Source organism: Triturus cristatus, chromosome 5_2 (assembly GCF_964204655.1).
Source record: "Triturus cristatus chromosome 5_2, aTriCri1.1, whole genome shotgun sequence".
Classification (NCBI taxonomy): domain Eukaryota; kingdom Metazoa; phylum Chordata; class Amphibia; order Caudata; family Salamandridae; genus Triturus; species Triturus cristatus.
The window spans coordinates 951,766,943-951,839,031 of NC_140588.1; positions in this window are offsets into that span (position 1 = coordinate 951,766,943).

Genomic DNA, 72,089 nt, shown 5'->3' on the forward strand with positions numbered 1-72,089 from the left:
CCTGTGAACTTTGGATTCAATGCACCCGGTAGAGCACCTTACTTCATCCACCAAAAGACTTACCCCACCAAAAATAAATACTTTATTTTGTCATGAGATGTTGCTGTCATTTGGCATTATTCACCAACATATGTGTGTGTAAATGTCAAACTATGCCTGAGTGTTGAACTAACTCCACACATCCATACCATGGGATCGGAGTCTGGTACAGGACACACATGGGTCACAATGTATCATTCAATGCAGACATGGAGCACAATACTCACCTGTGATGGCCTCAAGCTGCTGAGGGGGTGCTAGGTAAACTGTGAGGACACATGTATTTGGAAGAGTAACATTAAGGCGGAGAGGTCATGCCTCATTTGGAGGTTCCCAAGGAGGGAGTCCCAGGTATGTGTTCCCAGGTGGGAGAACTATGTCCTGCATGCAGGAGTACGGTAGATCAGAAGAATGGTGGCCAGGTCAAGGTTGGATGCACGGAGATGGCACTACGGGGTCTCGGATAACAGTGGTGCAAAGTTGGTTTTGGGTCAAGGTTGTGGCCTGCCTCCTGAGTGTGGGTGAGGAGTCTGAAGGTCATCCTGCAGCACACAGTGATCCATTGCAGCTATCTCTGCTGGACGGTGATGTGGCTGGGGCGCGGGATGTTGACGCTGAGGTGTGCAGATGCAGCCTGGATGTGGACAAGTGTCCCTGGATTTTGGATGAGGCTGCTCCGTAGAGGGCAGGGCAGTATTTGACACGGATGTTGTCGTGGACCTGGGGGATGGTCCGTCTTACCTTGGAGTGGATCTATCTGGGGATCATGTGCATAATGCTGAGGGTGTTGCAGTGTGAGGTACAGATGCTGGTGATTACATGGCAAATTAGAGCAAGCAATCCATGATGCACAACGTCTTGTGTGCGTGGACACTGGGTGCCTGTGCAGGGCTTCTGTGGGTGGGACACAAGCAGTTGAGCCAGCTGTAAGGGGACAATCCTCAGATGTTGACCTCAGTCCTGTACAAGTCCAGCCTCAGGTGGCTGCTGTTCTGCCATTCATCCATGGATCCCATGCAATCTTGAATATTGGAACTGGAAATGTCTGCGTCTTTGGTGAGAGTGAGGAGCGCCTGACTGTCAATGGCATACGAGTTGATGATGAGGTTGTGAGCGCATGTGATGGTGGATAGGGGGGTCATGGACACATTGTAGATTGACACAATGAAAGATGATATCTGTGCCATGTGCCTCACGACGAAAGCATACTACATGCCGAAGCCTTGAGTCCCACTGCCATGGCCTTGCAGGGGTACAGATCCGGTGGGGAGTAGGAGGAACATGACCTGGTGGGTGTGACAGGTCCTGGAAGGTGTGGCAGTGCTGTGTAGGCAGTCGAAGTTGCACACTCATCATGCAAAGGTGTTGTGTGTGCGCTCAGTGCATGCCTGAGAGCAGGCGGTAGATGTGTGGATGGACCTTGCTTGGAGGGTGGCAGCAACATCACACTGTAGTGTGATGTGGGTCATGCAAGGACCTGAGGGTCGTGCTATGTGCACGTTGCATGTGCAGACGGTCCAGCCTTTGGTACCGCGTGGCCGCAACTGTGGCACAGACAAGCTGAAGACAGCCAAATGAATGTGTTGAGGGAGGAAGGGAGGAGCACCTTTGATGTGTGTGTTGCCAAATCTGGAAACTACGTGTGCCCTTGCTGCAGTGGCTGCAACAGCAGGCGGCATGTCCTGGGAATTATGCCACAATATCCACACAAAGACTAGGATGTCAGAAAGGACTACTGCAACAGGTGTATGTCAAGGAAGGAGTTACCGGTTTGCAATGGCACACCCAGAGACAATGGATGCACAATCACCAAAGATGACTGACACCGGATCATGATACTGACGGCCGAGCTGCGCACAGGAAACACACCCCAGAAGGTGTTGACAGCCCGTGGGGGGGACTAACTTGCCAAAACACATACACAGCCATGGACATCATGCACAATAGAGAATCAAATACATGAAGAACAGCATGCAGGTTGCTAATTTACACATAGACTCATATGCACAATCCTTGACAACCATGCCAGAGATGCCGCATGTACAGTGGCAAGAGACCTGCATTGACAGAGATGAGGCACCTTGGAGGCTGAGGAACACCTTTATTACTCAGGCTCACACCTATGCAAAAGCATCAACATTAACAGACTCACAGGTCTATTGGATTAACATGTGGGACCTACACCGGACACCCCCTTTGCACCACAAATGCTGTAAATCCATTGTACTGGCACACAAGTGAAGGGGTTGAGCCAAACATCCCCTGCTGCACACGGAGAGGCTGCAATTCCCCATTGAGCATCATATGGGGATGTCCCGCAATATGTCCACCCGTAGCCTCCCGTATGTTTCCGAGGGTAGTTGTACACACATTGATGCCTTCATCACAAACCACAATCCCATAAGAGATGACTGTCACGAAGTGTGACTATCAATTCATGTGAGTCATGCCACATGTCATGTGCCCCATGGTGAGTCGACATGTATGCATAGTAACAAAACCTGCACAGGAGCAGTGCCCACACATTACAAACAACTACCACACCTAAAAAGCCCTGCTGCAATCCTTACCCAAAGGAGAATTTTCACCATGTCCGTGCATGTAACGCTGATTCAGCACACGTTGCATTACTCATGAGGAATAGCAGGAGCACAACGATGCCACGAGCAGACAGCATGCGCAACTACCTTGGGATGAGAGACACACAAGAAGTCAGGAAAAACATAGTCATCCGCATGCATGGTCATGTACTCTACATGAATAAGGTTGACACCATGCTAGTTGTCAATTGAGTGGGTCAGCTAAAATGTGTGGAATGACATCAGCACTCGAGTGACACATCAGCACACACCTCAAAGTCACTTAGCATACAGTCAGCTGAACACACACATTGCAACACATGCCACACAAGGCTCCAAGCGTGCACACTCAGACCCAGGGACTCACCATTATGAGAAGAAGTTGCGTATGAGCTGACTCCGGATGTCCTCCTCCTCCTCCTCACTTGCCTCGTGACCAAGGCGGTCATCCTCCACGGGGGGGATGTTCCTGCTCATCGGGATCCAGGATGAGTGGCACAGCTTTCTCCACTGCCATGTTGTGCAGCATGCAGCACATGAGGAAGATTTTGCAGACCTTCACCGGTGCATATGGGAGGGACCCGCCGGTCTTGTGGAGGCACCGGAATCGGCTCTTCAGGAGGCCAAACGTCCTCTCAATCACTCGCCTGGTCTGCCCATGGGCGTTGTTGTAACGGTGATCTGCAGCTGTTCTCGGGTTGCGGAGAGGCGTCACCAGCCATGGCATATTGGGATAGCCAGAGTCCCCTACATGGAAACATCATGTAAAGAAGTGGGTCAGGAGATGCCGTCACATACTAAGATACCGCTGAATACTGGACAAACAGAGTCTACTCACCAACAAGACATGCTCGTTCGTTGTGCAGCTGCAGCATCATTTTTGGCACACTGCTATGCCTCATGATGTAGGCATCGTGTGCTGACCCTGGAAAACGTGCACAGACATGGGAAATCACCATGTCAGCAAGACACACCACAAGGGCATTAATGGAGTGGTAATGTTTACGGTTACGGAAGGCTACCTCCTATGCCTGTGGTGGTACCAAAGCCACATGTGTCCCATCAATGGACCCAATTACATGGGGCATCCCTCCCAGGGCATAGAACTCACCCTTGATACCTGTCAACTGCTCACAAGTTGGAAAATGGATGAATTCATCCAGGTGCTCCAACATGGCTTCTAAAACATCATGCAGGACACGGCTGAACATGGTCTGAAACATGCCACCCACATCAGCTATGGTCAATTGAAACGTACCGGTGGCAAAGAAATGTAGGGCTGACATCACCTTCATCTTGGGGGTCAGCGCAGTCGGATAACTGTGTCGCGGTTGGAGGTGTGGTGCCAGCCTGTTTGTCAGGTCCACAATTAACCGTTGGGGGAATCTGTAGCGGCGTATGCAGTCACGTTCCCTCATGGCAGCCAAGTCTGGCATTGGTCGGGGGAGAGGCGGTGCCCTGCAGAAAATTGGAAGGAATAACGAAGATTGAGTACATTACTACACCAATGTCAATGAACTGAGCACATGTTCAACAGCTAATACACATATGCCACATACAGAGTCTGGTATGTGCAATACATCCTGCACACGTATGCCAGCCAGGTGATACTCCTACCAAGAGCCAGCTACAAACATGGATTGTCAAGGTCTACATGACATGCCATGAAAGTAGCTGTGGGCCAGTGTGAGTGAACAGCCAGACACATTACAGGAGTGACATACATCCACATATGTGCATTTGAAGGATGTCATCTCATACAGACAGCTGCCGGCAAGCTAGACACACAGGTCACATGTCATGGAAAAAGGACAGACTACACACCTTGCCATGAAGGGGTACATGTCAAATATGATCACACAGACATTGAGACTACGCAGATATGTCCTAAGCTAGCAGGTCCCTGTTAGATGCATACAGACACACGTCACGTGTTATTCCACATGTGTCCTGGTGTGCGTAATAGTGTGACATGGGCATCTACACACAGACACATGTTGGATAAAGCTACAGCAGATGCCGTTGACGGAACACCAACAGCAAGATCATGGGAACACATGACACACACATGACATAGTCACATTGTGGCACGCTGGTAGTGAGATGTCAGGTGTCATCATCCGTGTACCTGGCATCAGGGGACAGTTGCGGGTGTTGGGGACTGTGCCATGCCAGTGATGCAGTGCTTGACAAGTTTGAACTACATGCACACATGTAAAAGGTGTGAAGGGGAATTGCGCCACATACTGCCCCATCACATATGACATGTGTACACAGGTCATCACACAACTATTGGGTTAAAACATGAGGAGACATGTGCCACATCACTGCCTGACACACCTAGGCCCTACACATGATGCACTGCACTGACAATGACTTGATGTCCATCCTTGTGCGAGTCATACACCTCCATTCCTTTCCTGTGCGCCTCCTTTCCTTTCCTGTGCGCCTCCTATCACCAGTGTAAGCTGTGAAACGCACCGTACACACGCTCTGAGGGCGTGTGTACGGTCGTATCACAATATGGGGTTTGGGTAGGAGTACGCGTGTGTGCAAGGACCGTACACACGTACGTGTACACACTGGTCCTATCCCCATGGTAGTGTTGGCGTAGACGTACGCCATAGAGATACGGCTCGTACCTGCGTATGTACGGACCGTATCTCTATGGCGTACGCCTACGGCAACACTACCATAGTGCTACGGGCCCTACACAAGTGGGTACGGCCCGTAGCAATAGGGTAGTGTTGGCGTAGGCGTACGCCATAGAGATACGATTCATACCCGCATATGTACGGCCCGTAGCACTATGGCGTACGCCTACGGCAACACTACCATAGTGCTACGGGCCCTACACACGCGGGTACGGCCCGTAGCACTAAGGTAGTGTTGACGTAGGCGTACGCCATAGTGCTACGGGCCCTACACACGTGTGTACGGCCCGTAGCACTATGGCGTACGCCTACGCCAACACTACCCTAGTGCTACAGGCCGTACCCACGTGTGTAGGGCCCGTAGCACTATGGTAGTGTTGCCGTAGGTGTAGGCAATAGTGCTACGGGCCCTACACACGCGTGTACAGCCCGTATCACAATGGCGTACGCCTACGGCAACACTACCAAAGTGATACGGGCCCTACACACGTGTGTACGGACCGTATCACTGGAGTAGTGGTGCCCTAGGGGTATGTGTGGAACGCACCGTACCTGTGTGTGGATGGTGAAATTACATAGGGGACACATGAGGGACAAGTATAAGGGCCTAAAGGCATGCTGGTTGTCATGGAGACCGATTTTCCAGTTCAAAATTTTGCATCAGGTGGCCAGCAAAAGTCGGTTGGAGACAATATACTATGTTGCAAAGTGGTTGTTGACTTGACATCATGCTCAAATTTTGAACCATGCAAAGGCCCTCACTGGGGTAGGTTTAAAGGGATTGGAGGAAACGTAGGATGCAAATGAGATTGACCAATCACTCTGTATTCCTGTGAATGAAACAGCCCAGCAAGGGAGCTATAAGGCAGCCAGGACCCATGAGAGAGCACTTGCCTGCACAACCTTTCATTCCACACCACTGCTGATGCTTGTGATTCCTCTGGCACCATGTCCAGGTCTGTGGAGAGGGCCCAGCCTTTCACACAAGAGGGGAATGAGGCGTTGCTGGACGTCATCCTCCCACAGTACCCCTGCCTGTATGGGAGACCAGGGGAACAGGTGAGTGCTGACTCCACTAGCTGTGACTGTGCCCCTTTTTTGTGTCTGTCACTTCTGGCATTGTGTCCAGGTGTGATAGACATGCAATGTTGTTCATGGTGGGTCCCAGGGGGGGGATGCCTTATGTCTCCCGTGCAGAGCCTGATGTCGTTCATATCTGCACTCCTCACTTGCATTGTGCTTACTGTGACAATCACTGCATGGTGCATGCCACATTCAGCCTGGCTAATCCTCTTGGGAATGTTGTTTCTATAGTCCTGATGTGATTCTGTGGTCCCCCCAGTGTGACAGGTGACTGTACCCACAGATGTGTGAGAGTTGAGTGTACCTGTGGTGATAGTGTCCAAATGATGTGTACGGCCCCTGGACATTGGTGTGTGTGTAAGTCCCCTGTCATGTGGGTGAGTGTCTATGTGGAGTGTTGCACCCCAGCTGCATGGAGGATGCATATGCCCTACCCATCTGGGAGCCGTGCTGTGTGTCTGACGTGCTGAGCTAGCCCCACACCTGTGGCTCCCCCCAGTCAAGTGGCACATGTGCAGAGTGATGTTTGTACCCGCAGTTGCCAATGGCAGGTGATTGTCCTGTGCCTGTGTGTGTCTGTGTACTCCTCTGAGGTTGCGTCAGTGGCCTGGGGCATGTGACTGCTTTGAGGTGCTGTCCATAATCCTGGTGTTGCTTGTGATGCACAGTGTGAGCCATGATCATTGATTCTGTCACACCCCTCAGGCCACCTGTGTACTTTAAATGCCACGTAGTGCATTTGCCCTTCCCCAGAGGATAATGTCCCTATGACAAAGGGGCAATGAGTTGGCTGCATACTATGCCCTGTTCAAACAAGCCCAATTGTTCTAATGTGTGTCTCTGTGACATGGAGCAGGTGTATTGATGTTGTCTCACTTTGTCATCCTCACAGGTAGCCGCCTACGCCAAGGGGGAGATATGGAAGCGGGCCGTCAGGGCCGTGAGGTCGGTGGAGGGTCGAAGTCGGTGCCTGGCCCAGGTGAGGAAACACTGGCAGGATATCCAGTGCTGGACCAGGAGGATCGCCCGGGTCCTGCTGGGGGACTCACCTCCACGCAAACACGGCGGGCGCCGGCGCCTGACCCACCAAATGAAGCGTGTCCTGGCGGTGGTCTTCCCTGACATGGATAGGCGGTTACAGGAGAAGCAGCAGCAGGAAGGGGGTAGGTACATGTGTGTTTGTTGTTTGTCACCAGCTTTTGGAAGTGCTCAGTCGCCTGGATACACTGCCAGGGTTTATATGTGCAGTGAATATCCTGTTCCCCAAAGTCAACCGGTCCTGTTCTTCCTCCCTTCCCCTCCTTGAGATGTGTTCCCTGGTCTGTGTGTAGTCACTCATGCACAAGGTAATCTTGGCTGGCAGTTAATCCAAGTGCCCAATGCTTGCAGCATCATGTGTGGGTGTGGTCTGTGACATGTGTTGGGACCTTGCCTGTGCCCTGCCCAGTTCAGTCATTTGGGGGTCCATGATTGTTGGCACTGATGCAGAGTCTCAACATAGGAGTGTGAGGCTTAAAATGAACTGCCTTGCAGCATGCATGACCGATGTTGTGGCCTCAGACATGATGTGCATGAGGGGGAGATATGCATAGTGCGGGGACGGTTGCTCCTGTTGCAGTCAGATCTATCCAGGACAATGGAGCAGTGTGGCCACTACAGTCCCCTGAGACACATTTTCCTAGGAATCATGTGTGTCATCCAACACTGTGGACATTCTCTGTGTCTTCAGCATAGGTTGGCCTCTGTGGCATTGTACCCTGGCCTCATTTGTATTTACGTAAAGTGTGCTACATGTGTACACTGTACAGGGTGACCCAATGTGGCTTGTACATCCTCACACTGGCCAGTGCCTGTGTGTCTGTGTACAACTATCTGATGATGGTTGTTTGTCAATAATATGTGTGGTCAGCCCCACGAGGGGTAGTTAGAGTGCAATTAGGATTTAATGGAGCCCCTTTTTGTGATCCCTGATTTAGAGGTGTAAGTCCTTCCTCTGTCTCAATCACATTGTCTCAGGTAGGGGGGGTTTGTGCGGGCAAGGCCTACATGTCCAAAGTTTATGTCTCCTTGCCAGGTCTGGCCTGTGTGTGATGATAGTCGGAACAGACACTCAACAAGTATTGACCCAGTCATGTTGTGCAGGGTTTAATGTTTGTGCTTTGCAGCATGTGTCAAAAGTTAAAAGACATGGTTCCTGCTCATCCATTTTTGGCAACGGTGTGTGGTCCAGATGCTGTGCTCAACTGTCCACAGACACTAGCTTCTCTGTATAATTTGATATCAAGTTATTTGCTGTTGTGTCATGCTCTCCATTGTTTCAAAGTGGCATGGTGGGTCAACCAACTTTATAGTGCAGAGCCTACATTTGTGCGTAGTATTGTAGATGTTACTCATGATGCTTTTCATGCTATGCACTGTGACCTATGTAGTTTGGACTCATGTGTCATATGTATACAGGTGTCTGAATATTTCCTGTCTCTTCACCTTGCCCACAGCATCGTCGGGGGACACCGAGGGAGACACCGGCACGGACGTGGAGGAGGGATACAGCACCGGTGCCACCAGTGCTGGGGAGTCTGGCGCAGCAAGTGGCACGGAGGGCGAGGGGAGTCAGGCGGAGGACCTGTCCAGTCCCAACACCGACTATGACGCTGACGGGTCCGAGGCTGAGCTCCCAGAGGGGGCGGAGGCTGCTCCCACAGCTGAAAGCAGCAGTACATCTCTCGCCGCCCCCTCCATTCCCATCACCACCCTCCCACTTGCTCAGGTCCCTTCTGTCCGTGCTAGGAGAGCACATGTCTCCTTCGTGCCAGGCACCGCACCCCCTGCCCCTGTCTCCCCTGCTGCCGTCAATGCCGAGTCTGTGGACATCCTGCGGCAGTTGCAGGTTGGTCAGATATCGCTGCTTAATGTCCTCCATGGCCACACCAGACTGCTGACACAGATGGTGTCGTACATGGAGGGCATGTCAGCCGCGATGTATGACCAACGGATCTTGCTGAGGTCCATGGACTCGTCACTGACGGCAGCAGTGGGTCTCCTGCAGCGCTCTGTCCCCCCGCCTACCCCTGCACCATCCACACTTCCCACTCCCATGCCTGTCCCAAGCACCCCCAGACATCCCCATGCACGCACCCCACCAGACACAGGCAGCACACCAACAGGGAAGGCCAAGCGCACACCTCCAGTCACGCACACACAGGGGGAAGTAGGCACACCCACTGGGTCGGGGGGCAAACGGCAGCCACACAGCCACAGTGGGAGTCCGCAGTCCTCACGACCCACTTCCTCCAAAACCACTCCCCTTAGCTCCCCTGCCCAACAGTCGGACAAAGAGTCCTTCATGGCCAGTCAGTCCCTCAGTCCCAGTGTGACACCACTCCTCGAGGAAGTCCCCAGGCAGGGGAGTTGAGTCCCCCCCCTGTCCACACCCTCCCCCAGTAGCGCTGCAACCCATCCCTCCGACCCCCCCTCCTTGGGGCCTGTGGTTCCTTCGGGTGCAGGGGAGATGCTGGAAGACCTTGCAACAGTGTGCAGCGCCATCCTAACCACCATCTTTGGCACTGCCCCACCTCCTGTGGTGGAGTCATCCGTCCCTGCACCCACAACACCTACCCTTGCCCCTCCTGTCCCTGCGGTGCCTGGTCCTTCCCCCCCACATGATGCCCCCCGTGGATGAAAACGAACTCTGAACTGTGCAGGCAAGCTAGGGGAGACGCGTCCCAATGTGTCCCCCCCCCCCCCGGAATTCGCATATGGACTGGCCTATGGGCCTTGTATATAGTGTACATTTCAAATCTAATCTTTTTTTATGCTGAATAAAGCATTTTGTTTTTCATTTGCACACAAATGCTTTTCTGGTATTGCTGTTGGTGCTGCTGCTCCCTGAGTTGGGGTGGTGATAATGTGTTAGGTGTCTGGGAAATGTTGTAGTGTGCTGCTCATGGGGAGGACCCTTGTATCTGCGTGCCATCACAAGGTCTCTGCAAATAATCTTTGGTCATGTAAGCTCTTACTGTATGGTGACATTGTGCCAAGGAGTGTTCCTTCCTCTGTGGCACCTGACTTCTTCCCTGCAGGGTGCTGACCTGTGTCTACATTTCCTTGCTGTGTGAGGGATCCCTTCAACTTTGCCCATGCCTGCTCAGCAATGTCTCCGCCTGCATCGTCTGTGCCATCCTTGGTAGTCACTGTTCTTGTGTATGGAGTATGTTGCCATAGCTTAATGTGGACATGGTCCCTTTTCCGCACTATGCATGTGTGTTCTCCCAGCCTAGCACACATGTGTTACTTGTTCTGCAGGGTATTTGGGCACCTGACTGACAATTGTGGGCATTGTATCTGTGGGTACTCCACCCTTTTCCCTCCATGGGAGGCAACAACTTGTTGGCAGCCCCAGCACCTGTACATTCCTATCAGTCCTGGAATGTGGGTGACCGTGTGTGTTCCCTTAGGCTCTCTTAGTTGAGTGGGGTTTAACATGAGGATACAGTCTTGTTGCATGATCTCAGTGTGTGTATTGTGCTGCCACCGCCAGGGGTGGGTATGCATGTGTAATTTGTCATCACACCCACATGTGGTGTGTCATGCAGTGGGGGAAGGACATCCATCCTCATGGGAGTGGGACACTGCTGTCAGTGATGTGTTGTCATGGCACTATCAACATAGTCGCACATTGTGGATGCCTTCATGCACCCATGGAATTTTGCTAATGGGAGGATGATGTACACACCCCCATGTCTCTGTCCACTGCTGGGAGGCCTCTGCACCCACCCCTCATTTGTCTGGGCACTGCTGGAAGTCCTCTGCACCCACCCCTCATATGTCTGGGCACTGCTGGGGGTCCTCTGCACCCACCCCTCATATGTCTGGGCACTGCTGAGAGTGATAGGCACCCACCCCTCATATGTCTGGGCACTGCTGGGGGTCCTCTGCACCCACCCCTCATATGTCTGGGCACTGCTGAGAGTGATAGGCACCCACCCTTCATATGTCTGGGCACTGCTGGGGGTCCTCTGCACCCACCCACATATGTCTGGGCACTGCTGGGAGTGATAGGCTCCCCCCCTCATATGTCTGGGCACTGCTGGGAGTCCTCTGCACCCACCCCTCATATGTCTGGGCACTGATGGGAGTGATAGGCACCCACCCCTCATATGTCTGGGCACTGCTGGGAGTGATAGGCACCCAGCCCTCATATGTCTGGGCACTGCTGGGAGTGAAAGGCACCCACCCCATATATGTCTGGGCACTGCTGGGAGTGATAGGCACCCACCCCTCATATGTCTGGGCACTGCTGGGGGTCCTCTGCACCCACCCCTCATATGTCTGGGCACTGCTGGGAGTGATAGGCACCCACCCCTCATATGTTTGGGCACTGCTGGGGGTCCTCTGCACCCACCCCTCATATGTCTGGGCACTGCTGAGAGTGATAGGCACCCACCCCTCATATGTCTGGGCACTGCTGGGGGTCATCTGCACCCACCCCTCATATGTCTGGGCACTGCTGGGAGTGATAGGCACCCACCCCTCATATGTCTGGGCACTGCTGGGAGTCCTCTGCACCCACCCCTCATATGTCTGGGCACTGCTGGGAGTGATAGGCACCCACCCCTCATATGTCTGGGCACTGCTGGGGGTCCTCTGCACCCACCCCTCATATGTCTGGGCACTGCTGCGAGTGATAGGCACCCACCCCTCATATGTCTGGGCACTGCTGAGAGTGATAGGCACCCACCCCTCATATGTCTGGGCACTGCTGAGAGTGATAGGCACCGACCCCTCATATGTCTGGGCACTGCTGGGAGTGATAGGCACCCACCCCTATGTCTCTGTCCACTGATGTGGATCGTAGCACGACACCCACCCACCCGCCCACATGCTCTTCAGGCCTGGGTACGGGCCGTACCCCAAATGTTGGGATGCCGTAGGGGTACGGCCCGTACCCAGGCCTTCAGAGCGTGGGTACGGGTCGTACCACGCCTACCCCTACGTCACCCCAACATTGGGGGTACGACCCGTACCCAGGCCTTAAGAGCGTGGGTACGGGTCGTACCACGCCTATCCCTACGTCACCCCAACAATGGTGGTACGGCCCATAATCACGCTCTTCAGGCCTGGGTACGGGCCGTACCCCCAATGTTCGGGTGACGTAGGGGTACGGCCCGTACCCAGGCCTTCGGAGTGTGGGTACGGTCGCACCACACGTACCCCTATGTCACCCCAAGAATGGTGGAACGGCCCGTACCCAGGCCTGAAGAGCGTGGGTACGGGCCGTACCACCATTGTTGGGGTGCCGTAGGGGTAGGCGTGGTATGACCCGTACCCACGCTCTTAAGGCCTGGGTACGGGCTGTACCCCCAATGTTGGGGTGACGTAGGGGTAGGCGTGGTACGACCTGTACCCATGCTCTTAAGGCGTGGTTACGTTGCGTACCACAATTGTTGTGGTGACAGGACGCGTCCACGTCCACTTCTGTTGTGGCGGGACGCAGGCCTTGGTGGACACGCCCTTCCCCCCCCGGAGTGACCAGTCCCTGGAGGTACGGTATGTACAGGGTATGTATACATTTTGCCTTGGGTGGGGGTTATGTTTCCTGCCCCTGCCCCCCACCTTTGCCCCTGGGTGTTGTTCTGACCTTTTGCGGCGTCTGCGTCGGTTCCTGTGCACCAGGTCGTAGGCTATGAGGGCTGGGATGACACGTAGGATGGGGTCCATGGCTGTCCGTCGCATACAGGTGCTCCTTCCTCGCGTCCTCCTCAATTTCCCGGCAGTTTTTGGCTCCCGTAAAAAATGCTACGTGCGGAGTGACGTAGGCACGAATCATACTTGCTGGTTCGTAAAACGCTGCCTGACTCCGTCCGCACGTCACGTACGCGGTGTCCCGGATCGGAATTGTGGGTATATTTTAGCCGGTCGGTGTTTTGTACGATTCGTATGGAAACGGGTTTGTAAGGTGGTTTTCCCGGGTACGAGTCGGACGGAGAAAACGCTCCGTACGACGGTTCGTACCCGGGTTTTACAGGATCGGAATCGGCACCTAAATGTTCTATAATAAATTATTTGTATGAAATCATATGTATATGTATATATATTCATAACTATATTTTGTTGACATTTTTATTTATAATATTTCTAAAGTTGTCATTTTATTATTTTTGTTTTAAAACTGATTTATTTTATATTGAATTTAATTATTCTAATACATATATTGTTTTTTATTTAAGATGCTCTTCAAAGGTTTTGTTTTATAATTTTATATAATTCAAAAATATTTCTTTTTATTTACTTTTTAAATTATTGTAAAGTTACTCCTTTTAAATGTATAGTACATCATTGTTACTTTTTGCTATATTTTTGAGGATAATTAAAATATATTTCTATATTGTGCTCTTTTTATCTGTGGTGTTAGTTAATTTGTAATGTTTGTACATTTGGAGTGGGATTGGTAAATTGTACCCATCCCAAATTTCATCACATCCCCAATGTGGTTAGGTTTGGAATGGGACTAGTTGATCTAAGCCCCTCAAAGTCTGCCACTTTCTCTAATGTGGTTAGGTTTAGAGTGGGAATAGTAAATGTGGACCCCACAAAGTCCAACAATTTACCCAGTGTAGTAAAGTTTGGACTAAGAACAGTAAACTTGAACCTCCTAAACGCCAACACTTTCCGCAAAGTGAACACACACACAGAACAAACACACAAAAACACACCCCTAGAAATATATCTATATATCCATATATCTATATATATATATATATTCACTTAAAAAACCATAGGTTTCACACATGTTATAGTTAGGTGGATATTTCACTCGTAAAAAACCAATGAAATTCCCCCGTTATAGTTAGTTCAGATTACTATAACTCGAGCGCCCGCAATCCACTGCTCATGACGTCACATATTGCATCACTCATGACATGGTCAGTGGCATCACTCATGACATCACTGATGACATCATCCTTGTGATAGAGTGGCGGTCGCGTGAGTTATAGTTATCTGAACTAACTATAACGGGGGAATTTCATTGGTTTTTTACGAGTGAAATATCCACCTAACTATAACATGTGTGAAACCTATGGTTTTTTAAGTGAATTTGCAACGTTTTTTAAATGCTAATTCCTAACTATAACGTGTGTGAAACCTATGGTTTTTTCAGTGAATTTGTACGTTTTTTTAAATGCTAATTTATTTATGTATTATTATTTTTTTTATATATTTATTTTACAATAAACTACGTATTAAAAATGTTTTGTTTTTTTGGGGGGGTTTTCACCGTGCACGCACGGTGCGCGCACCCCCGCGATTTAAAAAAATTTTTTTTTTTAAATGTTTCTGCCTTCGGGGTCCTTCAGGGACCCTCTGACAAAGGCTAGGGGGTCAGGAACTCTCTACCCTGCCCCCTTTTCACGTTCGCCACCTTCCTTTTTCACTCTCGCACTGAAAACAAACAAAATGGCGGCCGACACTTCCTGATTTCGACCGATTCGAATGTTGACTAACATGTAACCACCAATCAGAACTACGCTCGCGCACGTTAGGGTGCTCGCACGGTGCGCGCACGGTGCGCGCTTATAGATATTTATATGCTTTTAAATGCTATTTTCTCAGGAACTACTGAACAGATTGACACCAGACCTGCAAAAGGCACTTCCCTGACCTAAGGACTACCTCTCTGCCAAATTTCAAGTAATTCTGTTCAGCCGTTCGGGCTGTACCTTCGACTAAAGGTCCTATGGAAAAATGCATGGGGAAAACGCGTTTTGGGACCCCCCTTTTTTCTCGGCCCCCGCTTGACGAATCACCTTCGAGACTTTCAGGGTAGGAGCTGAACAGAGCGCCCCATTAGTTTTGAAAATTTCGCGAGGATTCGTCAACCGGCGCCAAAGTTATTCAAAATAGAATTTTCAGATTTCCTATGGAAACTCGGCCCTAACTATAACTATCTACTGCCGACCGCCAGTAGATAATATATATATATATATATATAAAAGAAAATGTGGTTCCAGAAACAATGCACTCAACAGCGCGTGCGAACGTGTGTCTGAACCAGTGGCCTAGGATTATTGTTTTTCAAACAAGTACTCCGCAATCAGGAGTCTCAAAATTAAAGTTGCTTAATTCCTTATACAGAGCAGTCTGCCTTCACCAACGTGTTTCAGCCCCACAGCCATCCTCGCAGTTGATTGACAATTAGCTAAAGGACGTTTTTTTACCTCTCGCATTACAACCCATTATGTGGCATTCTGGGAGTTGTAGTTATTTTAAAACCAAATTATATCCTTGTCATCACAAAAGAAAGAAGGATACTTCTCACATTATTAAACGTAAACAGGTTCATTTTCTAATAATTGGGTATGTGTCTATAGCCACTTTTTCAACCACTTTTTTATATCAGTTTATGGTATATCATATTTTATATATATATATATTTCTATACATGTTAGTACATTTTGACATCCCGTCGTTGTTTTTATGTTTTGACTTCTGTTTGACTGCTTTGAATCACAACCACTGCCTTGTGTAGTACATTTATATCAATATTTGTTGTCTCATTTTTGTCTGTTCTATTGTTCAGTACCTTACATGTTAAAGATATTATTAACTGAATTCTATTGTTGTGAGTACCTTAAGGGGCTGTTGTTTACAACAACCATGGTTGCATACCGTACACTAATTCCTGTCAAAACATGTGTACTACTCAGTGTCACATTACAATTGCGGGTTAGTACCCCAATAGTAATTACATCAAATTATTATATTTCTGCTTGGCAGCATGGTTACATTATTTTAATTTCTCAAGTATCTTACACTCTTTCTCAGTTTTCCAAATGTACATAGAGTTCTTCATCATTGTTGAGGTCTTTCGGTGTCTGGTTCATAGCCTAATGATGTACCGTGACTCAAGTTGTCATAGCTTGAGTTTTCGGTCACCTCCTCCTTCATTTATTGGGATTGTGTCCAACCCACAGAAGTCCATTCTTTTCCAGTTGCTGTTTTGTTATTGTTCTAGATGTCTTGCAGTTGCATAACTTAGATCTTTATTCTTCACTGCTCTTATATGTTACAGAATTCGCTTTTTCAACATTCATACAGTGCTTCCCACATATTCTAAGCAACACGCACATCAAATCACATATTCCACAAATTGAGGAGTACACGTGATTTTATGGTTGATATTAATTTTCTTTCCTTCTGTCTCCAATATTTCTTTGATATTCGTTGATATTTTACAGGCTTTACATATGTTGCATTTTTTGAAACCCAGTTGTTGTTCTTCAAGCCAATTTTTCTTGGGTTTCTCTGTAAAACGGCTTTGTACTAGTTGGTCTTTAAGCAATTTTGTTTTCCTCTATTTTACTAGCGGTCGTTCTCCTAGAACACTCCTAATGTCAGGATCTTGAGCTATTGAATGCCAATACTGTTGTATTATCCTTGTGATTTTGTGACTTTCCTTGCTGTAGGTTAGGATAAGTCTCGGTGTTCCATGTTTTTTTGATTGCATGCACACCTTTTCTTTTTCTTTATCTTGCTGTGTGATCAAGGTGTCTTTACATGTTGTTTTCTGAATCTTTTTTAAACTTTCTCTCAGATCTTTCGTTTTGTATCCTGGGAGGAGGACATAAGAAATGACACTGGCTTACATCAACACCTGGACAAGGTAATTTTGTGGCTGAGATACATAGACCTTTTTGTTGTCTGGAATGGCAGCGAACAAGAAGCTAGTGGGTTCATAGCCAAACTCAACCAGAATTCTCACAACCTCATACTCACTATTGTGATTAGCAGAAAGGAGGTTGATTACCTGGACACCAAGATAGAGATAGTCTCCAATAGTGTCCACACCAGCCTGTTTAGAAAATGCACAGCAGGCAACACTATGCTCCACGCTATGAGTAGTCACCCTGATAATCTACAGTGCAGCATCCCATACGGGGAACTGCTCAGAGCCAAACGAAATTGTAGCTCAGAGGAAGCATTTACCAGAGAGCAAGGTTGCATGATCGCCAGAATCCGGGAAAGAGGGTATCCGGCATGGGTTGTTAAGAGAGCAACAGAGAGGGTTAAGAACATAGAAGGGTGCACCACTTTAGAGGAGAAGACCCATGACACCATAGCCACCTCTGACAGCAGTGAAACTAGGATGATTCTCACATACAATGGTAATGCGGACATGATTCGCAAGACCATAGCACGCAATTGGAACATGCTCAGGGAGGATCCTATAATAGGGAGTAGCATGCCTACCAGGCCCAGTATCCCTTATAGAATGGGACGTAACCTACAGGATTTACTTGTGCACAGTGATCTCACAGGTACTGAAATCAACAGGGGAGTCAATCTTCAGGGCTTCTTCCCATGCAACCACTGCAAGGCCTGTGGCAATATCCGCATGAAGAAGGAATACTACAAAACAAGTACCAACAGTTCCATCCCTATCAAACAATTCCTAACATGCTGTACAACTTTTGTAGTGTATGTCTTGGAATGTCAATGTGGACCCAGGTATGTGGAGAGCACTAAACATATGGCGCAGAAAAGAATCCTTGAGCATATGAGGGCCATAACGAATAAAGATCAGCAATACCCCATTGCCAAACACTACGAAACACACCATTTTTCGGACAGCTCCAAACTAGTGTACTATGCCATTGAACAGGTGAGCGGGAACAAAAGAGGGGGAAACCACACTCTTAAATTCAGGCAACGTGAATCCAGGCACATTATAGGTTTGGGCACCAGATACCCTAATGGACACATTTTGGATGAGGAAATGGCAGTACACCTGCAATAAGCCTAGATACAGATGCATATACTTCCTTTTTCTTAAACTTCACCTTTTAAATGTGCTACAATTTTACCTGTTACATTCTGTACATTATTTTAAAGGGTCAACCCAATGTCTGATTCATCTTAGGAGGTTACAGTGCTATCATGAAGAAGGAATTTTTTCAGATTTTTTCAGATTTTGTCTGATTGAAGTTTCTAAAGAATGTATATTTTTAAGTGCAATATTTTGGGGACTCAAGAGAATAAGTATCTCAATTGAGTGTAATAGTGTTTTTTCTTCTATCTCTGTATCTCTTACAGGAGGAAAGGAAGGGATCCATGCCTTGTTCTGGTGACAACGGGCACCCTTTTCTTCGCGACATCTCCGTGTTGCATCTCAGATAAGACATCTTCGCTGATCATTTATTTTATGTATTTTGTTATTATTAGTTAAAACCAAATTTTCCCTTTGGAAATCTTTTTGCACACTTATTCTTTCATACTGCAATCATACCAATGAATATCTAATGTTCCACTTATCCCTCAAGTTTACAAATAAAAGCTCTAATCAAAGTGTGTAAGCACTCATGTGGATATTTAATAGATCATATCACACATAGATAAAAATATGCAATAAACCTACGTCATTATAAACAATAATACAATAAAAAAAATACTGTTAAAAACACCTGGGTTGTCAGATGGCCACCAATTCATAGATGAACAACCTCCCTGAACAGGAAACTACCAGAGACAATAACATTTGTCTTACAACTGTTAATTTAAAACTATTGTAGACAGCACCCCGCAAGAGAAAGACCTCCCTGTCTTTTTTGTGGTTGCTGACTCTCTTCAAATTTAAGACAAATATTCTGCGTCGATGCGTTTTGGTAGAACTGTGTAAATAAAGCCACCTTCTTCAGGACTAACAATTTAATGCCCTTCTCCAAATCGCTCTCTGATATAATTATAATACACCTAACATAGAAAGATAAAATAAACATACATAAAGATAAGAGACAGTCTACTTATTCTTCATAGCATTTCTCTTTTAATAATATGCATATTTCTATGGGACATTTCAATCCCCTTACTGCCCCACAACCTGGTTTATAATAACAACCCTCATTTATTGAATTAAAAAAGACATCTTCTTATTCTTCACAAGATATATACATTATTTACTAGTTCAAAACATTTCATAGACCATTCTATGTATGATCTTATAAATACACACACATTTCATGAAAGAGCTTTGTGGGGAAAAAAACATATGTTGAACCTCAACTTTATTTTAAACAAGTCTATTCTGCCACGTTGAATACCCATTAATCCATAGCCAAACACTTAACAATACATGACTACACTCCAGTGGCGGCTGGTGAACTTTGAAAGTGGTAAGGCGTAAGTCACTACCTCAAACTGCACCTTGCAAGTGAGCTACAAAAACAGGCACATATTCTATGAGAGGGGTGGAAGGAGCTCCTCACCAGACAAAATGTAAAACAAATAAGTGTCAAAGTTGGTACATTTTGCAGCAACGTTTTCAGACTTGTGAAAACACCACAGCTTCGGAATGCAATTCTAAAAAGCCAGTCATGGAATATTCAAATCAGTATGGCAATAAGGCTTGTCTCAACCCTGCAGTGCTTTTGATGGCTGCAGACCATTTTCCTAGGAGCCCTTTGAAACATTGAGTAAAACAATATCATAGCATAATTTCCCCCAGCACAATGGCTGAAAAGCCACAGATAGTGCAAATAATCAAGGGAATGCAATTAATAGGGAGGCCAATCACATTTCAAACTTTTTAAAGCAACTCCCTTTGATGTTTCCCTTCTTGTTCTTTCCACATTTATTATCAGTCATATAATGAGAGAATTTTCTTGGAAGGTGCAAGATGGAACACTAAAAAGATACCACACTCTCAGGCCTTGTACACCAGAGCTACCTCTATATTAGAAATATGTCACACACTGAGTGGGAGTAGTTAAAGTGCTTCACTGCCTCGTCAGTTGTAGTAAGCACTATATAAATGCAATTTCTTTTTTTTAATTTTTTTTTTTTAATTCCTCATCTCACCATTCAGCGTCTGCAATTCTGACAAGAAGCCATCCGTCCGACCTGGGCAACCCAAACTTCTGCAACTGCATTGGCTTTAGGCCTAACCAGGCCAGCTTCTTCGTATGAAGCTTGGTGTAATCATAGGACCAAGGGGCATTCGACCAGTCTCATCTCACTGCCCCATGATAGAAACTGTGACTAGATATTGAAATTATTATCATTTAAATGCCACTGGTCCAGACGGGCCAAACCAAATGAAACTTTCATACAGTTATCAAAAGGTGGGGGCCGAGGATCTTTCCAAAGTTTGCATATCTCCCTTCGGGCGATAAGAATTAAGTATAATGACAAGCCTCTTTGAGTTGACCGCAGCAAGTTCATCAGTTCAAAATCCATACCAAAAATGACTATAGAAAGATTGATCTTAACTTTAAAGATGGCGCCAAGAGCACGCTCCACATTCTGCCAAAATCCGCTTAGCTTAGAGCACTCAAAAAATATATGTACATCATCAGCAGCAGAGAAGTCGCATCTTGGACATTTAGGGGAGACTAAATGGGCAAATCTAGCTATTTTCACAGGGGTATAGTACAATCTATTGATAACATAAAAATGATTCTTTTTTAAAGAACTTATATAAGGTTTGAAGTGATAAATCATATAGATCTGTGGCTTTAGAGTCCAAGGCTGACTAGCTCCAGACAGCAAACTGTGGAGGGAGATCTGCGTCATCAGCATCAAGGAGTTTCTTGTACCAATATACGACCTCCTTTTTTTTAGGGTTTGAATCTCGAAGAATAAACTCGATTTCCCAATCACCACAAATAGACTCTTTTTCAGCCGTATACCAGGAGGCCAATTGCAGATATTTAAATTTAGAAAAAGAACTTCCTATTTTTGATCTTAAAACTTCCCACGGGTGGACTCCATCTGAGGATACAAAGTCTGACCAAATCGCGATGCCAGCCTTTTTAATAGGCAACACAAGACTATCCTCTAGGCAGGCAGGCAGTCCGGGGGAATCCCAGATGGGAGCAAATTCAGAATAGAAACCAATCCCCCATCTGCTTCTAACCTTGTACCACACATTAAGTGCTGCTTTTAAAACTTTCAGGCGAACCTTTTTAAAAAACCTTGGTGCCCCAAACTTGTATAGAAAAACTTCTCCCCTGCCCTCAAGTGTGGCCGTTTCTCTCAATATCTACCCCAAGTTAGTATCATCGGTTGTGGTCAGCAACATCTGAATATTTTTAAATTGAAAAGCAAAAGAGTACTAAGCTAAGTCCGGGAGAGCAAGACCTCCCTTCTGAAGCCTGCGTCTTAACTTCTTCCAGGAGAGTCTAGCGCTCTTATTGGACCAAATGAAGCTACCAATTTTGCTTTGAATTTTGCTAATGTCCTTGCTGGGAAAATCAAGGGTCATGGTACTAAACAAGTATGTCAACTTGGGTAAAATGACCATCTTTACTAAGTTAACCCTGCCCTATATAGTCAGGGGTAAGTTTTTCCATCTTGTGAAAAGATGGTCTACCTCCTTAGACACCTTCTTTGAATTGATCAGAGGTATATCGTCTAGGTCTTTAACTATAATAACCCCCAGGTATCTAAATTCTTTACTCAATCTGCTGACCCAGTTGTTGATGTTCCAGCACATCACCTCTGTCTTGGAAGGGTTAGCTAGGTATCCAGAGTATGAACCAAATTACTCTAAGAGGGATTCCACTCTTGGTAATACCTCCACTGGATTATTAGTGTATAGAAGCAAGTCGTCCGCATATAGGGCTAACTCGCTGCCATATTGATAAAAGCTAAAGGGGGTGATTAATTAATCCAATCTTAATGCTTGAGCAAGAGGCTCTATATATAGATCGAACAACAAGGGCGAGATGGGACAGCCCTGCCTTGATCCCCTAGATATGCTAAAACTTGCTGTTAACATACCATTTAACAAGATTACTGCAGAGGCACCCTGATTACAACTGATTAGGATCTATAAAGATTGGTACAAATCCCATTATCTTTAAAACTTCCCAGAGGAAGACCCAGCAAACCCTGTCAAAAGCCTTGGCTTCATCGAATGCCGCCACAGCCAAGGGTTTCGACCGAACCACCGCCAGGTCTATGCTGCCAATTAATTGGAGCATCTGCTCCTGGATATACCTCCCTGGGATAAAGCCCTTTTGATCCGTGTTGATCAGCTGCGGTACTACCTTGACCAATCTCCCTGCCAAAACACTCATAAAGATCTTATAGTCAGTGTTTAGCAGGGAGATTGGTCTATATGAATCAGCTTTAAGGGGATCTTTCCCTGGCTTCAGAATAAGAACGATCGTGGCCTCCTTCCATGACTTAGGAACTTTACCTTCTGGACTGTAGATATAATTAAATAGTTCACACAGCCTTGGAGCTATCTCCTCCTGGAGGAGTTTATAAACCTCACCAGGAAGAGCATTAGTCCCTGCAGCTTTATTCTTCTTGGTGTTATTTATATACAGTCTTATCTCACTCTCTGTTAAAGGGGCATCGAGAGTATCTTGGCTGCCCTCTGTTAATTCAGGTAGTTCTTTATGCCGTAACCATTTTTAGAAGAGGTGTGGCGCCACAGCTAGGACGACTGACTCCGGAATCTGGGGATCACGGTTCGATCGCAGGCGCCGGCGGCAGATTAGCCCAGCAACATGTGACTCTGGGCAATAGCTTGCTTAATCTTCCCGACGGCCCCCAGCGCCTAGAGACCCTTACAGGTGATTGTTCGCGCTTTACAAATGTGGATTATTATTATCTTGGATATTCTCTGAGCTGGGAGTAATCTCCTCCCTGTACAGATCTGAAAACAAGGAGAGGAGGCGCGTTTGCATCTCCTCCAGTTTGCAAGAGGTAACCCCACTCTCATCTATGATTAATTAATTAATATTATTTTTAGCTCGATCCACTCTTGCCTTCCAGGCTAGGAGTGCACCCACCTTTTCACCATATTCATAATTTTGCATATTATGGGATGTCCACTGGGCCTTTACCTTTTGATCAAATTTTTCCCTATATTCCTCGTGAAGACAATCGAGATTACTGAGAACTTGTGTCAATTTTTCAGGATGGACCTGGGGGCAACTTGCCCTTATAACTTCCAACTTAGTTATATCTCCTTCCAGTTTATGGAGTTCTTGGGCCTCCTCCCTATTTTTGGAACAAATTAGGCAATGTAACTGGCCTCGCGTGTGGGCTTTAAAAACATCCCAACATAATCTAAAGATGTTGATCCTATATTAACAGCAAAGTGATCCAATGTAGAAGCTTTAAGTGCCCTAATTATTTCAACATTGGACAGCATTGTCCTTTTCAGCGTCCATCTAGGCTTAAGGCTATACCTCCTCCCTAGATACAAAAAGGAAATAGGGGCGTGGTCTAATAGAATACTGGGTAAAATGGAGATATCAGAAACATTTTCTAAGCTCAACCTGTCAGCTAAAACATAGTAAATTCTGGATGAATGACCATGTTTTTTGCTGAAAAAGGTGAAACCCGATTTATCTCCCATCTTAACCCTCCATACATCGGCTAGCCAAGATCATGAATCATATTAGTCATTGCCCGAGGTATGCGTGGGGCTCTGACATAATAACTCTGATTTGATCTATCCCGTAAGGGATCGAGAAGGACGTTGAAATCGCCTCCAATTATTATGGGAGAAGTGGTTTCTATTAGTTTAGATTGCATTTTACAAATATGCGCCGGATCGTCAACGTTGGGCCATAGAATGAGGCTACAGTTAACTCGATCCCTCCGATCTCCAACTGCGCAGTAATCCATCTCCCTGTCTGATCAGTGAATCCTGATTTAATATTACCTCTATCTTCTGATTTAATTAGAATAGCCACTCCTTTATTGTGCGCTGCCTGTTCGGAGGAACAAAAATGTTCAATCCAATGATATTTACAGAAAATGGCCCTACATTCTAAATGGTTCAAGTATGTCTCCTGTAGGAGACAGACTTGAGCAGATGATTGTTCGAGGTATTTCCTGACCAATCTTTGTCTACGTGGACATCTCAACCCATTAATATTCCATGAAATAAATTTTATTTCACTACTCATTAGAGCTGCTGCGTCCATCTGATGGCAAAACGTTACGCAGACATTTTAAGGATGGATTAAAATTTAAGATAAGGTTGAGATTGAGGATATTTTTTGATTTTTTTCCCACTGCATCCCCACCTGTGCTCCCCCCACCCCTCTCCCTTCCTGCCCCCGCACTCCCTCCACCCCTACACCCCCCTGGGGAACTCCTCCCTTCTTCTCTGAGCATGAGCACTATAGTCTAGATCCCCTGGACATGACCATGAAAAAGTGAAACATTTTATTTGACTATTGAGCCAGTCCCTCCCGGGCAGCCCAGCTAAATATTAAGTAACAGTGGATAACAAATTAGTAATCCCCCCCCCCCGTCTATACGCCACTCCCGTTCCTTATTTTATCAATAAGGGCATCTATCTCCTCAATTTGATGCAAATTATGCATATGATTATTCAACATAATGCGGAGGGATGCTGGAAGTCTCAGTTGTGTCTTAGCCCCCAATGCATTTAGAATTGCCATTATTTTACCAAGCTCCCATTGTTTTGTTGCTGTAATGTGGGAGATGTCTAACCAAATGGTAAAAAAAAAACGGGTTGGATGAAGAGTTACTTTTTATCAGACCTTCTTTCAGAGCCAAGGATAAAAAAAATTATTTTATAGAATCCGTAAGAAAATTGACTAAAATTTTCCTGGGTTTTTGTTTTGCAAGGTTCCTCTTATATGGATCCCGGTGGACTCGCTGGACATCAAGAGCTAGATCTAGCTCCAGAGAGTCCTTGAGGGTTGTTTCTTTTAAAAGAGAGATCACAAAGGTTTTAATGTCCACTCCCTCCAGGTCCTCAGGGACATTTAGCAATTTTAGGTTGTTTTTTCTAGCATTGTTCTCAAGGCGCTCTATATCTTCTTTTAATTCCCTGTTTTGGAGGGCTAATTTATCCATTTCCATTGAGGACGAATGTAATGCTTCCTTAATTTTAGGAATTTCAGATTCTAAGACATCCGTTCTCTGAGAGACTTCTTCAAGTTTCTGTGCTAGTACCTTTCAAGATGCTTGAATTGCAGCTTGATTAGATTCTGAAACTGATAATCTTTTCCCAATATCCTCCTTTAGGGCCAATAAAATATCTACTAATGACCCAATCTCCAGGCTGGTAGGGGCTACCACTAGAGGGGGTCCAGGTGGTCCAGGTGTTTCAAGAATTAAAGATGTTACAGATGTATCTGCCTTCCGCACTGCGGGGCGTAAACCCAACCCATTCTCTTGGACTTCCAAAGCCGAATACCTGTTCGAGGAATGGATAACTGCACGCTGCTCAGTGAATGCTTCAGGTATTTCAGTTGATACAGCCACCTCTCCTACAACTTTATCCATGAATCCGGAAGGAGAAGGGGCAGGGGACTGCATACTATCCTTAAACGAGGGAAGGTTTGGCAAAGAAGCAGTCTGTACACTGTTAGACGCCGAAATGTTACTTTTATTAGGCTCCCTATTCGATGGGGTAAATATTACCTTATAGGATGACTTTAGGGAGGGTGTAATTCTAACTTTGGAGGACAGAACTTTCTTCGCCCTCCCCCTCCCTTTTCCACTCACTGAAGAGGTATTCTCCGTTATTGCTTTCCCATTGCCCTGCCTAGCAGTGGCCTTTACTTCCGCAACCGGGGGCGAGACACGGGTAATTTGGGCAGAATCAATGCCTGATTCAAATTTAGCAACCCTAGTACGCAGAGTGTATCGGCAAATGTTGGAGTTAATATTGGCACTGCGGGGAACACTGCAGGGAACACTACTCTCACTGTTCTCCATACAGTGCTGAGGTCCCACCTGCTGCATTATCCCTGCTAAGCTCACCCACGCGCCAGGAGCTCCACTACACACCGTGGCCACAAGACAGTCTGTAGGTCCTCGACGAAGCAAAAATCAAAGTTCTTACCCTTGCCTTCACTGGTGCCCACTGCGTATTCAGGGGGGAGAAGGGTACAGTCTCCTACCTCACACCAGCTTCCCACGCGTTCTCCCGCCTCTGCTCTCCAAACCTCCGGGAGACGTATTCAACGTAGACCCGGAGCTGCAGACCTAGGATCCGCCGCCTCCACTCCCGTGCCGCACCTGCAAACCGCAGACCACAGCAAAGCCGGCTCCTGTGGCGCCGCACCGCCTCAGAAGTCGGACACCATCCAGGGGGAGAAAAGGCCACGGTCCGTGAGAAAACAATAGATTAGGAAGAGAGGAGAAAAAAAAGCCAGCGATACTTCCAAGGTAAAAAATAACAAAAACACAAGTAAATTCCGGGCTGGAGGGAGGAGCGGGGGGGGGGGGGGGGTCCGCCAATATCTCTAAATAAAATCATCTAAATCATCTAAAGTGCTCCGAGAAGAGACCTAGTAGCGCACGCCGGGGGAGTTCGACCGCGACTGTTAGCTTCCGGCCGCCATGTTCCTCAAACGGAACCATATATTTCAATTTAATAGTGTCCTCTTTGATTACAGAGGTTGGAAATTTTAAGAAAAGCCTTACATAGCAGTTATAATACAACAAAAAAAGTCAGTGCAGTTTTTAAAGCATTAGCAATGAAACATTCTGAAATTAAGTACTTCAAAGTGCAGACCAGGCCAACAAGGTGGGATTTTCTGCACGCATGAGTCACATATATGTGCTTATCATTAACAAAGTAAACTGTTCTTCCAGTGATAAACAACAGGTTTACATTGCATGCTGCATTCATTAAATTCCCAACCAGGTCACTGCAATTCTTCAAAATAAACGATGCCACTCTGTACAAGTAAATCCTGGATTTTGACTTTTCCTCCTCTAAGCTCTCTGTTGGAGATCCTAAAGTGCACATGTAACACACCACAAGGAGGATCTTCCCTACAATCGAAAAATGAAAATGCGTCCTCTCTTCAGTCCTAGCAAGCAAAGCTGTCTCACAATCGCCACTCATCCAAGTCAAATCAGCATGCTGCGCTGCCGGTTGGTTTTAGTGAAGAATGTAGACAGCCACTGAAGCCAACACTTACATACACACCACTTGTATTGCTTTCAAATGAACGCGAAAGTATAATCTACAGGCGGGGAACAGGTGTACCAAAATGCTGGCATTAGCCAGCTTTGGACCCAGCTGCACTTAGCACATGGTGACCGGTGCCGCCTCTCCAACTCCACAAACAGGCCAGCACATAATGCTTGAGCCTCCGAGTTGCACTTTTATTATAGTCCGCACAAACTTAATAACTCCTTCCTCCTCGTGTGTACAATGTCGGTGCCACATGGAAACAAGACGGATTTAAATTTGTTTGAGTCTCGGACGGACAATTTCCCTGACACCGTGGCCCTCATTTACAGAACACTGCTACTTTACTTCAAGTTGTAAAGTGCTGGTAAAAGTCCTGAAAGCAGAAAACAACTTTATATACTTTTGACCTTCTTTAAATAGCTATTTATGAAGTCGATCGAATGAAAGTCACCACTCACCTCTCAGTTAAATTAGCGTGCTGCTCTGCTGGCCGGTGAAGACTGCAGAAGCCACTGGACTCGCACTAATTTGTCATGCACACCAAGTGTGTCGCATTCTAATGAAAGCAAAAGTACAGTTCCCGTGAGGGACGAAATTAGAAAGAAACTACGCCTGCACTTGTGTTCATTTCCATAGCTTGTCACTGGGTGGGTGGGGTTATTGAGCTTTGCTAACAAAACGTAACGTAATGGAAAGAGATGGGTTATAAAAGTGAAAAGAACCGAGATCAAATGAATGATCTCATTCAGAGCCGGGCTATGCACTCTTGCGCCCGAGTGAGGATTATAACTGGATGCAATGGGCGCACCTGCAGTTCAATGGATTCCGGCAAGAGGCGCTACTGCTGCTAAATGCTAGGAAATGGGTGGTCAACAGAGGTAAACGCTCCTCGCATGCGTAGTGTTACTGGCTCTGAAAAAAACCCATTGAAACTAAGGAACACACACAGGGCACGTTTTGAATGGCACAATTGTTTTTCCTTCGTGTCAGACACAAGTGGGAGGGCGTGGCCCCAACGCCCTCGAGAAGCAGCCGCTGCTGCTACACTCATCGGTGCTACAGCACTCGGGAAGGTGTGGCTCCTATGTAAACTCGGGATGCACACTTCAGTGATTTGATGTGGTACCGGACTCTATATGTGTAAATAAATAATATGAGACATTATTCAATAGGTTAATAATTGGTTCCCACTATTCATTTCGGGTACCTTTAATTTTCCCTTTTCTTGATTGAAAGGACAATGTATTTATATGCACTCAATTCCAGTTAAATCACCCCCTGTATTTAGGTGAAAAACAATTCAATATTAGTATTCGGTAGTACCTTAGTTTATTACAGCTACCTTAAAGATGTTTCACTCTCACCTCTCAGATATTAGATGGTTATGGGGAAATATCGATGATATCATACTTGGACCCAACCGAAACACGTATTGGTTGTCCTGTTTTGATTTAAAATAAATCCGCAAGATTGATTTATACATGATTTTAAATTGATAACCCTTCTACTATAATTTCTTTTTCATGCTGGTTAAAGCTACCCACCCAGTTAATGCTAAATACTGGATTTTATATAAACCAAGAGAGTTAAACAGTTTATTTCACCCACGGGATCTCGATGAATACGTCAAAGGACATTTTTCTATATTCTCACCCTTTGTGCAAATGGTGGAAAGAGAGCTTAAAGTCACTCTTTCTGTCTGTCACCCGGAGCACGATATTGTTGGCTGTAAAGGAATGGAAAGAAATTCTATATGTCTCCGTCAATTCCTATTCCTGGGCCTTAAGTTGCATAACTTCTAGTGCCCCACCTCTAAGAGCAGTGTCGCATTTTAATCTTTACAATTACCTGGTTGTTTAAGACAGAGGGATTGTTCAGTATTGTACTGAACTTCTCGTAACTTTGATAGAGCGCCATGTTATTCTCAAATTGTAGGGGTGCATTATAAACACGGGTAGTCCGCACCCATATATTTAGTGGGATTTTATTAACGTTTGACTTAGAATTGTAGTTCTCAAAGCAGCATATATTAGTGTGAATAGTAATGTACCCAAGTCATTTATGAAGTCTAATGTAGTGTTTAGTCGAAAATGTATGTTAGATGTTGCATAACAAACTAGTTCACGTATAATGTGATGTATGAGGATTCAAACGTGCACTATATTAAAGTCTGCACGTGTAGATTTGCTTATTCATGTATGCAATTTAATGAATATCAATGCTTATAGTATGGTTCTAAAATTGTGTCTTTAAAATGTGTAAAGGCCTGATTGCATATACGTTTAAGGAGAAAGACCTGTTCGTTTCTCATGTTAGCTGAATATTGTAGGCCGAAAACCTTTTCCCTTGAAAAGGCTCTGAGGGTTTGTGAGAATCAGCAGATCTCAGAGAAGTGGAAAGTTTCTCGTTCCCATGTTTCTGTTGCAGGTGCAAGGACACTTAGCTTGGTAGGAAGACTAACCCTTTGTTTTAGGATGGTAGGAGAAGCCAACATGGGAGTATACTGGAATGCAGGGATGATACTTTCAGCGGAGAAGGTGCCTGGGACCCAGGGTCAAGTTAACCATCTTTGGATGGAGTACAAGTTTCAGTGGAAAAGTACCAGAGAAAGACCTGGATGAAGAGGTGTGATGGAGGGCGTGTTTTACGATTTGGGGATTTTGAATTACGGACAGTGCCCCATGGGTTGGGCAGTTGAGGATTAGATGGGAAGCTAGAAGGAACATCTTAGAACAAGCTCTGTACTGAGCAAAGTGAGTGGACTTCCAAGGAAGTCTTCACTTCTGACACCTTTTTACTCTCTTGCCTGGGGAAAATGCTATGTAGGGATATCACCTTAAAGATAGAGTAGGGATAGACTAATCGTTTTTTTCTTGTAGGTTGGTGACTTCTAATATAGAGATTGGAGCAGTTATTGGTTGCCTAATGCTTCTGGAGCTAACTATTCTTCTCATTCTGAGTCGGATGAGACTCCTGCGTAGGATATTCTTTGTACTAGTGCCCATTTATTTTCATAACCTCGTGATGAGGTGCTTATATGTGCAATTAGTTTTGGCTTTTTTTTTATTTTTATTTTTTTACTTTTTATATAATTATTATTATTATTATTATTATTAATCATTTTTTTTTTTGATTTCAAAAGAATTTATTATTTTAAGGGAGTAAGAACAAGCATAGTATACAATCACGGATGATACAAATGATATCAGCTGAAAGACATCCAACCTGGAAAGCTGAGAATTAACACTAGAATTTCATTACAAAGTTCATTAATCTGGAAATATCCGAGGAATGCATGAAAAAAGGAAGAGACACTAGATAGTCAGGAGACGTGCTTATCAAAAAGTATCATCATCCTATATTAACTTGGGGATAAAGGGAAAGAAAGAAAGGAAAGAAAGCAAAGACAGAAAAAAGATAGAAGAAAAGAGGAAGAAGGACAAGACAGGATGAAAGAAGAGAAGAGGATTTCCAAAGGATTCACCCAGCAACAACGACAGCATTAACCAGGCACATCAAACGGGTATTGAGCCACCAATCCCTCTGAGGCCCTTTGCACGTACGTATCTAGAGTCCGCCACACCTCATTAGATATAGACGGAGAGAGGTGAGCATGATCAACTGACGTATGAGCACTACGCAAAAAAGAAACCCATGCCCACCAAGTATGATAAGAGACTGAAGAAAAAGATTTCCACTCCATGAGAATTACTTTGACCGCAATAGTTAGTAAAAGATCCAATAGTTGTAATTCCATGGCATCTAAGGGCAACGGTACCGAGGCCGCCAACGGACCTAGAAGAATTAGTGGAAAAGAGAGTTGAAACTCAATATCAAAGATAAGCATGAGGTGTTTGGGAACTAAACCCCAAAAGGGTTGAAGAAGAGAGCAATTAAAGAACATATGCTGGAAGTCACCTGGTGCAAGACCACAACTCCAACAGAGATTATCGTCCTTGAGATTTAACGCGTGTAAACGAGTGGGAGTACAGTGAAGAAGATTAATAGAGAAAAACTTAGATTGCATTAATGAGGGGGCGATTTTATTACGAAGCGAGAGCCTACCAATATCTTGCCAAGTGTCCGAAGAAATATGATCAGTGACTTCATGCTCGAAATGACGTAGCCATTTTTGCTGCGTAACAGTTTTAGTAGGAAGTGTCGAGGACGACAAAAATTTATAAATCCTAGATGCTACATGACCAGACTTAATCCATAGGTGAAAAAGCATAATCATGGGGGAAGAAGGCTGAAGCTGTATTCTAGCAAGTGCTACCTTTATCTTAAGAAAAGTATAAAAATCTAAATTAGATAGAGAAAATTGCTGGGCCAGGGTAGAGAACGGAAGAGGATCATTATTGGAATCATACAAGTGCTTAACAAGCGAGATACCTTTCCCCGCCCAGTAAGACATCAAGTCTGGATCAATATTAATTTTAATTTTGGAGTTGCACCAAATGGATGACCATCTAGTTTTATGCAGCGGAATCGCCACTCTCATGTCAACTTTGCGAATCGCAGCAACAGTATCCAAAATAATAGATCTAGAAAATGGAATGAAAAGGGTATGCGTGGTTAAAAAAGAGGCAGTTGGAAGCGGAGAGGCCAATTCCTGTTCTATTAGCAACCAAGCTGGAACCTGCATAAAGGGAGAGGAAAACCAGAGCGCACCCTGGGAGGCTAAAAAAGCAGATTGATATTTTCCCCAATCAGGAAGATTACATCCCCCCAACTCATAGGGTTTCCTCAAAAATTTATAGGCAATTCTAGCCCTTTTATTATTCCATAAGAATTTGGAGGTAATTAAATCAAGATCATGAAAGAAGGCATCAGAAAGCTTTACTGGAATCATAGAAGAGACAAAATTAATAATAGGTGTTATCATCATTTTAAGAGTTTGGAACCGACCCCACCAGGAGATATGCTTCGGAGACCAATTATCTAAAAGATGTCGCACTTTAAGAATAGTTTGAGATTCATTATAAGTAACCGTGGCATAAAGGGTGGAACAAAAATAAATACCCAGATATTTTAGTTGCTTAGATTGCCACTTAAAGCCCGCCGAACCCATATGAGAGGAGAAGCAGTAAGCATTTAAGGGGAACATTTCTGTCTTATCTCTGTTCAGTGTATACCCTGAAACCTTTGAGAAAATGGAAATGATCTCAGAAATAGCCGGGATAGCACGTGCAATATCATCAGAAAAGATGAGAACGTCATCAGCATAGGCAGCTACTTTTAGCTGATGGGAACCAAAAGAAAAACCCATAATGTCTGGATGTACATCAATCAGTCTAAGAAGAGGATCAATGGACAACAAAAATAAAAGAGGAGACAAAGGACACCCTTGTCTCGTACCCTGGCAAAGATTAAAAAAGGACGAGGTGGCCCCATTCACTCTTATGTTAGCCCTAGGTCGGTAATAAAGAGACATAACCATACTGATAAAAGAATCACCAAGGTTATGTGCACATAAAACAGCTCGTAAAAAAGGCCAGGAAACCTTATCAAAGGCCTTTTCTGCATCAAGGGCCAAGGCCGCCGCCGGAAGATTGGATCGCTTAGCGGCACCTAGAATATGACAGAAAGTACGGATATTATCACGTGCAAGACGACCCTTTACAAAACCTGTTTGGGAAGGATGAACCAATTGAGGGATAAAGGATTCTAATCGTTTAGCTAAGATTTTAGCAAAAATCTTAGCTTCCATATTAAGCAGGGAAATAGGACGAAAATTCTTGGGGTCTGAATGATCTTTTCCTTCTTTGGGGATTACTACAATAGTAGCATCGGCAGCAGAGCCAGACACAGAGCCATCCTTGATAAAAGCATCAAAGACCGATTGAAGTTTCGGAACAATCACAGATAAGAAGGTCTTATAAAACAAAATAGGGTACCCATCTGGACCCGGAGCCTTACCGGAACGAGTGGCTTTAATTGCGGAAATAATTTCATCAGAGGTAATCGGGGCATTTAATGAATTATTAGCATCCTCCGGTATAGTTTTCAACGGCACTGTCTTCAAAAACTCCTGGCACTGTTCAAAAGACGCCTGAGTAGAGGGGGTATATAACTTATTATAAAAATCGTGAAAGACCTCAAGAATCTCTTCAGTCTGAAATTTCCTCTTACCAAGATGGTCAGCAATAGAGGAGATTTGGGAAGACTTATTAGCAGACTCCTGGAACTTTAATGTAGCTGCAAGAGTCTTGCCCGCACGATTTTTTAACAGTAGCCGCTTAGATTTCTGAGCCTGAAAACCAATATGCGCCCTCTTAGTGACAATAGTATTATATGCATATTTTAAATTCTTAATAGATTGTAAGCACGATTTATCCTTAGAATGTCGAAAAAGAGATTCCTGACGCTTAATATCCTCTGCTAAGTCCGTGAGTTCTTTTTTGATGGCAGCGTTTCTCCTGGACATACACTTAATGACCTGACCTCGAAACGTGCATTTAAAAGAGTCCCAGAGAACAACAGGGGAGCTTACTGAGCCAACATTCTCAAGGAAAAACGTCTCAATATCATTGGAAAACTCTTGAACCTGGGAAACATCATGTAAAATTTCCGTGTTTAGCCTCCAAGATCGAGACCTTGCCCTAGGAGCAAAAGACCTAAGTGTGAAAGTTACCGCGGCATGATCTGAGACTAAAATGGGGTGAATAATCGGAGATGCGGAAGCTTGAACAAGAGAGGAGTGAACCAGGAGATAATCAATACGTGAGAAGGACGAGTGAGGGGAAGAAAAAAAGGAGAAGTCACTGCCAGTGGGATTGTGAAGACGCCAAACATCCTGAAGATGGGTCAGAGAACACATATTAATCATTTGTTTATGTGCTTGAGGGGGACGAAAATTAAAGGCAGAATTCCTATCCAGAATAGGATCCATTGGTAAGTTAAAATCACCACCTACAACAAGATTGCCAGAATGAGGCGTGTCATTTAGCTTTTTGGTGATCGTTTTCCAAAAAGACGGATCATCCTTGTTAGGGGCATAGATATTCATGACAAAGAGAACAGCATTACCATCGGACAGCTTAGATAGTAGCCAGCGTCCCTCTGTATCCTGTTCAGAGGAAACGATAGACAAACCCGAATGTTTAGAGACTAAAGTAATTACCCCATTTCTTTTACCACACGCATCTGAGCAAGCAACATCAGCAACCCACTCCTTCTTCAGAAATAACGCTTCCCTAACAGAGACCTTTGTCTCCTGAAAAAGTACGAGATCCGAAGAAAGAGATTTACAATAGTCTAGAATCTTTGACCTTTTAACTGGGTGACTTAGCCCTTTGACATTAAGGGAGAGTACATTCAAACCAGCCATAGACCTATTAACAGGAGAAAAAGATATTGCATAATTGATATATGAACTACAACATCTAAGAGACCTCGCCTCCAGACATTAGACCTCCACACGCAACCGGGAGAATCCCCGGAGGAAATCCAAAGAGAAAAGGAAAAAAGAGATAAAAAAAAGAGCAAGAAGAAAGACAGAGAAAGAGGGAGAAGGGTCAACAAGGAGGGTCTGAAAAAGACCGAATTCATACAAGGGGGGGACATGGAAAAAGAGCAAAGAGCCCAACATGAGGAATAGAAACCATCAGCATAAATAGCCCCAAAACAGAACATAACAGATTATACGTCATTTTAAAAGAAGAACAATCTAAAGGATATGAACAAGAATCAATAACCGTTCTAGAAACAGTACAACATATAAGTCTATACAGGCGACAAGTTGACCAAATTGATAAAAAGGTAATACCGAAACAGAATCATAAAAAAGTGTAACTGATGCAAAGGAGAGCTAAAAGCTATCGTCACTATTATATCGAGCCAAACCAAAGCAGACAGATTAAGAGTAAGAGAAGAATAAAGAGAAGAAATAAATACCAAAGGATACTATATAATACATTGTGAAGAAAGTAAATGAAATAAAGAGGAGAGCGGCATATAGTAATAGAACAATATATAAACCATGAAGTCTTATGGCAGATACATAAGATAACTGAGACAATACAACAAAAAAGAAAAATGTAAAGTCTATAGATAATCTAATAGATAACTGTCCAAAAATACATATCATTTGTTGCACTCGATTTAACTGAGAGAGGTGAAAATATCTTAAATATATGAACATGGAAGTAAAGAAAACATAAACCTATCAATTACAATACAGCTATAGAATTCCGACCTAGTCGAAAAAGACACTTAATAATACGAAACACAGCAATCAATGCTATAACAGTGACATAGAACTAAACACTAACTCTACCTATAGCAATTAATAAGCAACAAATATTCATCAATGAGTCAAATATGTAATCAATCTATACACCAATATATTATAAACACTATCGTACTCCACAGATATGAGACAACCAAAGACGATGAAAGTCATACACATACCACAATAAAAGAAAGTAAGAAGTCATACACTGGGATAAGAAACGAACCAGGACCTAAAATGCGGAAAGACAATTTGGGAAGGAGAAGGATAAAAAGGATGGCAAACGCGGAAGAGTGACGTCAAAACAACACTAAACAATACCACGAAATCTTGGAAGGTTCATACAATAGAACTATCAACAATAAAAGACCGTTACACCATACCGACAAGGAGGGAACACCACCAGACGACAAAAGCACAACAAAAACAATGGACACTAAGACCACCGTGCAGAACTAAAAGAGACTAATCTCAATAGAACTGCCAAAAAAGAAAATTCATTGCAGTATAAATAACCGCATCAGGTGCCAGAAGAACCAGGATCAAGCGAGGGCTCCATTTGAAGTTCCATCTGTAGCTCCATCTGATTGTCCAAAAACGAGACCAAGTCAGCAGGTTCATCAAAGATTCTAGAGCGACCTTTAAAAGTAATGCGGAATTTTGAGGGGCCAGCAAAAGAAAAGGGGATATTGATCTCAGATAGACGCTTCCGAAGATTGAGAAAACCCTTCCGCCGTATGACCGTGTCTCTGGCAAAATCTTGAGAGATTGAAATGCGATGACCATTCCACGAAACAACTCTAACCTTCCGCATATGAGCCAGAATTTGTTCTGTATGCTGATGGCGCAGTGGCTTAAAAATTATCGCCCTAGGTTGCGTAGCAGACTTAGAACGAAAAGTGGGAACACGATGTGCACGTTCCAGCTCAAAATCTCTTTGGAAGGAAATTTGCAGTGTGGAAGGAATCCATTGATAGAGGAAATCAATCATAGAAGGCGCATCTTTCTCAACATCCTCAGGAAGACCAAAAATGCGCAGGTTAGACCTGCGGTTACGATCTTCTTGCTCAGTGAGGTCCTTCCGCAACGCTACCATTGATCGCTCAAGTTGTGAAATAAATCTGGACTGCTTTTGCATGGAATCCTCTGCACCGCTAATACGTGCTTCCGTGTCTGAAACACGAAGCGACAGGGCCTTGAAGTCATTCCTGATAGCTAACACTTCCACTTGCAATAAATCTGTGTTGGTCTTGGTAGACTGCGCAATTTCATAGACCTCATTAAGGCGCGTCAGGATAGTCTCAAGAGTGGGACTGGGGTCCTTTTGCGGAGATTCAGGTGTAGGAGATAACTGCTTGGCCCTTTTAAGCGACGCTTTAGATTCCTTTGCGTCTTTAGTATTTGAAGACGGGCCCATATTTGCAGCCATAGAGCACACCACCTCAGTAGGAGAACAGTACACCACTCCAGCCAGATTCCGAGAAGAAAATGCCAGGTGAGGTAGGAAACCTCAATACAACATAAGGGAGCGAGCAAAAATGGATAGCGCGCTCTTAGCAGGAGAACAGAAAAATAATAAAGGCAGAATCCAGGGACAGAGAGGGGGGCCACCTCACGAAAATATCACTCCGTGCCGGAATCAAAAAAGGCTCCTTTCAACAGTCAGAAATATCCCAAAGGCAGGTTAACATTAAGCTAAGAGGCCCCACAAAATGGCCTTGACGATGCTTCTGACGCACAAAATAATAGGCAGAAAAAACAAAAAGTATTACCAAAATAGGCAGCAAGGCAGCAGGCAAAAAAATAAAAAAGCAATATCAATAATTGAAAAAATAGAAGAAACGTCACCAATTCTTGTCTAACAACATTCCTGGGTCTTCTGTGGCATTGTCGACTTCGCGCTGAAGAGAAACGTCTCACCGCTTCTGAGGAGACAAAATGGCGGCCGCTCGCGAAACACCGAGCGTTGTCAGACAGGAACCAGAATATGCATGCCAGCAGCCTCAGGAAGCAGGTAACCTCCTCCACAGCACCCGTAACATGTTCCTATCCATCTGTCCGAAATCCGCGATGACCGGGGCAGCCCAAAACAGCAGCTATTCCTCTGTTAGCTCCGGCTCAGCACGGAGCCCAAGCGCAAACCGCCATATCGTCGCGGCGCGCAAGCCACGCCCCCCAATTAGTTTTGGCTTTGTAATAAACCCCTAAAATTTGAGGTTCGGAGTCAGTGGTCCTTTAGAGTTCAAATTTGATTTGTTTGATTATGTGCTAAAATTAGATTTTCTCCCCTTTACACTATTTAGCAGATAGAAAGATCCAGGCGACCTGAGAGGATTCTTGATGATGGTAAGAAAGATAAGAATCCACTTTATTTAAAATTTCCCGAGCTCTGTGTAAAGTGCCATTCGTATAAAGGGAGTCAAACTTATCTTATCTACGAGTCTTTAAAGCTCCCAAATTATACTTAAAAAAAGGGGGGGGGGGATTTGCCCGTGTAGCACTAAACCCTTCAAGAGTTTTTATCAGAGGTGTCACCGGGCCACTAAATCTACGTAGCAATAAACTTTTCCCACAAGGTCTGTAATACCTCCAAACCTCTGTCTCTATGCAGGCCTTGCTTACTTCAGGGTCTCTGCTGGGCTGTTTTTCCGAAGTCAATGATAAGGCTGCCGTCCATTTGGGCTGCTTTCATGGCGTCTCTTATATGTTCGTCCTGATGCATACTGCACCTGTGTGCTTTGGTGCGTAAAGATGATGTGTAAAGAAATGGTTTAAGCCACGCCATCTTGGATTGGCAAGACTATACAATACTCCTTGTCTATGTTTCTGACAAGAATCATATTTATCTACATGCGTTTTAGTTATCTCCAAAATGTTTTTTCTAGTTAGTGTGTGATTACCGACCCATACTGGTAGGGAATACATTCCCATATTAGTGAGAAATACATTACTGTATCTCTTGGACACGCATAAAAATCGCGCCCCAATTTGGTTCAAAGTGCGCCATCTTTAAGTAGCTATTTGGACCTAAGGCTGCCATCTCAATATGTATTCTAATAGCTCAAATGTATTTTGAAACTACTCGGTACCTTAATCATAATCATATTGGATGTATATATTTTGTTATTATTATGCACTTTTGAAGGATGACATGTAGGAGTTGTAAATAGGTTATGGGGTCGAGCAATGCATCCTGGTTATTTTAGCATATACCGTACACTCCACTGACATGATGTATATACCACTAGTGTGAATACAGATCCTGGAGGGAGCAGATGTAGAATATAGGGTGACATGAGGGCAAAACCACTAGAATGAATACACCCAACATGCTTTACCACAGGTAACACCCTCATACGACATCAGGGAAAGCAACACACCACTAATGTGAATACATATTGCACAATGGACCCCTCACCAAGGGTAAGTGGAAGACGATCGAAGGGGACCTCTACCACTCAGGCACAGGATACACATCCCACTGGGACACAAAGTATTTACTGCGACTTCAGGCACCAGAATGCACCAGCAGGGACAGTGGACCCTTGGACACGTTGACTTAGCCCCGCATATTTGGACATTACATGCTCACACAGAACAGGATCAATGTATCAGTGACAGTAAGTGGTATATATGCATCTAGCAGCTTACATACCCCAGGTCGTCTCGGGGGATGTAAACATTGTCAACACCAAAACTACTCATGTTAGCGGTTGTCAACATGGTGTGTGGCATAAACATGAATTTTGATGTATAGTGTAATTTCAGTAAGAACATTTCCACAAAATAGATTGTATTTTACTTTTGCAATGCAAATTGTATACTACTTTTCTTTATTTTTCCTGTCCAGAGAAGGCGATGGTTGTTTGATGTATCCTACTAGCACATACTTTGGTTTAGTCCTTTGTTAATGTTAATGTCTAACAGGAAATGCATGTAAGGCCTAAGGAATTTCCACTCCAGTGTGTGATCAAGACCTTGTGAGGTCGAAAGGCGTCACGGAGGGTTTATGAATGAAATAAATCCCCTTTCCAATATGGAATGCTGACTGATGTTTTCTTGACCCGAGAGCGCATATTACTCAAGTGTTTGATTGGAGATATATATACATATATATATATATATATTCACTGAAAAAACCATAGGTTTCAGGGGCGTTATAGTTAGTTGGACATTTCACTCATACAAAACCATAGAAATTCCCCCGTTATAGTTAGTTCAGCTAACTATAACACGCGCGCCCGCAATGCACTGCTGATGATGTCACATATTACATTACTCATGACATTGTCAGTGACATCACTCATGACATCACTGATGACATCTCAAATGACATCACTGATGACATCACTGATGACATCATCCTTGTGATAGAGTGGCAGACCTCCTCTCACCCTAATATAACCTTTGATACATACACTCAAAAATACAAACTAACATTTTCAAAACAATGGACATACCAATACCAGTTACAACACATCTATTCAGTAAATCCAAGATCTACACATGAATCCACTCATTCACCAACAGTCCCTATACAGTCACTCATACATGTACTCACTCATCATATGTACTCATACACCTATACATCCGTACCCTGGAGACGGCACATGGGTCACGCGGTACGGTCATACTGCGGTGGGATGCACACTCGTTGACCTCTCATGGCACTGCTCCACACTTCAGGGAGGACACTTTCCATTAGCTATGTTTTCTGATAGCGTGTCGTGCCAGCCCCGTCCAACAACAGAACTCCTTCAGATCCAAACAGACTCTTCCACTTTCTCACCAGAAGTGAAACCAGGCCACGCGGACACTTTCACAATACAACAGCTGGGAGTGCACTTTTCCGTAAAAAACCCACATTCCTTCCTCCTAATTAATCAAATAAACGTCTCACTGAAGAACATGGGCCAGCTTCGATCGATAAACAGCCATTACACCGACTTTTTTACTTCGTGATATCATTACTACGCATGCATTACCACGCATGTGTTGTACATCGCAAAGTCATCACTACACATTTTTTTAGAACGCATGGTCATTTACCACGCATGCCCTTACAACAGTTTTTTTTGTAAAGGTATGTATGGTAAATGACCATGCGTTCTAAAAAACATGTAGACGATCCATGTTGTTGTAAGGAAACAGAGGCTGTTCCGTTTCCTCACAACGACGTGCACCTCCCCTCAGAGACAACGTGAAGCAGGAACCCCGAGGAGAGTGGAACCATGAGGAGTGAGAGGTAAGGGGGATAGGGCATGGGGTGTTTTTTTCCCCTAGGGTTTAGGGTAGTGCAGTGGTGTTTGGGTAGTGTGGGGGGTCGTGCTGGGGTAGTGTGTTAGGGTTAGGGTAGTGCAGTAGTGTAGGGGGTCGTGCTGGGGGTAGTGTTTTAGGCTTTAGGGTAGTGCAGTGGTGTTTGAGTAGTGTAGGGGGTCATGCTGGTGGTAGTGTTTTAGGGTTTAGGGTAGTGCAGTGGTGTTTGTGTAGTGTAGGGGTCGTGGGGGGGTAGTGTTTTATGGTTTAGTGTAGTGCAGTGGTGTTTGTGTAGTGTAGGGGGTTGTGCTAGGAGTAGTGTTTTAGGGTTTATGGTAGTGCAGTGGTGTTTGGGTAGTGTAGGGGGTAGTGCTGGTGTAGTGTTTTAGGGTTTAGGGTAGTGCAAAGGTGTTTGTGTAGTGTAGGGGGTAGTGCTGGAGGTAGTGTTTTAGGGTTTAGGGTAGTGCAGTGGTGTTTGTGTAGTGTAGGGGGTAATGTTTTAGGGTTTAGGGTAGTGCAGTGGTGTTTGTGTACTTTAGGGTGTCACGCTGGGTTCTTGTGTTTTAGGGTTTAGGGTAGTGCAGTGGTGTTTGTGTAGTGTAGGGGGTCGTGTTTTAGGGTTTAGGGTTGTGCAGTGGTGTTTGGATAGTGAAGAGGATCGTGCTGGGGGTAGTGTTTTAGGGTTTAGTGTAGTGCAGTTGTGTTTAGATAGTGAAGGTTGTCATGCTGGGGGTAGTGTTTAAGGGTTTAGGGTAGTGCAGTGGTGTTTGTGTAGTGTAGGGGGTCATGCTGGGGGTAGATTTAGTGTTTAGGGTAGTGCAGTGGTGTTTGTGTAGGGTAGGGGGTCATGCTGGGGTAGTGTTTTAGGGTTTAAGGCAGTGCAGTGGTGTTTGTGTAGTTAAGGGGCTCGTGCTTGGGGTAGTGTTTTAGGGTTTAGGGTAGTGCAGTGGTGTTTGTGTAGTGTAGGGGGTTGTGCTGGGGGTAGATATAGGGTTTAGGGCAGTGCAGTGGTGTTTAGGTAGTGTAGGGAGTCATGCTGGTGGTAGTGTTGTAGGGTTTAGGGTAGTGCAGTCATGTTTGGGTAGTGTAGGGTATCGTGCTGGGGTAGTGTTTTAGGGTTTAGGGTAGTGCAAAGGTGTTTGGGTAGTGGAGGAGGTAGTGTTTTAGGGTATAGGGTAGTGCACCCAACCAGCCACAATATCCGTGGACAAAGGGGATCCTGACTCTTTTGAATGCTCCGCCAATTGAATAATTTGGGTCAAGGGCCCTACCACGTCCAAGACCTATCAATTCCTTTCTTGGGATCCCTCATATACTTGGAGAAAAAGGTACATAGTTTCTCATCAATTTCACTCGTGTGTGCCACCTTCCCGTTCAGTGAGGGCCTGGGGCATTCTCCCCTCATCCTATTCCTGACCTCCCTTTCAAGTGGTTGATGGATTTTTCCCACCACATACTCTGCCACTTTGGTGTCAGGGGTCTACTCCACCGACCTAGGATGGTAAATTTGGGTAGACTCGAACATGTCCCAGTTGTCCCCGTCCCAAACCTGGGACTGAGAGGAGTGGGACTCTGGATGCCAGGGACGCCCCGAGTCCTTATCCTCATCGGAGGAGAAATCGTCCCCCGATACACCCTCTCCCTCTAAGGGAAACCCGCCATTGGGGTCTACCATAGTAGTGACAGCGTCGCAATTTTCTCCGGACTCCTTCTCCTCCCGGCAGGGTGCATGTTTCAGCTTTCGCGCATTCTTGAGGAAGGTCTCTGTAAGTTTATCAAATCCTTCCAAGTGCCCCGCCATATGCTTAACGGCCATTTTATTCCCCATCTGGGAGCTACGGGGACCTGCCACCACCAGATCTGGGTCACTGAACACCCCAGGGATGCTTTTCGCCATCTTATCAACCTGATCCCTAAGAGGAGTCAGCGCCCTAGAAATAGCCAGAGAGAGGGCTTGGTCCACTGCTGGAGGGAGAAGTTGGGGGGCCATTCCTCCTCCACTTCCTGGTAGGAGGAGTAAAAATGGTCTTCTGGAGAAGACATGATAGCAGAGGTTGTGAGCACAGAACAAATGCCCTTAAAATCCTTAAGGCAGCCCCCTCGCCAGTGCTCCAACAGCTGGGCTTTCCCAGAAACTGTTATAAGAATAGACCAAGGCGCAATACCAATTACCACCACCAGGTGGCGCTGGTCACTAACGTGGCCGTGTGGGGAAATCACTGTGTAGCGGTGTCAAAATTAGGCGAGGGTTGGTCGGGAATCAAGCGGACACTAAAGGAGTGACCGGATTCCCAAACACGCGTAAAGACCAGCGGGAGTGCTCGACAGAGCTGCCTCGCTCGGACCAGATGCGCCTGACAGGATCTCACCGCGGGCAGAGTGCACAGCAGGAGAAACTGTGAGGGGGAGAACGCTCTCGTGCAAGAGACTGCTGCACAGGGAATATAAAACAACACCAAGGCAATAATGCTAATAACGTGCACAAGAAACCGCTATACAAACAGCAACAACGTCAGGTTAAGCCAAGAGTGTAAGGAATGCACTTAACTGACGAGCAGTGAGGAAAGAGGAAGCGGAAGGGTGTCACGATATTATATACAATGGACTGTGATATGATTGGACTATAGTTGCTTTGGAGACTACCCCCCTAATGGTTCATGGGTTGTGTAGTCTTTTGTTAAATGATTGTTGTGTTATCTTTTCTTTGAACTGCTATGAAAATAAAGTGAGGAAAGATATGCATAATCCTCGCCTCCGTCCTGCCATAGAATTCATTAAACTTTATTCGATCTGATTTAGATCATAAAAGTGTACATCAAAACAGTAAATCCTCTTTCCTAATACAATACAGTGAAAATTAATTAAAACCAGTTGGTAAAAACAGGTGTTACAAAGCACGCTTCAGAGCAACTTCAGGTTAACAGAATCGCAAGATCAATCTCATGTTCTTCGTGCAAAATACGCAATACGGGGTCCAAGTAAGATGTAACGCTACAATACCTGACCAGTCTGCACTATATAACTGCAGAAAAACTAAAAATAGAAAGTGTTTTGCACACTTCTGTCATTGGGCTATATGTGGGCTACATCTGGGTGATATTTATGCTACATTTGGGCTCTTTTTTCTCTGGTGGCCATCTTGGGAGACTTATTTGTTATGAAGTTTCCTAATTTCCTCATTTACTGCAGTCTCCTCAGTAGGAAATGCTTTTAGTTTTTTACTTTGATTCCATCAAGAAGGCATTCAGATGTGTCACACATTTGCCATAAATTCCGAATGTTAGCACTCTAGTTGTTCAGTAGATCACTGTAGTAAAGCTACTGCTCACCAGAGAGTTAACTGGAAGTCTACAGCTGGCATTGAAAGGGATTGTTTCAGTCTGCAAGTCAGAATTTTCTAAAGAAATAGAAGAGGATTTGAGATCTCACTGAAAACATGCCCTAAATGTTCTTTCTGCAGCACTAACCATATTTCTGTGGCAAAATGAACCCCCTCATTTTGTTCCTTTTTAAATTAAATGTTTTAAATGTTACCAGTCTATTACAATCAAGATGGCTTCGGGTGGCCATAATTTTGTCATAAGTAAGACTGTTAGCGCCTTAGTTGTTTTTTAGAACACGCTGGGAAGCTGCAGTAGAACACGAAGGCATCAACTGACATGCTGCTCCTGTTGAAATATAACAGGAAGATATTTGAGATCACACTTGAAACATGTCCTAATTTTTCTTTCTACAGCACTAACCATAATTTCTATGACAAAATGAACCCCCTCATTTTGTTCCTTTTTAAATTAAATGTTTTAAGAGTTACTAGTTTATTCCAATCAAGATGGCTTCAGGTGTGCCATTCTTTTGTCATAAGTTAGACTGTTAGCGCTCTAGTTCTTTAGAACTCTCTGGGAAGCTGCAGTAGAACACAAAGGCATCAACTGACAGGCTGCCCCTGTTGAAATTTAATAGGAAGATATTTGAGATCTCACTTAAAACATGTCCTCATTTTTCTTTCTATAGCACTAACCATAATTTCTATGACAAAATGCCCCCCCCCTCATTTTGTTCCTTTTTCAATTAAATGTTTTAAGAGTTACCAGTTTATTCCAATCAAGATGGTTTCAGGTGTGCCATAATTTTGTCATAAGTAAGACTGTTAGCACTCTAGTTCTTTAGAACTCTCTGGGAAGCTGCAGTTGAACACAAAGGCATCAACTGACAGGCTGCCCCTGTTGAAATATAATAGGAAGATATTTGAGATCTCACTTAAAACATGTCCTCATTTTTCTTTCTACAGCACTAACCATAATTTCTATGACAAAATGCCCCCCCCTCATTTTGTTCCTTTTTCAATTAAATGTTTTAAGAGTTACCAGTTTATTCCAATCAAGATGGCTTCAGGTGTGCGATAATTTTGTCATAAGTAAGACTGTTAGCGCTCTAGTTGTTCTTTAAGACACTCTGGGAAGCTGCAGTAGAACACAAAGGAATCAACTGAAAGTATCTGCCCTTGTTGGATGTACATGATTTACTGAGAATGACAGACTTCATTCTCACATGACTGAGAAAGATAATGTGAATTTACAGAAAGTATGCTCTCATTTTAGCTGTAGTTTTCTCTCAAACATGATTCATGACATCCCAGCAGAAGGTTTTTCACAAGGTAAAATCACCTTAGAACACACCACAATTCCTGAAATTAGTATGGTACCATCAACAAATGAATTCTCAGGGATGTGGAATTCCTATAGCCCGACGCCCGGGACATATTGTTTGGGGTCAAGGGCAACAAGTTTGAATGTCTACTTTGTCCTTGGGACAAGTAGGCCCAACCCCCTACAGCACAAACACATTAGCTGCCAGTTTACAATACCACATTATGGATCAAGGAAGGGCATTGTCTACAGTTAAGGTAATATGTGTGTCCATGTGTTAACACTGTTCAAACTTGTATTTATGGGGGGGGCAAGCCCGCAATAGATCCTGTCGAAATCCTGAGCTCGCATTCACTTTCCTGCATAGTACTCCCGATCCGAGTGTCGGGGAATTAGGTGTGCCGGTCGCAAGTGGCATCTGTACCTTAGGATGCTCTCTGGCGGACAGAAAATCGCCGAGCGACAAGTCCAGGCCCGGGAGGCAAGATGGCGCTGCCCCGTAATGTAAGCACTTAGAGGGCTACGAAGTGCAGCCGATCGATTGCTGGTCGCTGGAGACCAACGGCGGAGCGGTGGACATAGGGGGGATCTCTGCGGTTTCTGTGGTGACCGAGAGGCTGTCATGGACACCAAGGCCGACGCCGTAGAGGCAGACGCAGGCAGGCGAGGAAGACGGAGCGGGGGAGAAGCAGTGCCCAACCGCAGCGAAGCAGAAGTCTGCCGCGGACATTACTGGATGCACGCAACGGAGCATCTGGATACAGACGCCCGGTGGGGATCGCGCTGAGCGCCGCCGGACCGGCCGAGGGGTTCGCGAGAAGGAGGTAAGCCCAGAGACTGCCGCATAGCTGCAGGCACGACGAGAGGGGGGGAAGCCGTGGTGACTGGTGGCACCCCCGACGGGGTGGAAGCACTACCTGCGAAGATACGGCGGTGGCTGTGCAGAGGATCTGGGGAGTCAGCTGGCCGGCGGGGAGATTGGCCCGAGCGAGGCAGAGAGAAGGACACTGATTCGCCTGGTGTGGCTGGGGGGGGGGAAGAGAGGAAGGACATGTTTACGCCCTACCAGTGGATTGACTGAGGTTGGGCGGATTGATGGTTCTAGTTGAGGGGCTATAGACAACGACCAGGGCTGAAGGTGAGAGGGATCCAGCCCCTGTGGTGGAAGATAGCGGACTGCCTCGACAGGCACTGGAAAACTCGGTGGTGTGAGGCAGGGGAGGTGTATAAAGTCTGGTCCTCAAGAGCGTCACAGAGGTGAGGAACGCAGTGTGCGGGTTCGAGAGAGGGGGGTCCCCCTGGAGGCGATGCGCGATAGTGGCAGTGCGGATACCCATCTGCCGAGGACCGGTACTCAGTGCCAGTTGTTTGTTGCCCCGTGAGCAAAGCAGGGGGAGCGAGACATTTACTTAAGAGACGCAGACGCCACCGGAAAAAGGGTAACGGATATCCAGACGCACCCTCAGGCAGGTGAAGACGGATGACGTCAGTGACAGTCTGTAGCCACTGGTAGGTGCCAAGGTAGTAAACAAGAACCTGTGTAGGCGGGAGATCTGCAGTGGCAGGCCCCGAGGGGTGCCACCCCGCCCCCCCCCCCGAGGAGGAGCTGTTGAGGGAGGTGACCTCCTGACCTAGAAAGTGGCAGGGAGGTGACCACCAGGAACACTTCTCCGGAATCTGATCAGTGGTGGACAACGAGTACCAATGGCGAGAGATAAAGAGTCTAAAACACAGAAGCAGGGGAAGCTGGATAAATCTGCCAAGCCCCTGCAGGGGACTGATCCCCTTGTGCCAGCTGCCATGGACGCGCCGGACAACAATGTTATTCTCCAGGCGATCTGTTCCTCCAGAGAGGCGCTGGAAGGCAAAATAGACGGCATCAAGGTGGATGTCAACCTGCTTCAACAGGATTTGCGGAATGTGTCCGAAAAAGTTACGCAAGCGGAACGGAGAATATCAGAAGTGGAAGATACCACATGCACTCTTCGGAAGGAGGTCACAGATTTGACAGTGCCCTTGAAGGATGTGCTAGGGAAGGTCAACGATGCTGAGAACAGGGTGAGAAGAAGTAATCTACGCTTTATTGGCTTTCCGGAAAGCATTGAAGGGACGGATGCTGGTGCCTTTCTGAAGAAGTGGATACTAGACTCTCTCCCGGAGACGCGCTTTTCTTCCTGCTTCATCATTGAAAGGGCACACCGTATTCAGGGGGTTCGGCCACCGGTGGGGGCAGCACCAAGGCCCCTGATAGCGAAATTTCTCAACTACCAAGACCGCGATCTTGTCCTTCAGGGGATTCGAAAAAAAGGAGAAGTCCGACTGGACAGCACCAAAATTATGGTATTTCCGGATTACTCGCGGGAGGTCCAGAAACAACGCAAGCAATTCGACTCGGTCAAGGATAAGCTGAGGCAGATGCAGATCACCTACATGCTCCTCTTCCCTGCCAAACAAAAGGTCATATATCAGGCTAAAACGCTGTTCTTCACTACACTCGAGGAGGCTTGGCATTGGATAGAGGAACGCCCCATGCCCGGATCCCCGGGGACTCAGCGCTCACTCAGAGGAAAGACCCCGAGCCGCTGCAGTAATAGACCCCGGAAACAGACAGGGGAATGGACAGAGAGAGACTCAATACAAAGAGGCCACTACAGGACAACACCGTATGGCACGAAAGGAGCTCCGGGCCGGACGCCGAGAGCCTCGGACTCGGGAAGCACCTCCCGAAGAGACATGCCACAGGAGCGACAGATGGAGACGGGAGAGGCCCGGCGGAAGTCGATGGATGGTACGGATCAGGATCTTACCACGGACTCAGAGGGGGAGCATCCCCTGATGCGGAACATTACTCTTCTGGAAAATCCGGGAGAGACAGACTTGACAACCAGCGCAGAAACGCAACTGTGACCTGAAGATGCAGCCGAATGTTGAGCAGTGTTGGGCGCAGAGAACTAGATGGGCAGTAAGCAGATAGACGGGCGCTCGCGCCTCCCTACGTGTGCAGTTTTCTTTTGGTGTATCTGAGCTTAGTTTATTTTATTTCCCTCCGTGTTTCTCCTTGTTCTTCCTCCTTCCCCCCTCCCCCCCTTTGGTAGTCATTTGTGTTTGTTCCTTCCTGTTCTAACATTTTTTTGGTGGTCGGAGGTTTCACTGTTTGAGCTTGGTTGGGTGGGGGGGTTCTTATCGTGAGTGACTGAGATTTTGGTTAATTGGGGGTGAGGGGTAGTTTATAGTGGGGGTGGGGGGGAGTTAGCGGGCCTAAAGTTTGAGGGGTGGGCGACAGACCTCTCCTGATCCAGATGACAAAGTTGGTCATTTTGACCAGAGGGAGAGTCACTTGGGTAAGGGGTGAGTGGGGGGTGGGGTGAGGGGTGAGTTGGGGGTGGGGTGGGGGGGAGCACGATGGTTCATTTTGAAAACGCAGGAATGTATTGGTTGCAGCCATTCGGGGGGGAGGTAGGATAGGCAGATCGGAATCACCCACCTGTCTGAAGTGTAAGATCATGGACGGTACCTTCTTTCACACGGTCTGGGGGTGCACACAGGTACAGTTGTATTGGGGTGCCCTGTTGAGGGAGCTGGAACTTATATTGAAAGACTCCATACCCCTAGACCCTAAGTTTATCTTACTGGGTATACCTACGGAGGTAGATCTCCCCAAAGTGAAGTTGTTATTGCTCCAGTTGGGTTTGGTGGTAGCTAAGAGAGACTTGGCAAGGGCCTGGGGTGCTGCGATCAACCCAACAATAGAAGATTGGTGGAAAGGTATGGACATGTACATGCTGGGGGAGAAAACGACTTACACTGCGAGGGGGTGCCCAAAAAATTTCTGGACAATATGGAAGCCGTGGCTACACTATTATGGTCTTGCACTCACGGACTTGCAGTAGGAGGGGGAGGGGATACCGGGGAGGGAGATGGTGCAGGAATGAAGATCTCGTTGACAGTAACTACTTAAAGTCATTGATACCTTATGTGCTATTATTGCCGAATTCCACTATGCCTGTGTTGAAAACAGAAATAAGATGTTTTGAATATTTGTAAGCCTGGGCGAAGCACTACGCTACGCTCACGTAGTTTGCGAAGTTCGCGCTACTTCGCACTACGCGAACTGCACGTAGCACAGTGCGAACACGCGTAGCGTAGTGTTGCGTAGTGCTGCGGTCATTTTTTGCTTGCTCGCGGTCCTCAACGTCAAGTTGGCGACCGCGAGCAAGCAAAATGACATCCCGGCGAGACTTTTTCCTTGTTCGCGATCAGCAACATCAAGTTGGCGATCGCGAGCATGGAAAATAAACCTCCCGGCGAGATTCCCAACGTCAGGTTTCTCATTGCGAGGGGTCGCGTATGCTCGCGACCGCTCGCGATGAGAAACTACCAGTTTGCGTTGAGAAAGCTGCCGCTCGAGTAAAAATCTACTCGAGCAGCAGAAAACTACAGCTCGCACTGTGCAAGATGCCATTTTCAATGATTGCACAGTGCCGATTGCTTGTCCGCACTGTGCAATCATTGAAAACAACATCTTGCACAGTGCGAACATGTTACTACGCAGTTCGCGAAGTGCTACTCATAGCTCGCGTAGTGCGAACTTCACTTTGCGTAGCTTCGCGAAGTGCTACTTCGCGAACTATGCCCACCCTTAAATATTTGATGTGGTTTTGTACTGTACCGAAGAAAATGCAAATAAATACATTCCCCCCCAAAAAAAAAAAACTTGTATTTATGGTTCATTAATGCTAAGCCTTTATTATTAGGGTGAGCACTAAAATTAAATGTTGTCAGCTATGCCTGCACTACTGATGGTGGTTCCAGTATAAACGTGTACACACGTTTTCAAAGTTTAGTAATATGAGGCTATGTATAATGCTCCCAGAATGCTCTCTGATTATATGCAAATATTTGCAGAAGCCTGAAAGCAACAGTGATGATTTTTTGCTTTCAAAATAAAATGTTCACAAAAAAATGCAAGTAGGAAACAAATATTTTGCTAAAATCCTTTAAGATGTTAGGTACCATATCTTTGCAGCATCATTTAGTAACATGTTGATGTATGCTTGTATTTCCCAAAAATATTCATAATGGAAAATCAGTGTAACCAGTTAAAATACGATTGTGGGAAATAAAAATAAACAAGCATTGGCAAAGCCAGTAGGTCTGAAATTGGTGGTCAGGCTTTTGTTTTTGTCAATGCGTGACTTGTTTAGGTGTGGTTTTTCTAAAACCTTATCTGTGTGGGAGCTGCAGGACCCTCGCCATTCTAAGAAGCATTGAAAAAAGCAAAAAACTGTTTTGGGTCTCAAAAAGCACACATTGCCACAGCAGTTCCAAGCACCGAACAAAACTACTTTGTGTGCCAATATGCTCCTTGTAATAGAGCCAGAATACTGTCACAGTGAAGCCAGCTGATAGACCAAGAGAAAGAGAAAGAGAGAAAGAGAGAAAGAGAGAAAGAGAGAAAGAGAGAGAGAGAGAGAGAGAGAGAGAGAGAGAATTTTACTAAACACAAAAGGTCATGGTTAACCCCAGGCCTAATTAGAGGTCCAATTATTAAAGAAAGTCTCAAATGTGCATCCATGGTATATATCCATGCATTAAGTGCATATATTCAGTCTCCGTGAATTCACAAGAATTTACAGGAGTAGGCCAAGAAATAGTACTGCAAGAAAATATTTGTGAACTGCATTTTAGCATGAGCAAATGTGCTTGTGTAGATTTGCTCATGTGAAAATCTGAATGTTTCAAGTTCACTTTTCCTCCAACCACTTTTTTTCCCAACCCTGAAGAAGATTTACGTCTGCCACTGCAAGGAATACATTTCCAACCTTTTTCAGTATGGGAAAAGATTAGAAAAGAGTTGGTGAAAACCCTTAAAACATGCAAGTTAGTAGGTTTGCAAAGACTCAAAATGGCATTTCAACTCTTGAACTATTGCTTACCACTTCCTTCAGCCCCAGTATGTAGACCTGCAGAAACGTAGCAACATAAGGGAATTGCTAGTATTCAAACCCTACTATGCTACAAGCCCTGGCATAATTAGAGAGGCTTTGTCAGAACTCTTGCATAATGAGATTGCTGCCGTAATTTGTCGCCACATTACATGGCACAAAAGGGACAAGTGGATCTTGTTACAGGACAAGTAGATTTATGAAGCAACCTGCCCCATGGACAAGTAGATATTTTATTAAATTCCACACCCCTGATTCTAATGTAACTAAAGTCTTTTATCACCCTTTATAGTTCTCCTTTGGTAACCCTCAAAATCTTCGATTCACTGCAATGCATTTCAATGGGGTACTATCATGTATATTGGTCCCAAGATGGCTGCCCGCAATTCCAGGATGAAGTGCTGACAGCCAATCAGTTCTCACAATGAGATGTGTCGTTAGGCTCCGTCCAGATATTGAAAAGTTTTCTTTTTCTAATTTCTCATGAACTGCTGAACGGATTTACACCATTTAACAGAAAGGGATCTTTCTGAACCAAGGGCTACCTTTTTGACAAATTTGGTGTAAATCCATTTAGCAGTTCGGGCTGTAGCCGTGTCTAAAGTTTCCTATGGGAATTAACATGGAGAAAACACATTTTGGGACCCCCCTTTTTCTTGGCCCCTGCTTGCCAAATCACCCCGAAACTTTTAAGATAGGAGCTGACAGGAGCGCCCCACGAGTTTTGAAAATTTCGCAAAGATTCGTCAACCGACGCCAAAGTTATTGGGAAAAGAATGTTACAGTTTTCCAATGGATAATAGGTCCTAACTATAACTACCTACTGGCGACCGCCAGTAGGTAATATATATGTATATATATATATATATATATTCACTGAAAAAAACATAGGTTTCATGCACGTTATAGTTAGGAATTGGCATTTAAAAAACCTTAGAAATTCACTGAAAAAACCATAGGTTTCAGGGGCGTTATAGTTAGCTGGACATTTCCCTCGTACAAAACCCTAGAAATTCCCCCATTATAGTTAGTTCAGCTAACTATAACTCGCGCCCCCGCAATGCACTGCTGATGACGTCACATATTACATCACTCATGACATGGTCAGTGACATCACTCATGACATCACTGATGACATCTGAAATGACATCACTGATGACATCACTGATGATGTCATCCATGTGATAAATTAGTGCATCTTCTCGCACTCTTTGATATACTCAATTAAAATTTCAGACGTCCATTCTCAAAACCATAGATACTCCAATACCAATAACTACATACCCACTCATTGACTCTTAGATCTACACACACATTCACTCACTCACCTGTACAGTCACTCATACTTACAGTCACTCAGTACAGGACTATCATGCATTTAGACACTCACACACCACCAATCATCCATAGAGGTACTCTCACACCTAGTCAGTCATGCAAATAATTAATCACACTCCCATTTACTCACCTATGCAGTTATACACACAAAAGTTCACTTACTCATAAAAATAGTACCACATTCTTACGCTCTTATACAATCACTGATACAAGCACACACTCATCCATACAGCCACTCTCACAATCACACACTCCCACATATACCCACATATATACTCTTACACACATATATATTGCCTTTCACATATGTAGTTACTCACACATGTACCACTGAGATATACATTCAATCACTAACACACCCATACATATACTCACCCAACCATACAGTCCATCACAGATGCACTCTTAAAACCATGCACCCATGAAATCACCCACTCACACATGTATGCACAGAGTCACACACACACCACCCACACAAACACTCAGACACCCATACAGATACTCAGACAACCAATCAATAACCCATAGAGACACTCATATAGCTATTCACAAAACCATGCAGCCGCTTATACACCAACAGACAGACAGATACAGACATTCACACAGTTTAGTCACTAGTCTGCTGTAAGATACATTTAATGACTCACTTATAGAGTCAGTCACACACCTACTAAATCATCCATTCACACAATTATACACCCACTCATTCTTCCATTGGTTTTTCCCTATATATATATTGAACATATTTAAAATTTACAGAAACACACACTCACTGGATGACGTTATCAGTGATGTCATCAGTGATGTCATTTCAGATGTCATCAGTGATGTCATCAGTGATGTCACTGACCATGTCATGAGTGATGTAATATGTGACGTCATCAGCAGTGCATTGCGGGGGTGCGAGTTATAGTTAGCTGAACTAACTATAACGGGGGAATTTCTAGGGTTTTGTACGAGGGAAACGTCAAGCTAACCATAACGCCCCTGAAACCTATGGTTTTTTCAGTGAATTTCTAAGGTTTTTTAAATGCCAATTCCTAACTATAGCGTGCATGAAACCTATGGTTTTTTCAGTAAATTTCAAAGGTTTTTTAAATGCCAATTCCTATCTATAACTTATCTCTAAAGATATCATGTTTAATGATTTTCATTGGATTTCTATATTTTTGAATTTCAGTGTGTCAATTTCATTAATTATGTTTATTTGAAATTCTTTTTTAACACTATTTTTTTAACCTATTTTTTCATTTAAATATTTTCAAAATTAAAAAATATGATTTGTTTTTATTGGGTTGTTCAAACATATTTTTTATATTTTTAAAAATATTTTTTTAAGTATGTTCAAAACGTAATTTTATATATACTTTTCCATGTTTATTGGATCCGCGCACCTTATGCGCACCGTTCTCGATCCCTACGCGATAGCATCCGTGCATGGTATGCGTTGGGTACGTGTTTAGTGTGCGATCGCAATGCGACCGGTACGCAACTCCCAACCTATACGCGACACGTTTGATGTATGTAACGCGACGTTTACGCACTTCTGCGATGCGTCATGTGCGTGCAAAATGCGTAGCTGCGCGGATCCCACAAAATATTTAACATCAAAAAAACATATATGTATTTCATGTGAATATTAATTGAAGACAAACTCTAAACTAGTCTTAAAAGTAATATATTTTTACATCTAATCCAATATTTCTTTTTAATTCAATTTCGCGGATGCGTGCTGGGTGCGTGCTGCGTAAGCGAAGGGTGCGCGGATCCCATGTGACCTGCAAAAAAAGAGATTTGATTGGTTCATTACACTTCCTGTTCTAACTATTGAAAGACCCCACCCATTTCAATCATTCTTCTTTCACCTTCTTTGGAGGAGCATCTCTTTGCAGAGAAGAAGATTTTTTGGACTAAGTTTACACTTAGCTCTAACTTTTTTCTCCTAACAATGGCGCCAGGGCAGCAGGCATCACCTGCATCTCCTCATACATCTGAGGATGAATTTTTGGAGGAGCCACCATGCACACCACGTTTTTCTTCAGTGGTGTGGACATTTTTTAGTTTTCCAGAGGGGCAAACGAAGACCAATGCCACCTTGGTCACGTGCAAGATTTGTAAAAATGTGCTTTCTTGAGGGGATCCGACAAAGAAATACTCATGCGGGACAGCCAGCATGATGAAGCACCTACGGACCCTTCATCCTGTCAATCTTGCACGAGAAGAATGCCGACGGATGAAAAACACTCCTGCTCCTGCGCCTTCCACCTCATCGCAGCCGAGCACTTCAAGAGTGCATCCGTCAGCCCAATACTTGGACATCCGTCCTCAATTTCAATTTTTAAAAGTGCTCTGCACTAAGTGCAATGCGACTTTGTGCTACGGGGAGCAGTCGATCGATCTGATCTGCGGCCTGCAAGAAAGTCACCATTGCTAGTTTTTTTTTTTTAGTTTTTTTTCCTGAAGTTCATTGTTTTGTTCCTCCTGTTTTTTTTTGTTTTTTTTAATTTTCCAGAAAAACCAAAAAAATCACAAAATTGTTGGAAAAAACAAAAAAATATAAAAGAAGAAAGAAGAAAAAAAAAGTTCTTCTAAGAACGAACTTTCCTGGTTTAAAAAAAGAGCTACATTTCTTTGTTAGTGTGTGAAAGTTTAGATGAATGTATGTGTAGTACATAATTGACTGAATGAATGCATTAGTAGCGTATGGTGAATGTATAAGTGCAGAACTATGAGGAAGTGCTGCAGCATCACACAGTAACCTCTTAACTGCAGTGTGCTGTAGTACTTCCGAAGCACAGGGATTCAACATATGTACATAAATATGTTGCAAAATCTATGCTTCTCTCTGCACGGCTGCTTAAACTGCAGCCATGTGGTGACACAGGCACCCTTGCACCATTGTGCAAGGATACCTGTGTCATGTGCTGTTTGTTTTTCTGCAGGAAGACACACCTTCCTGCACAAAAACAATGAGAAAATGCATTTTTCTCCTTCAATGTATGCTGAACATTTTAGCATGCATTGAAGATATAAAAATGTGGAGAAATGAAAACAATTCTCCTTGTTGTGCTTTCCTACACCAATTTTAGAATGGTGCAGCATTCACGCACATATCGAGATATATGATTTATGATAAATCTAGAGATGTGTCTTGTTCTATGAGTATTCAGTGCAATCATGCACAACAACACTTATAGAACACCCTTTCAACGCAAAGTGGTGTGTATGATGAGGTTGTATTTACATGGAGTAGAAAAAGTACACAGAGCGCCTTTTCCTCTCTTTGTAAATATGAAAGAATGTCTTGCGCAATAACTATGTTACAAAAAGTACATATTTCCAGTTTTAATGATAGAAGGTAAGCACAGAGTTTTGTCTGCAAAGATGTTCAAAGAAGAATGATTGAAATGATTGCAGTCCTTCAATAGGTACAATGGGAAATATTATGAACCCCTCAAATCTCTTTTTTTGCAGGTCACATGATATCTGATTATGGTCAGATTTCAAAACTACATCGGTATGAACAGAGTGTTTTTAGAAACGTGTGTCAACTTTGTAGCTTCTTGCAGACCTCCTCAGTCTGCAAATTGAGACTTAGTTAAACTTACCTTCACAGTAATAGGAATAAAAAATGACATACATTTTTTTCAGATTTTCATTGCAATCTAAATTGATATAATTGCTTAATTTAAAATTTGGATCTGTGAAAGAAAAGAAAAAAAATTATAACATGTAATAATACATTTTTTACAACACAGCATAATTTCCACAAAGTAATTTGTTTGCCTTTTTTGCTGTTCTCACAATATATTGAATTTCACTGGAAATAGTGATTTCAATCGTGCTCATCACTTAACAGCGGGCAAAAAACAATCAGAAAGATTGTTAAAAAACCCAACATGCTATTCTCAGTAAAATACCAGAAAATAAAAATCACACATATATGAAATGCTTACGGCTTACAAAATTTTATAACTTTAACTTATAAAAACTGTAAATATGTAATATGGTTAGAGGGCTGCATGCATAGTGGATAGGCATTTGAAGCAGTCCATGTGCTAAGGTCTGGCTCAGTGCATGAGTACTTGACTACTGATGAATGATTAGAGTACTGCAAAGAGAGTGCCTGGGTGAATTTATAAGTGTTTTTGATTTTGGCGCAGTGAATGGATTAGTACTTGGTACTGAATGGGTCACTAGAGGAGTGCAAAGGGAGTGACAGGGTGTTTGCTGGAGTGTATGGATACTGACTAGGGATTTGAAGTTATGAAAGAGAAGTGTATAGGTGGTTACAGGACTGCATGTATAGTGGATAGGGGTTTGAAGCAGTCCATGTGCTAAGGCCTGTGTCGCTGCATGAGTACTTGGATACTGACTGAATGATTAGAGTACAGCAAGGAGAGTGCCTGGGTGAATTTATAAGTTGTTGGTTTTTGGCACAGTGAATGGATTAGTACTTGGTACTGAATGGGTCACTAGAGGAGTGCAAAGGGAGTGACAGGATGTTTGCTGGACTGTATGGATACTGACTAGGGAATTGAAGGTGTGAAAGACAAGTGTGTAGGTGGTTAGAGGACTGCATGCATAGTGGATAGGGGTTTGAAGCAGTCCATGTGCTAAGGCCTGGGTCGCTGAATGAGTACTTGGGTACTGACTGAATGATTACAGTACTGCAAGGAGAGTGCATGGGTGAATTTATAAGTGTTTGGGTTTTGACGCAGTGAATGGATTAGTACATGGTACTGACTGGGTCACTAGAGAAGTGCAAGGGGAGTGACAGGGTGTTTGCTGGAGTGTATATATACTGACTGGGGAATTGAAGGTGTGAAAGACAAGTATGTAGGTGGTTAGAGGACTGCATGCATAGTGGATAGGCGTTTGAAGCAGTCCATGTGCTAAGGTCTGGCTCAGTGTATGAATACTTGGGCACTGACTGAATGATTAGAGTACTGCAAGGAGAGTGCCTGGGTGTATTTATAAGTGTTTAGAATTTGGCACAGTGAATGGATTAGTACATGGTGCTGAATGGGTCACTGGAGAAGTATAAGGAGAGTGACGGAGTGTTTGTGGAAACTGATTGAATACTGTCTGTAATATTGAAGGTGTGAAATACAAGTATATAGGTGGCTAGAGACCTACATGCACAGTAGATAGATGTTTAAAACAGTCCATAGAGTAACACTTGGATCACTACCTGAGTACCGACTAAATCATTACAGTACTACAAAAAGAGTGACTGGGCGAATCTTTTTACGTTTTTTGGTTTTGGTGCAGTGAATAGATTAGTACTTAGTGCCATATGAGTCAGTGGATGTGTGCAATTGAAGTGACAGAGTGTTTATTGGAGTTTATAGATACTGACTGGGAAATTGAAGGTCTGAAAGACAAATGTTTTGGTACTTAGAGGCCTCCATGCATAGTGGAAACACGTTTGAATCAATCTATGTGCAAAGGCCTGTCTCACTCCATTAGTACTTGGGTACTGACTGAATGATTATACTATTGCAAGAAGAGTGCCTGGGTGAATTTATAAGTGTTTCAGTTTTGGCGCAGTGAATGCATTACTACATGGTGCTGAATGGGTCACTGGAACAGTGCAAGTGGAGTGACAGAATGTTTGCTGGAAGTACATGGATACTGACTGGGGAATTGAAGCTGTTAAAGACAAGTGTATAGTATGTTAGAAGACTGCATGCATACTGCACAGACATTTGAAACAGTCTATGTGGTAATGCATGGTTCACAACATGAGTACTTGGAAACTGACTAAATCATTAGACTACTGCTAGGACAGTGCCTGGGTAAAACTTTTAAATGTTCATTTCTGGCGCAGTGAAGAGAATAGTACATGGTACTGAATCAGTCACTGGATGAGTGCAAGATGACTGACAAGATGTTTATTGAAATATATAGATACTGACTAGTTAATTAAAGAAGTGAAAGACAAGTGTGTAGGTGACTAGAAGCCTGTATGCATACTGTATAGGGTTTAAAGCAATCCATGTTGAAAGGCCTGGCTCACACCATGAGTACTTAGACACTGACTGAATGATTAAAGTACTGCAAAGAGAGTGCCTGGGAGAATTTATAAGTGTTTGGGTTTTTGAGCAGTTAATGTATTAGTACATGGTGCTGAATGGGTCACTAGAGGAGTACATGGGAGTGACAGGGTGTTTGCTTGAAGTGTATGGATACTGACTGTGGAATTAAAGGTATGAAAGAGAACTATGTAGATGGTTAGAGAACTGCATGCATAGTAGATAAGCATTTGAATCAATGCATGTGCAAAGGCCTGCCTCACTCCATTGCTACTTGAATATTAACTGAATGTTTACAGTATTGCAAGGACAGTTCCTCTGTGAATACATAAGGAATGACTACCTTTTAATTCTACCTAAACTTGAGAACAGGACATTTTTTAAGCAGTTATGCATATTCAAAGAAATGAAGTACTCAAATGCTTCTCTCACAGTGGTTACACAAATGCACACATACTCACAGTGTAATTCTAGACAACAACCACTATCCCTTGGAGTTTACCAAAACTCATTCACTACTGTGGAAGGGATAAGGAGACTGCACACAGGCTACATATTTCAGAACTGCACTTTAGTGTCAAAGCCTGACTCATTTAATCAAAGCATAAGCAAAAACTGCCTTCTAATACTACTAAAACTTGACAACAAGACAGGTTTTAAAACAGTTATCTGTCAGCAAATACACGATGTTACCAAATGCTTCTCTCACAGTGGTTCCCAAATGCACACAGACTCACAGTGTGATTCTAGACAAGAAACATTATCCCTACCAGTTTACCAAAATTCGTTCACTACTGTGCAAGGGGTAAGGGAACTGCACACAATCTACATATTAAAGTACAGCACATTACTGTCAAAGCACGACTCATTTTATCAATGCATAAGCAAAGACTGGCTTCTAATGCTACTAAAACTTCATAACATGACAGGTTTTAAAACAGTTATCTATCAGCAAATACACAATGTTACCAAATGCTTCTCTCACAGTGGTTCCCAAATGCACACAGACTCACAGTGTGATTCTAGGCAAAGCACCACTATCCCTAAGAGTTTACCAAAACTCATTCACTACAGTGGAAGAGGTAAGGGGATTGTACACAAACTACATATTTCAGAACTGCACTTTAGTGTCAAAGCCTGACTCATTTAATCAAAGCATAAGCAAGAACTGCCTTCTAATGCTACTGAAACCTGACAACAAGACAGGTTTTAAAACAGTTATCTGTCAGCAAATACACAATGTTACCAAATGCTTCTCTCACAGTGGTTCCAAAATGCACACAGACTCACAGTGTGATTCTAAACAAGCAACACTATCCCTAGCAGCTTACCAAAACTCATTCACTACTGTGGAAGGGGTAAGGGGACTGCACACAATCTACATATTAAAGTACAGCACATTAGTGTCAAAGCATGACTCATTTTATCAATGCATAAGCAAAAACTGGTTTCTAATGCGACTAAAACTTCACAACATGACAGGTTTTAAAACAGTTATCTGTCAGCAAATACACAATGTTACCAAATGCTCCTCTCACAGTGACTCTCAAATGCACACAGACTCACTGTGTGATTCTAGACAAACAACACTATCCCTTGCACTATACCAAAACACATTTCTTAATCTACGAATACTACATTTTAGTGTAGAAACATAACTCATTTTGCAAATGTATAAACAATGACTAATTCTACCAAAATATAAAAATAGCACAGTTATCTTTCTGCAAACACATGAAAAACACAAATGCTTATCACAGAATGATTTCTACATGCACACACACTGTCAATAAGATTTTAGACAAAAAAAAGTACTCCCTGCACTTTACCAGGAGAAATACATTAGTCTGATTAAAATCAAAATACAGCACATACATCCCCTCACAATTAAATAACTCACCTTTCAAGTAGTTTTGTAGATTAAGAAGTATATCAGTCGCAAACCAGATTTTCTTATACAGAATCTCTGCACTGTGCACCTGTCAGCAAAACCAAAGAATGGCAAAGTTTTCCTCTCATTTTCCCCACATATACATGTAAACATCAAATCACATTCTTTCCCACATAAATTCAAAACCAAACACACATTTCTATTGGCTAAACATTTCAACCCTTTCCAAATGACATGAATTTGAACCCTTCCCCCAATCTGCCTTCTGCCTGTTACCATAGAAACAGGTAATTGAACACTGTACTGAGCACACAGGTCACAAATTCAGCACACAATGTTGCTAATCAAGACAGCAAGTGTGCTTGACTTTTCAACATATCAGCTTATCATATATAATGTTCCTTACAATCAGTTTTTGTTAACCAATAAGAATCATGCGTTTAAAAAACAGAAATATACACCCTACCTTTCAGTGTAGAAGGTTGTCAAACAACCAATGATTTCTTGTCTTTTTTCAAAACTGCATCTTAGCCACCATTTTAGAAAAATCTTACTTTCCAAACTGCCATTTCATTTACAGAGACCATCTAAGTGCATCCAGACCTCCTTTCAAGATGCTTAGAGTGTGGATTGTGGGACACAGCTATATTTTCTGGAGCCAAAGATATGCAGAAAACAAAGGTATTCACAAAGACCTAGGTTTGCCAAATGTAGACATTAAATGGATTGGACAGAGAGGGTTAAAGTGGCACCAATTGATGCCATTGGTGAAATCCTTCATGCATATCCAACACCCTGACCTCATAATAGTGCACTGTGGTGGCAATTACCTAGGCACTTTGACTGGGGTAGGTCTGGAAATGCATATGAAGGACACCTTTGCAGAACTGATTTCACTTTTCCCCAAAACTGCTTTTGTGTAGTCTAACATTTGCCAAAGGCAGAAATAGAACTGGTCCGATCCTTTTTGTCCACAAATTGAGAAAGCTAGGAAACATGTGAATAAATCTGTTTCTGCTTTTCTCCGAGACTATAGAATGGGGTCCATTTTCAATAACAATCTGCGTTTTCATATGCAAGAGATGTATAGGAGAGATGGAGTACACTTTACTGATGAAGGAAACAAAGTCTTCCTCAACAACTTTAGACTCTGTATAGGTACTTACTTATAAGTACCAAAAACTCTCAATGAACACAACGGCTCTTTTTAGAGCCACTCAAGAACAAAACACTTAAGCTTGATGTTTATCTCCCAAAAATGTCAATTTTTTTTCCCTTGGATCCGCGCACCCAACGCGTTAGGAACCGCTCAGCCAACGCGAGAGATTCCGTGCACCCAACGCGATAGGACATGCGCACCCTGCGCACATTTTGCCATTTAAAAAACAAAAGGGGGCCCCAGGGGGTCCTTCAGGGACCCCCTTAGCAGATCTAGAGGGTCAGAGTATTTCCACTCTGCCCCCTTTATATGTTTTACACACTTATTCCCCTTGCTTCTTCAGACTCGCTTTTACCAAGGCAGAAAATGGCTGCCAACAGTTCCTGGTTTCGAATGTAGACAGACACTCAACAGCCAATTAGCATTCAGTGCGTGATGGTCAGGGTGCGCGCTCGGTTCGGGGAGGGTTCGCTTACGGTGCGGATAGGGTGCCCGGATCTTCCCCGGCCATAGATATCACTAACTTTTTTACCCTAATTTTCTCAGGAACTACTGAACAGATTCACACCATTTATGCAAAAGGCACGAGTCTGAACTGAGCACTACCTCTTTGCCAAATTTGGTGTAATTCCGTTCAGCAGTTCGGGCTGTAGCTGCGACAACAGATCCTATGGGAAATTGCATGGGGAAAACGCATCTTGGGACCCCCTTTTTTCTCGGCCCCCGCTTGACGAATCACCACAAAACTTTCAGGGTGGCCAAAAGTTTGGAAAATTTCACGAAGATTCGTCAATCGGCGCCAGACTTATTGGGAATAGAATGTTGCGGATTTCCTATGGAAAATAGGTCCTAACTATAACTATCTACTGGCGACCGCCAGTAGATAGTTATAGTTAGGACCTATTTTCCTTAGGAAATCCGCAACATTCTATTCCCAATAAGTCTGGCGCCGATTGACGAATCTTCGTGAAATTTTCCAAACTTTTGGCCACACATATATATATATATATATATATATATATATATATATATATATATATATATTATCTACTGGCGGTTGCCAGTAGATAGTTATAGTTAGGACCGTGTTTCCATAGGAAAACAGCAACATTCTATTTGGGATAACTTTGGCGCCGGTTGACGAATCCTCGCGAAATTTTCAAAATAGGTGGGGCGCTCCGCTCCGCTCTTACCCTGAATGTCTCGGGGAGATTCGTCAAGCGGGGGCTGAGAAAAAAGGGGGGTCCCAAAATGCGTTTTCCCCATGCATTTTTCCATAGGGACCTTTAGTCCAAGGTACAGCCCGAACGGCTGAACAGAATTACTTGAAATTTGGCAGAGAGGTAGTCCTCAGCTCAGGGAAGTGCCTTTTGCAGGTCTGGTGTCAATCTGTTCGGTAGTTCCTGAGAAAATCAAAAGTTAAATCATATATATATATGTGGGCGGAGCCTAACCACACATCTCATCCTGAGATCTGATTGGCTGTCAGCACTTCATCCAAGAAGTGTTGGCAGCCATCTTGGAACCAATATACATGATAGCACCTCATTAAAAAGCATTGCAGTTAATAGAAGGTTTTAAGACTTTAGTTACATTATAAATCATTTGTTGATGGTACCATACTCATTTTAGGAATTGTGGTATGTTTTAAGGTGATTTCACCATGTGAAAAAGCCTTCTGCTGGGATATCATGATTGAGAGAAAAATATTTTCTCATGCTTTTCCCACAGATGTTTGGAAGGTGATCTATAAGCTAAACTGAGAGCTTATTTTCTGTAAATTCACATTATCTTTCTCAGTCATGTGAGAATGAAGTCTGACATTCTCAGTAAAACATGTACGTCCAACAAGGTCAGAGACTGTCAGTTGATTCCTTTGTGTTCTACTGCAGCTTCCCAGAGTGTTCCAAAGAACAACTAGAGCGCTAACAGTCCTACTTATGATAAACGTATGGCACACCTGAAGCCATCTTGCTTGGATTAAAGTGGTAACTCTTAAAACATTTAATTTAAAAAGGAACAAAATGAGGGGGTTCATTTTTCCATAACAAGTATGATTAGTGCTGCAGAAAGAAAAACTAGGGCACATTTTGACTTCTGAAATCCTCTTTTATTTCATTAAGAAATTCTGACATGCAGACTGAAACATGCACTTTCAATACCAGCAGCAGTTTTCCCTGGTGAGCAGTAGCTTTACTACAGTGATCTAATGAGCAAAAAGAGTGCTAACATTCTGAATTTATGGCAAATGTGTGACACATCTGAATTCCTTCTTTATGGAATCAAAGTAAAAAACTGAAAGTATTTCCTACTGAGGAGACTGCAGTAAATGGGGAAATTAGGAAACTTCATAACAAATATGTCTCCCAAGATGGCCACCAGAGACAAAAGAGCCCAAATGTAGCCCAAATATCACCCAGATGTAGCCCAAGTATAGCCCAATGACAGAATGTCCCAGAGTGTTCTTAAAAACAACTAGAGCGCTTACTGTCTTCATTATGACAAAAGTATGGCACACCTGAAGCCATCTTGATTGGAATAAACTGGTAACACTTAAAACATTTAATTTAAAAAGGAACACAATGAGGGGGTTCATTTTGCCATAGAAATTATGATTAATGCTGAAGAAAGAAAATGAGGGCACATTTTGAGTGACTTCTCAAATCCTCTTCTATTTCATTAAACAATTCTGACATGCAGACTGAAACATGCACTTTTAATACCAGGAGCAGACTTCCATGGTGAACAGTAGTTTTACCACAGTGATCTAATGAGCAACTAGAGTGCTAACTTTCAGAATTTATGGAAAATGTGTGACATATCTGAATACCTTCATGATGGAATCAAAGTAAAAAACTGAAAGCATTTCCTACTGAGGAGACTGCAGTACATGAGGAAATTAGGAAACTTCATAACAAATAAATCTCCCAAGATGGCCACCGGAGACAAAAGAGCCCAAATGTAGCCCAAAATCACCCAGATGTAGCCCAAATATAGCCCATTGACAGAAGTGTGCAAAACACTTATTATTTTGTGTTTTTGCAGTGTTATATAGTGCAGACTTGTCAGGTATTAGAGTGCTTTACATGAGCATTGGTTACATCACACAAGAAGAAATTCATTTTGGTTGTAGACATGGGGAGACTAAGTGATTTGGCCAGAATCACAGAATGTCGAGCTGAAGCAGAAACTCCAACCTGGTTCCCCAGTTGCAAAGTCTGCAGTTCTGGAAGTAACACCACATCCTCTCCCCTAAGTGCAACATTTAATCAAGTGGTCAACTGGATAAAAAAACATAAAGATAACAAATAATTTAAAAGTGCTTTGTCGCTATTTGAAAACTCAGAAAATATGTCCTTATTTTAGTCTTTTAGAGCACTAACCATAATTTTGATGCCAATAAGACCCTCTCATATATGTAATTTCTAAAGGAAATGCTCTAGGTATTACAGTTTTGATTACATCAAGATGACGTCAGGCGTTCCACACTTTTGTAATAAATATAGAATGTTAGCAATCTAGTTGTTCATTAGGATACTGTTGAGAGGCAGAGGCCAGGGGCACGGACTCTGAAAATTGAAGGCAGGTAGGAGGGTGCAAAGGCAACAATTTAACCACACTGAGCAGGCAGGAAGGGCCGTGGCAGCACAACAGACTATGGAGGGCAGTGGAAAGGGGGGCAGAGGCAACAAACCAACTATACAGGACTTGCAAGAGAGGCTGTGGCAATGTAATAGACCATTGTGGGCAGAAGGAAGAGGCAATGGTAGTACAACCATACATGCCAACAGACCCGATTCAGCCAGGAAACGTCCAATGTTTTTAAGCTCAAATGGGCTTTATTTGATCTGTCTCCTGTCTACAATCTCCTCTTTTTCAATGTAACTCAAAGGGAAAAATCAATACCCCAGTTTTTTATCAAAATCTCCCTCTTACCAAGTTCAAAATGTTCGCAAGTATGGTACATTGGATCATTGAAGGAAATGGGGTAGGGACATGGACTTGGATAACAGAGGACAGGAGGGACATGGAGAGGTGCACCAAACTGACCCTGCAGGGCAGGCATCAGGGTTTGCAGCAGCACAATACACCACACAGGGCATGCGGGACCGGAGTGCAGCACAACAATCCATAGAAAGCAAGAGGGAGGGGACAGGACCATGCACATGGACAACAGAGAACAGAGGGGCAAGAGGCAATGGTAGCTAGCTGACCATAATGGACAGACAGGAGAGAAAGCTGCAGCATAACAGACCATAAAGGGCAGGAGGGATGGATCAGGGGCATTACAATAGAACAGACAAGCCAGGAGGGAGGGGGTAGGGGTCTGCACATGTAAACAGAGGGCTGGGGCAAGGGGGCAGGGCAGGAGCAGCAAGATAGCCATGGAGGTCAGGCAGGATGGGCACTACAAGCAAGACACACCATGAAGAGCAACAGTGAGACTGTGATGGCATACACACAGACCATGGAGGGAAGGTGGGAGGGGGTCAGAGGCAGCTAACTGACCACACAGGGAAGGTGGGAGGGGCCATGGCAGCACAGAAGACCATGCATGGCAAGTGGGAGGGTTAGTGGCAGCACAATGGCTATGATGGGCAAGAAGGAGGGTGCAGGGGCATGCACAAAGGACGATGGAGGATAGAAGGGAGGGTCAGGACCTGTGCACAGACAAGAAAGTTCAGGGGAAGGGGCCTCACAACAGACCGCATGGGGCAGGCAGGAGGAGCAGTTGCAGCACAACAGACCAGGGAGGGCAGAAGGGTGTGGCAGTACAATGGACCATGTAGGACAGGAGGAAGAGGATAGGGACATGGCATGTGGACAGGCAGGGTGGAGGTGGCAGGGACAGGTTACAGTCATCTGACAATGCTAGGCAGGTGGGAGGGGAGTGGCAGCTCAACAGAACACTCAGAGTAGATAGGAGTGGCAGGTCCATGGAACATGGTGGGCAAAAAGGATGGAGCAGTGGCACGCACAAAGACATCGGAGGGCAGGGGGAAGGAGAATAGGGGCAGCAAGCTAAGCACAGAGTTTAAGCAGGAGGTCAATGATGGGGCATAGAATTGGGCAATGGAGGGCAGGAGGAGAGAACTGGTACATCATACTAAATTGAGGGCAGTGGCAGCACATCAGACCATGCATGGCAGGAGGGAGGTGGCTAGTCCATGGATTCACACAACAGAGGATAGGGAGGAGGGGGATGGGGCAGCAAGCTAACTGTTCAGAGAAGGCGGGTATTAGGAACTTTATTGTTTTTAAAACGTGTGTCTGTGCGAATTACTTAAAATATGAACAAGTATGCAGCATAATCTCACTTTTATTCAGGAAGAAGAGGACGTTTGTGACTGTGACTCCGGGCTCACTTGGCAGAAACACCCCCTGACCCTCCACCCCCTATCGCAAAATGTAATGTCCGTGAAAAGGGTAGGTGAACACAGTGTTATATAGAACATAGTCCTGAGAGCACGATTGAAAATGAAAACTAGATATAGTGTATGGTATAAACTATGCACCAAAAAGTGTGATATAAGATGAACCGGGCGTGAAATATAATATGCAATACATTGTGCGCAATGACAGATTTATTGGAGAGCGCGAGATAGCACAGGCACTAGCGCGTGCTATGCGATGTGCGCCTTGGAGTGTAATATGCACAGGGCAGTGTTGTGTAACCTAACTAGTCTCTAAAATTGTAAAATAAAATATGTGCTGGGGAGTGTAATGTTGCAAATGCACTGTGACAAAGATATGGATCCCAGATTGTAATATGTATGGCATAGCACTGTGCGTTATAACAGGCATCGAGGAAGGCACGTTAGATGGGGCAATATAACCCGTGCGAAGACAAGTGTGGCATGACATATTCACGGGGTGGTGTTACAGTGCAAATGGGCTAGAGAGTGTCATAGCATATGCACTAGCTGGTGGAATACAACACAGAGGTGTGTGGCACTCGGCAGGCAATGGTGAGTGTAACACAGCATTGGGCTCTGCCAGGAGCGCGCTGTGACTCTCAAGTGATGTTCGTCCCCTTTCCAGAGAGTAAAATAAAAAGTATTACACATCCGGCAGTGGATGTGTGTTTTATTAACCGCGAGGGGGGTTTCTTACATAGTTTTGGTCGAATTTTTGTCGAATCCCCTTTGAATGGCTTGGTGTGCATGTGTATTAAATGTACCCGTCAATAGCTACCCATGTTTGTATAAATAAACGACAAGGGTGTCTACCGGGATTAGGCACGGTAGGGCATCAGACATGTCAGAGCTTCACTAGTGGTGTAAATAAATTCCACGTGGATTCATTGTATGCATAGTCGCCTTTTAATGAATATCACTCAAATCGTCATGGTGATAGGTACGTACGGTTTGTCCAGCATGTCCTAGGTGTGTCTATAAATATATATTTTTTAAAAATAATAAAAAACAGTGGCCGGCCCTGGGGATTGGGGTCAAAAAAATATAATTAGGAGACAGGCCCTGGGGGATGGGGTCATCAGGGCCAATAAATTAGAATAAGAAGGGGAACCACACAGCCCCCTTGTTAAAAAATTAAAATAAATAAAAGACTGGCATCGTGCCGGAGGCCACGCCCCCTCCTTGCAGCACTCTGCAAACGCGCCCCCTGGCGAGTTGTAAGTTGGGGAATTAATTCCTCTTCAATACTGAGGGTCCCTGAGGGCCAACTAGCCCAACAGGCATCTCCAGTATGCGCCAGGGAGCTGCGCTGCAGCCAGGTGTTCTGAGGCCAAGCCCCTTTTTACACCTCTCTGCAACGCAGCTCTGTGGCGCTTACTGGAGGTACCTAGTGGTCTAGTTTGACCCTAGGGACCCTTAGGATTCAAGGGACTTAATCTCTCAACTTAGAACAGCCACAGGGCGCGTTTACACAGTGGTGAAGGGAGGGGACGGGGCCTTAGGTGACGTGTGCAAACACGCACTATGGCACGTTTTAAATAGGGGATATAATTTCCCTTCAATACTGAGGGCCCCTGGGGGCTAACTAGCCCACCAAGTGCTTCCAGTAAGCGCCACTGAGCTGCATTGCAGAGAGGTGGTCCAGGCTGTGCCACTTTTTACACCTCTCTGCAACGCAGCTCTGTGGCACTTACTGGAGGTACCTAGTGGGCTATTTGGACCCTAGGGACCCTCAGATTCAAATAAACTTAATCTCCCAACTAAAAACGAACACAGAGCGTGTTTACATAGTGGTGAAGGGAGGGGACGGGGCCTGAGTTAACGTGTGCAAAAACGCCCTGTGGCCTGTTTTAGAGGTAGTTTAAATCCCCCTGCCCTATTATATACTAGGGGCTTACAGAGGAGGTCATGCTAATCACAGGGGAACCCCAACGCATAATGTTCCCTAGTGTATGTAGGTGTTTTCACTGTATTCTAAGTGTCTTTTAACATAGCACTGGCTCTAGGACTGGTTAGTCAGACTCAGTTACCACCAGTATCCGTCTGAAAAAGTTGAGGGTACAGGATGATTTTGCAACAAGGATTCTTTCTGCTCTTCTTTTTGTTCTTTCTGCACGTTAATCCTTCTTCCTGCACTTTTCTTCGTCTTTGAGGACTTCTGTTGCTTCTTTCTGCACTTCTTTTTTTTCTTTCTGTGCATTTTTTCTTCTTTCTTCACATGTCCTATCCCTGTAGGCATAGTAAGAAATTAGCATTTAAAAAACCTTTGAAATTCACAGAAAAAACCATAGGTTTCAGGCACGTTATACTTAGGAATTAGCATTTAAAAAACCTCAGAAATTCACTGAAAAAACCATAGGTTTCAGGGGTGTTATAGTTAGCTGGACTTTTCACTTGTACAAAACCATTGAAATTCCCCCGTTATAGTTAGTTCAGCTAACTATGACTCGCGCGCCCGCAATGCACTGCTGATGACGTCACATATTACATCACTCATGACATGGTCAGTGACATCACTCATGACATCACTGATGACATCTCAAATGACATCACTGATGACATCACTGATGGCATCATCCTTGTGATAGAGTGGCAGACCTCCTCTCACCCTAATATAACCTTTGATACACACATTCAGAAATAGAGACTAAAATTTTCAAAACAATGGACATACCAATACCAGTTACAACAACCTCTTCAGTAATTCTAAGATCCACATACACATCCACTCATTCACCAACAGTCCTATACAGTCACTCATACATGTACTCACTCATCATATGTACTCATACACCTATACATCCTGTTACACAAAGCCACTCATCCATAGAGTTACTCACACACATAGTCACTCATGCTAATAAAGAATCAAACATACATGTACTTGCATATACAGTTATACACACACCACCACACTTACTTCTACGGAAACTTACACATACTTAGTCTTTTAAACAATCACTTATAGAAACACAAAATTATTCATACAGGAACTCTTTCAATCTCTCACTCTCACATATACTCACTTATATACACCAATAGTCACATATACTAGTTTAAAACATATGTAGTTACTCATAAAGACACTATTGAGACAGTCATTCACTCACTAACACACCCATACACACACTCATCCACCCATACAGTCCTGCACACATGCTGTCTTCAACACATACAAACAGTGAGTCACTCATTCATGCACCTAAGCACTACGTAATACCCCCCACCGAACCATGCAGACACTCAGACTGATATTTAAAAAACCAACTAATAACCTATATAGACACCCATGTAGCTACTCACCAACCCATGCAGCCACTTATACACAAAGTGAGAGACTGATACAGATATTTACATATTTAAGCATTACTCACTAAGCCATGTATTCACTATGATACACTTAATCAGGTCAGTTACACAATCAATTTTTCAAAAACAAATCATCCATTTAGACACTTATATACCCATTTATTCTTCCATCGACCTTGAGATATACATATATAAAACATATTTAATTTTCAGAAAAACAGACATTCACTAGATGATGTCATCAGTGATGTCATCAGTGATGTCATTTGAGATGTCATCAGTGATGTCATGAGTGATGTCACTGACCATGTCATGAGTGATGTAATATGTGACGTCATCAGCAGTGCATTGCGGGCGCGCGAGTTGTAGTTAGCTGAACCAACTATAACGGGGGAATTTCAATGGTTTTGTACAAGTGAAAAGTCCAGCTAACTATAACACCCCTGAAACCTATGGTTTTTTCAGTGAATTTCTGAAGTTTTTTAAATGCTAATTCCTAACTATAACGTGCCTGAAACCTATGGTTTTTTCTGTGAATATATATATATATATATATATATAAATATAAAGTTTCACAAGTTGCCTTTAGCAGAATGCACTCCCAACAAGTCTTTCAAAAGCGCAGGAACAACTTCAGAGAAAGACAGATAAAATAATCATTGCATGCCTTGCCTGACGCGTTTCAGAGTAAACCTCCTTCCTCAGAGGCAGCATGCCAAGCCATGTTCATTTCACGGTCACTCCAACTGAAATAACCCAATCAATTTGAAAACCTGCCCAGGTGGGTCTTGATAAGCATCATGGGAGTAGAAATCCCTGCTAAGAATCTTGGGAGTTGGAGTCCATATTAAACCCTCGTGGGTCCGGAAACAAATCAGGCTGAAATTTTAAACAGCATATTTTTCTTTTATTAGCATTACATGTGCAGTCTCTCAAAATTGTTCCCAAAAGTAAAGCGCAACTTGTTGCTCCCACATGGCACTTTGCATCTGCATGCCACAGGACTTGTACTGATTCCTACAATGGTGCAATGCCCAACCTGGCTGGCCGTATTAATAAAGTTTCACAAGTTGCCTTTAGCAGAATGCACTCCCAACAAGTCTTTCAAAAGTGCAGGAACAACTTCAGAGAAAGACAGATAAAATAATCATTGCATGCCTTGCCTGACGCGTTTCAGAGTAAACCTCCTTCCTCATAGGCAGCATGCCAAGCCATGTTCATTTCACGGTCACTCCAACTGAAATAACCCAATCAATTTGAAAACCTGCCCAGGTGGGTCTTGATAAGCATCATGGGAGTAGAAATCCCTGCTAAGAATCTTGGGAGTTGGAGTCCATATTAAACCCTCGTGGGTCCAGAAACAAAACAGGCTGAAATTTTAAACAGCATATTTTTCTTTTATTAGCATTACATGTGCAGTCTCTCAAAATTGTTCCCAAAAGTAAAGCGCAACTTGTTGCTCCCACATGGCACTTTGCATCTGCATGCCACAGGACTTGTACTGATTCCTACAATAGTGCAATCCCCGACCTGGCTGGCCGTATTAATAAAGTTTCACAAGTTGCCTTTAGCAGAATGC